General features: G+C 43.6%; 2 protein-coding genes across 10 annotated transcripts in view; one reads left to right on the top strand and one right to left on the bottom strand.

Moving 5' to 3' along the window:
- The window catches only part of LOC139411285 (BR serine/threonine kinase 2b), a 179,510-nt gene extending 157,187 nt beyond the window's left edge, over positions 1-22,323 (bottom strand). For all 8 annotated transcript variants that reach the window (XM_071157365.1, XM_071157366.1, XM_071157370.1 and 5 more), the window contains exon 1: positions 21,887-22,323. In XM_071157365.1, the coding sequence (XP_071013466.1) occupies positions 21,887-21,977 (91 nt within the window). In that variant the 5' untranslated portion in view covers positions 21,978-22,323. The remainder of the gene's footprint in view (positions 1-21,886) is intronic.
- Positions 22,324-37,584: 15,261 nt separating this feature from the next.
- On the top strand, positions 37,585-67,405 carry LOC139412127 (ras association domain-containing protein 7-like). 2 transcript variants are annotated; one of them, XM_071158939.1, is made up of 6 exons: positions 37,585-37,694; positions 61,371-61,522; positions 61,641-62,297; positions 62,508-62,776; positions 66,003-66,221; positions 66,312-67,403. In XM_071158939.1, exons 2-5 carry the CDS (start codon positions 61,420-61,422, stop codon positions 66,216-66,218), a joined length of 1,245 nt encoding a protein of 414 aa, XP_071015040.1. In that variant the 5' UTR covers positions 37,585-37,694; positions 61,371-61,419; the 3' UTR covers positions 66,219-66,221; positions 66,312-67,403. The 2 variants fall into 2 exon arrangements, with proteins under 2 accessions (XP_071015040.1, XP_071015039.1); XM_071158938.1 differs by lacking the exon at positions 37,585-37,694 and adding an exon at positions 54,729-54,859 and having other exon boundaries at positions 66,312-67,405.
- The last annotated feature ends 4,684 nt before the right edge of the window (positions 67,406-72,089 follow it).

Here is a 72,089-nt window from a genome sequence, read left to right as displayed (position 1 = left end):
GGAGGCCCGAGCACGCCTCCATTCTCATCGACGGGGCTGTAGTGGAGCAGGTTGAGAGCTTCAAGTTCCTTGGCATCCACATCACCAACAAACTAACATGGTCCAACATGGGCCTCCGACTGCAAGGCACAGCAGAGGGTAGTGCGTACAGCCCAGTACATCACCGGGGCCAAGATTCCTGTCATCCAGGACCTCTATACCAGGCGGTGTCAGAGGAAGGCCCTGAAAATTGTCAAAGACTCCAGCCACCCTAGTCATAGACTGTTCTCTCTGCTACCGCACGGCAAGCGGTACCGGAGCGCCAAGTCTAGGTCCAAGAGGCTCCTAAACAGCTTCTACCCCCAAGCCATAAGACTCCTGAACATCTAATCAAATGGCTACCCAGACTATTTGCATTGACCCCCTCCCATTTTACGCTGCTGATATTCTGTTATTATCTATGCATAGTCACTTCAATAACTCATGCACATTGACTCTGTGCAGCTACCCCTGTATATAGCCTCGCTTTTTATTTTACTGCTGCTCTTTAATTATGTAACCTTTATTTCTTAATTTTTTCCCTTGTATCTTTCTTAAAACTGCATTGTTGGTCAAGGGCATTTCACTGTAAGGTCAACACACCTGTTGTATTCGGCGCATGTGACAAATAACATTTGATTTTATTTGATAAGGTTTGCCACAGGAAACGAAGTTCCCAGAATTACCTCTGCAGAGGATTTCAGAAATTGCAGCCCAAATAAATGCTTCACAGAGTTGAAGTAACAGACACATCTCAACGTCAACTGTTCAGAGGAGACTGCGTTAATCAGAACTTCACGGTCGAAGAAACCAATATTAAAGGACACCAATAAGAAGATTTGGGCCAAGAATCAGACATTTTTTATTTAACCAGGCAAGTCAGTTAAGAACAAATACTAATTTTCAATGACAGGCTAGGAACAGTGGGTTCACTGCCTTGTTCAGGGGCAGAATGACAGAGTTTTACCTTGTCAGCTCTGGGATTCAATCTTGCAACCTTCCAGTTACTAGTCCAATGCTCTAACCACTAGGCTACCTGCCACCACATTAAACCAGTGGAAATCGGTCCTTTGGTCTGATGAGTCAAAATTTGAGATTTTTGGTTCCAACCACTGTGTCTTTGTGAGATGCAGAGTAGGTGAACGGATGATCTCCGCATGGAGGAGGTATGATGGTGTGGGGGTGCTTAGCTAGTGACACTGTCTATGATTTATTTAGAATTCAAGGCACACTTAACCAGCACGGCTACCACAGCATTCTGCAGCGATATGCCACCCTATCTGGTTTGCACTTAGTGGGACTATCATTTGTTTTTCAACAGGACAATGACCCAAAACACACCTCCAGGCTGTGTAAGGGCTATTTGATCAAGAAGGAGAGTGATGGAGTGCTGCATCAGATGACCTGGCCTCCACAATCACCCAACCTCAACCCAATTGAGATGGTTTGGGATGAGTTGGACCGCCAAGTGAAGGAAAAGCAGCCAACAAGTGCTCAGCATATGTGGGAACTCCTTCAAGACTGTTGGAAAAGCATTCCAGGTGAAGCTGGTTGAGAGAATGCCAAGAGTGTGCAAAGCTGTTATCAAGGCAAAGGGTGGCTACCTTGAAGAACCTAATTTAACACTTTTGTGGTTACTACATGATTCCATATGTGTTATTTCATAGCGTTGATGTCTTCACTATTATTCTACAATGTAGAAAAGAGGAGTAAAAAATAAAGACAAACCCTTGAATGAGTAGGTGTGCCCAAACTTTTAACTAGTACTGTATGTAGTAGTATGCAGAATGCATCCACAGTATACTGTAGACAAAGTGCTGGTGTTTTGTGCTGGTGGTTCACTTAGCCTATAATATGCAGAGGGAATCCCAATGTGGATATATTCCTATGTAGTTTGTAAAGAGGAGTCTTCTTTAATGTCCTCTGTCACTGGTCAGTGTTGATAAGCTGCCATTGTCTCTGCATTTTTCACACACACACACACACACACACACACACACACACACACACACACACACACACACACACACACACACACACACACACGCGAAACAAACACACGTATGCACACAAACACACAGACACACTTGCATTTAGTGTAGTAATCAGGGTTACTGGGGGCAACGCGGAAAGAATAGGCCCACAAATGATGCATTGCAATCAAGTCCCGTTTTCCTAATGCCCTAGCTGTGTTACTGCGCCAGCCAGGAATGCGACATATATTACCATGCATCCAGATCACAGGAAATCTGCGCGAGGATACAGTGAGGACAAATGTATCATACACACACATAGTTGGACTGCTATGAAGAGATGCTGTTGCTATGCAGTGGGTGGTTTGGCTGGTGTGTGTGTGTGTGTGTGTGTGTGTGTGTGTGTGTGTGTGTGTGTGTGTGTGTGTGTGTGTGCCCGCAGTGACTCTGCAGACACCGCTGTAATGCAGCATGCAGCATTGCAGCCCATTGCTCCACTCACACCATAGACTGCAGGTTACTGCTCCCCTACTGCTGCACTCCCTGTGAACACTGCATTACAGGACACACTCTCTGTGTGTGGTCATGGATCGTGCGGTTATGGAGATACACACACACACACACACATATGGCCAGAGAATGTGCCTCGTAGCAGTGGTACCTGTCATCATTACCAGTAAAGTGGGCATAATGGTGATTCTCACGCCTCGCCACCCGCCCCCTAATCTGATTATGCCACATGATTGGATGTTTGTGCTGGGGCCACGGGTCTCCGGGTTCCGCACATGCTGCCACTCACGGGCCATCTGGGAGGATGCCTCTGGCGGGGCAGGCAGGGGTCCTGACAGAACACAGGCCATCTGTGTGGACGACTCAGCTTTAGTGTGTGAGTCCTGGAAAAGAAAAGTGTGCTCACAGTTCTGACTGTCTCTGGGTAGTACTTGCCCTCAGGCACAGATCAGCTTACCCACCCAGAAATGCCAAGTGTAACCATTGGGGGTTAATGCTAAACTGACCTCAGATCAGTGTCTATGGGCAACCTCATCTTACTGCTTCGGGCTTAGCAAGGCTTAGGCCCACTGTGGTGGCTAGCTTGGCTATCCATTCAATAGTTAATGTTAAAAAGTGACGTTTTTTCTATACATTTCAATGGCATAGATAACTTTCCATTCAATGATGTACACACAAATCATTGTTTCCATCTCTATTGAGGTCTATGGAAATGCTCTGCTTTTGTGTCAGCTAAATGTGACATGATGCCCAAGCTGCTCTAGAGTACAAATGATCGTGCCCTTTTCAAAAGAGGAGGCAAGAATCTGGTTGTGTAGCTAGAAGCCTTCATATGAGATGGCGACGAAAAAAGAAAAAAAAATTCCAAAGCGCTAAGAAATGAACTTTCTGTGTGGTGTGGATCAGAGAGAGAGAGGTAAAGCATCTCTTCAAATGATAATTCCTCCGCCCGCTTGACTCTGCTCATGGACAGCACAAGTGCTGACTCAGGGGAAAAGTACAGATTGCTTTTGGAATGGGATGAGTACCCAAACGAAGAGATAAAGGCAGGAGGGAGTGGAGAGAGAGCTGACAGAGAGAGAGGATGGAGTGAAGGAGGAGAGAGAGGGAGCAGAGAGAGAGAGAGAGAGAGAGAGAGAGCAGAGGGAGAGAGCAGAGGGAGGGCCTAGGAGGATTTGTGCTCAATTTCATTACGTTTTTGGCTGAGGGAAGAGGTCTGCAGAGCCATAAGGGGTTTTATCTGAAGCCATAACCCATTTTATTAACAGCTATTGATTGAGCCTTTCAATTGGTCGAAGTTAAACGTGGCTGTATTAGCCATAGATGGGGTTTCTGTATTAGCGGTGGAGGTACTGTTAGCTATCTGTGTTAGCCGTGGATGGGCTATTGGTTGTTAGCTATCTGTGTTAGCAGTGGATGGGCTATTGGCTGTTAGCTATCTGTGTTAGCAGTGGATGGCCTGAACTATCAGGCCTGCCAGGGTGGGATGGATTAGAGTGAATAACTGCTGAGTCAGGGAGGCGTTTGCCAAATCGGGAGACTACAAAGCTAGCATCAGCTAGGGTTGCTACGGGTGACGCATGAACGTTTAGTGTACCGCTAACAGGGTATGAGTAGCATAGTAGCTAGCTAAAAACTAGCTAAAAACAAAACTTCCTTTTCAGTACAGTAGATTCACACCAACAACCACCAAGTGACCTTAATTGCTAACAGGGTAAATGCCTCTCCATTTGACTAATTGGCAGAGAAGAGTATTTTTCACGTACAGCAGCAGTGTCAGTGATTCACATGGACAGAGCCTTGTGCTGCAGTTACCCACATCTGATCCTCTTAAGTTCCTCTGTCTCCTACGGAAACCTGTGGAGGTGACTGACAACACAGCCCACTGTGAATACTAAGTAATTCATGAAAGCGGGTAGGCGAATGCACACGGACCTATGCAGGCGCACACACAAAGAAACAAACACACACACACGCACGCACACACACACAATAGAATGCACGTACACACGTAGGGCTGCACACTCATATTTCACACGCTGACAAATGCACACAGACACAGAAACTCGAGCGCAAACGTAGGCACACGTACGTGTCATGAATAGAACGTGCACGCGGCTCTGCGGTGTTGCGGAGTCGATTAAACCTCTGACTAGCAGATAATAAAGACAATTGACCCAGGATAAATACAGCACACGTGCCCGTACATAAATGACAGGAGAGGTAATGAACTTCACAGGAGAGAGGAGGAGAAGAGAGGAGTGGAATCTCCAGGTAGCTGACAGAAATCCCCCCCCCCCCCCCCCTCTGTCTGTCAGGTTCTATAGGGAGAAGCACACACACACACACACACACATCTCAAATGATAGCTTATTTCCTATATAGTGCAGGTATATAAGGGTCAAAGCTAAGTACCTGGTAAAGATAGAGTAGTTTGATGGGCAGTTTCTGGGAATGTTCTGCTCACCCCTATTGTCCCAGCACTAACACACGCACTTAACACTTCTAATAAACACATCATCAAGCCCATGATTAGATAAAGCAGGTGAGTTGGTGCTGGATTATGAAAGCCTGCACACAATGCAGCCATCAAGGACCAGGAGGGAAGAACACTACCATAGAGGGTTAAGAGGCAACCCACACACACACCTCTTCACACACCCCGAAGCTGCAGTGTGAATATTTCAGGGAGTGTGTGCTAAGTAGCACCTAGGGCAACTTGTTAATGAGGGAATGCCATGGGCAAGAGACTGAAAACCCAGACCTGACTGCAATGATTGTGCTATAGCTGAGGGCAGCCATGGAACCGTGTGTGTGTGTGTGTGTGTGTGTGTGTGTGCGTGCGTGCGTGCGTGTGTGTGTGTGTGTGTGTGTGCGTGCGTGTGTGTGTGTGCGTGCGTGTGTGTGTGCGTGTGAGGGGGAGAAATAATTGAATCAAACTAATAACATCTCTCCGTCTTGCTGGAGATGATAAACACCCTTTGTTCTTTTCCGTTCCCAAGATATCAAAGATTTCTCATGTGTTGAGAGAAGTTTTTTTCTTGCCTCATACATTTTTGCACTTCTAACAACAACCTCTATAATAATCCTCTTTCATCCTGCTGACAAGGACTGATAATGACACACACACACACACATAAATGCACACACACGCACACATTATTGCACACAGACACGCGTGCCCGCGCGCACACAAACACACCACAAATAGTGAATGTGTACTTATTTTAAAATATTTTTCATAAACCTAGACATATCTGGTTCATTACCATTACATAACCATACACTTACCAGAGCATTGCAGCTTTTACAAGCCATTCAAAACCATTCATTGTACAGTACATTGCAAGGTAAATATTTTTCCCTGTAATTCTCATGAAGGCTCTTAAACCACATAAAGCCTCACCACAGAGGCCTCACCGCTACCGGAGACTGACATGTCCTGATGAGACTGACATGTCCTGATGAGACTGACATGTCCTGAAGAGAATGACAGGTCCTGATGAGACTGACATGTCCTGATGAGACTGACATGTCCTGATGAGAATGACACAAGTCCTGCTGAGACTAAAGGATGTCCTAATATGAACACTGTATTTCACAACATATAGAGGAAATGCATGAGATTAAAAGAGAGAGTTTGATGTTGTCCTGTTCCACGTTCCAACTCCTGGTCACACTAACAGAGGTTGCTGTGTGAACTCCAGTCTACACACACTCATGTTCTCTCTCCACCCTCGTGCCCTCAAGAGTCAATGCTCATGATCAGTCCGTTCAGGGTAGGGAAGAGCACATGATTTTCCAGGATTTTCACAAGATCATCGCTCTCTCTCTCTCTCTCCTTCACTCCCTCTTATCTTTCCCCTCTCTCTCAGCCTCCCTCCTCTTGACGCCAAAGGTTAAAGATAGGAGAGGATGGTGGGGTCTTATGTCTGAATCTGTTTTATAGAGAAGGACAGTAAGGAAGAAGATAATATGGCTGAGAAAGGGGAATTATCTCCTTGGGTTATTGAGATCTAATTATCAGCCAGCACCAAATTGAATGATCCATTGAAAAAGACTGGAATTCGGGAAATAGGACTTACCTTGCCTGCCAATCTGAGAGGTGTGTGTGTGTGGGGGGGGGGGGGGGGGGGGGGGGAATCTGTTGAACCTTTTACTGCAGTGGGCCAAATTAGGGTCACATAGCTCAGGCAAGCCCCTCAGGCAGAGTCGAGAAAAAGGCAGGGGCCGCGGGGAGAGAGAGAGAGAGAGGGAGAGAGAGAGAGAGAGAGAGAGAGAGAGAGAACGAAAGAGAGAGAGAGAACGAAAGAGAGAGTGAGTGAGAAACCTATGGCACATATACAGCATATTCAACCATCCAGCCAACCAACAAGGAGAGGGAGAGCATTCCTCAGGTTACCGTGGAAACCAGCCCACTTGACTGAAAGAGGAGTACAAAACCAATCATTTATATTATTAACCCTGTCTTTGCCAAAAGGCAGTCCCTCCAGGATTCTGCGATTGCAGATTTTTTTTGCCAAATCAACAATTCCCTGCATATAATGCGAGGGGTTTGCATGTTTGACCAATCACTGCACCATTTCCACATAAAACAGTCAAATCCTCGCAATATTATCGCATAAAACTGACCCATCCCCACAGTACAAAAAGAGGGCTCACAATTTCAACCAATTAAATTGTGTCAAAGTTTTTGGTATAATTTTTTCCGCACAGTACACTGGTAGAAATAAATACGATTCAGAGATGCAGTCCCTTTCGTAATGCGCACACACACACACACACACACACACACACACACACACACACACACACACACACACACACACCGAGAGCAGGGGACGGCACACACCTCTGCAGCCAGCTGATAATGAAGCTGTATCTCAGGCAACCTAAACACCTCCATCTGGGCAGAGGATCCCCTCTCTCCCCCTCCCTCTCCTCCTCTGGGACCCTTCAATATTTAGGCGCATCCATGGGCAAATTATGAGCACAGAGTGATCCACAGAAAGGGATAAATATATGCTCAGTCGCAAACCAACACTTCATGATGCCCTTATATACAGGAGAAGCCACTTTCCACAACACAACTGGAGATGGTCAATACATCCACCAGAGATCACGTAGCTTCTGAGGGAAACACTGTAGAGGCTACAGAGGAAAGAGGGAGGGGAGTATGGAAGTAGACCATGGCGAGAAGAGAGAGAGGAGGTAGTGTTAGAGTGTGGAAGAGACGAGGAAGGAAAGAGAGGCTACAGGAGAGTGAGAGAAGAGATGAAGAGAGAGACGGGGGAGTGATAGAGTGTGGGAGAGGGGAGCAATGGCAAGCAAAGGAAAGAGAGAGGGGGTAAGGGCGGGTGGGAGAGAAGGAGAGGGGAGGAGAGAAGGATATAAAAAGCTTGGCGGCTGCAGTCTTGCTGTGATCTCCAGGATGGAAAGCATGGCCATTGTCAGAGGAGAGATGAAACCATGACAACCATCCCCACTGCTGCTGCCCGACACACACACACACACACACACACACACACACACACACACACACACACACACACACACACTGCTGGACACTTAGCAGATGAGGACCAAATATGAGGCTGGAAAGCCTGCGTTAAAACTCTTACAGATGAAAACACACAGACTAATTGTTCTGAGCCTGCCCAGCAAGACAGCTCTTCTTGGCAAAACGCCTCCAGTTTGGCCCCAGTAGAAAAATCACCCAGCAATCCCATTCCAAAACCTGCCATTCATTTAAACCATTCAATGTTGCCGAACACTAATTTAGGAGCACCACAGTAAACAAAGAATGTATCGTTTGCCATTGATTTATATTTGAAACCATCACAACCGTGGCTTGAGTCCTTACTTTAAAGAAACCATTGTGTGCATGTTGAACAATGATATAGGCCCCTAGATGATCTCAATATCAATCATTGTAATCTTATAGGAGGGTAGGAGAGGTGCTGGGTTTCTCATTTGAGGTAGAAAATTGAATTAGGCTCGAAGGCTTCCTGTTTAAATCCTGTCCCCTTGGGGTTCCACATAATAAACTCTGTGTGTGATACGCACGCACGCACACAAACACACACACAACCGCGCACAAACACACGTCTCTCCCCCTGCCTGAACTCCTGGTGTGGGAGTGGGACGATATATGGGCTTCTCTGTTCTCTCTCTGCAGACGCAGCACAGGGGAAGTCTATTCATAATAACAGCCAGCAACAACCTCGGTCAGCCTCACAGTCGCGCTAGAGCCAGCACAACACACACACACGCACACAAAATAAGAAATAAGAAACAGGACTCTGAGTACAAAAGATGCATACGAAGGACAGCCAGAAAGAATAACACACATTGACAATGGTCTAAATATACACACGCCGGCTCTCTCTTTCTGTCACGTCTCGTGTGAAGACGTGCGCACAGTCACGCACGCACACACACACACACACACACACACACACACACACACACACACACACACAGAGAGAGTCATTCAGCAGCGTTCCTGCTTGAGGCCCAGCTCCACTTTAGATTCACTACAGGACGCGGAGTCATAGTTGGAGTGGACACGGGAGCCCTGGAGGGGACAGGGTCGAACAGACGACACAAGCTCCACACACGTGGCATGCCTTTTACCCAAAGAACAAGGTGGTGGGAAGAACAGAATGGCTGAGAGGGGTAGGGTTGCTAGCGGGAGATTGTAGATGTTGGACTGCTAAGGGAAGCTGGGACGTCGCTTACCCAGGATAGAGAGCATTGTGGTGGGGAGAGGGGACTAGATGAGAGGGGGTGGAGGTGGTTGCAGCGGATAACAAAAAAGCTATACGTTTTATTGTCACATACACTGGATAGGTGAAGTCTGCGTTATTGGACTGGGTCGGCCATAGCAGTACGGTGCCCCTGGAGCAAATTAGAGTTAAGTGCCTTTGCTCAAGGGAAATTCAACAGATTTTTCACCTCGCTCAGGTATTCAAACCAGCAACCTTTTGGTTACTGGCCCAACGCTCTAAACGCTAGGCTACCTGGCACCCTGAGCACCTTTGAGAACCTATGGTATACAAGGACACAGGTACAGAAGGTGACCCGAATGGATGCGTTCATATGGGAGTGGAATGATGTAATGTCATTAGCAGCTCTCCATGACCAATCAAATGCAATGCAGTGCAAGAGCCAATGCTACTACAAGCCAATGATTCCAGGGAATATGAACTAAGTTCCCGGAGTTGTTTTGTCCCCTCCAGTAATGTGGAAAATGACTAGTAGGGTTACACAGTAAGTCATTAGCATAGTTCTCTACTTACTATGTAACCCATTGCATATAAACGTAAAGCCTTCACATAGGTATGGTAATGAGACCAGAGTACGGGTTCCAACTGCTGTGTGACCTCGCTAACTTGCATGGTCATATAGGACTGTGCCCCTCTCTCGCGTCCATAGTGCTGTAAAGGGACTTTGGAGTGAGTATTACAGTGTGTGTGTGTGTGTGTGTGTGTGTGTGTGTGTGTGTGTGTGTGTGTGTGTGTGTGTGTGTGTGTGTGTGTGTGTGTGTGTGTGTGTGTGTGTGTGTGTGTGTGTGTGTGTGTGTTTGTGTGTGTGTGTTACAGTAGGCTACTGTATGAATGTACACCCTAATGTGTGAGTTCTATATTGATGAACGCAGTTCAACACAGACAGGCCATGTCACTGAAAGTGGTTGATGTAGATTTGAACTAGTTACTGAATTAACAGAATGTGACAGGATGCATATGACGGACAACCAGAAGTCCGTGTAAAAACCTTTTGCCTTTATTAAGCAGCCAAGACAAAATTGGGAATAATTACCGGAGGGAACGTTATTAACAAGGATTAAATGGAGAAAATCGGACTTCTCAGCAAAATACACAGAACCGTTCAAAAGTCAAATCAAATAAAACAATTTGGTCACATGCACCGAATACAACAGGGGGTAGACCTTACAGTAAAATGCTTACTTACAAGCCCCTAACCGACAGTACAATTCCAAAAAAAGGATAAGAATGAGAGATAAAAGTAACAAGTAATTAAAGAGGAGCTGTAAAAAATAACAATATATACAGGGGGGTACCGGTACAGAGTCAATGTGTGGGGGCACCGGTCAGTTGAGGGAGTATGTACATGTAGGTAGAGTTAATTAAAGTGACTGCACAGATGACAACAGAGAGTGGCAGTGGTGTGGGGAGGGGGGGAGGCAATGTGAATAGTCTGGGTAGCCATTTGACTAGATGTTCAGGAGTCTTATGGCTTGAAGCTGTTTAGAAGCCTCTTGGACCTAGACTTGGTGCTCTGGTACCACTTGCCGTGTGGTAGCAGAGAGAACAGTCTATGACTAGGGTGGCTGGAGTCTTTGACAATTTTCAAGGCCTTCCTCTGACACCGCCTGGTATAGAGGTCCCTGATGGCAGGAAGCTTGGCCCCAGTGATGTACTGGGCTGTTCGCACTACCCTCTGTAGTGCCTTGCGTTCGGAGAATGAGCAGTTGCCATACCAGGCAGTGATGCAACCATGCCCTCGATGGTGCAGCTGTAGAACCTTTTGAGGATCTGAGGACCCATGCCAAATCTTTTCAGACTCCTGAGGGGGAATAGGTTTTGTCGTTCCCGCTTCACGACTGTCATGGGGTGCTTGGACCATGTTAGTTTGTTGGTGATGTGGACACCAAGGAACTTGAAGCTCTCAAACTGCTCCACGCTTAGCCTCATCAATAAGAATTGGTGCATGCTCGGTCCTCCTTTCCTGTAGCTCACAATCATCTCCTTTGTCTTGATCATGTTGAGGTAGAGGTTGTTGTCCTGGCCAGGTCTCTGACCTCCTCCCTATAGGCTGTCTCGTCGTTGTCGGTGATCACTATTGTGTCATCAGAAGATTTAATGATGGTGTTGGAGTCGTGCCTGGCTGTGCAGTCATGAGTGAACAGGGAGTACAGGAGGGGGCTGAGCACGCACCCCTGAGGGGGCCCTGTGTTGAGGATCAGCGTGGTGGATGTGTTGTTACCTACCCTTACGGCCTGTCAGGAAGTCCAGGGTCCAGTTGCAGAAGGAGGTGTTTAGTCCCAGGGTCCTTAGCTTATTTGAGGGCACTATGGTGTTGAGGTTTGAGGGCACTATGGTGTTGAAAGCTGAGCTATAGTCAATGAATAGCATTCTCACATAGGTGTTCATTCTGTCCAGGTGGGACAGGGCAGTGTGGAGTGCAATAGACGGCATCATCTGTGGATCTGTTGGGGTGCAAATTGGAGTGGGTCTAGGCTTCCTGGGATAATGGTGTTGACGTGAGCCTTGGCTAGCCCTTCAAAGCACTTCATGGCTACAGGCGTGAGTGCTATGGGTCAGTAGTCATTTAGGCAGATTACCTTAGTGTTCTTGGGCACAGACACTATGGTGGTCTGCTCGAGGCGAGCATATAAGTAGTATAGCTCGTTCGGTAGGCTCATGTTACTGGGCAGCTCTCGGCTGTGCTTCCCTTTGTAGTCTGTAATGGTCCTGCCACATCCGACGAGCGTCAGAGCCGGTGTAGTATGACTCGATCTTACTCCTGTATTGATGCTTTCCCTGTTTGATGGTTTGTCGGAGGGTATAGCAGGATTTCTTATAAGCTTCCGGGTTAGAGTCCAGCTCCTTGAAAGCGTCAGCTCTAGCCTTTATCTCAGTGCGGATGCTGTAATCCATGGTTTATGTTTGGGGTATGTAAGTACGGTCACTGTGGGGAAGACGTCATCGATGCACTTATTGATGAAGCCAATGACAGATGTGGTGTACTCCTCAATTCCATTGGAGGAATCCCGGAACATATTAGCATCTGCTTCATCTGACTACTTTTTTATTGACCTAGTCACTGGTGCTTCCTGCTTTAATTTGCTTGCTTGTAAGCAAGCATCAGAGGACAGAATTATGGTCAGATTCGCCAAATGGAGGGCGAGTGAGAGCTTGTATGCATCTCTGTGTGTGGACTATAGGTGGTGCAGAGTTCTTTTCCTTCTGGTTGCACATTTAACATGTTGATAGAAACGAGGTAAAACTCATTCAGTTTCCCTGCATTAAAGCAATACGTCCATTTTATTGTACAAAGATTGTATGTTTGCGAGTAGAATTGAGGGGAATGAGGGTTTATTCGATTGTCGCCTACACCTCAGAAGGCAGCCCGTCCTCCGGCCTCTCTTTCTCCGCCGCCTCCTCACGCAGATCACTGGGGTCTGGGACTGTTCCCGAGGGAGCTGTATATCCTCCGCCTCGGGCTCGTCAGAGTCGTGAAAGAAGAAAAAGGATTCAGCTAGTCCGTGGTGAGTAATCGCAGTCCTGATGTCTAGAAATTATTTTCGGTCATAAGAGACGTTATTGGCAACATTATGTACAAAAATAGTAAAATAATAAGTTACAAACAACGCAGATAAACAAACAAAATAGACAATCGGTGGGGGCATGTAAAACGTCTGCCTTCTGCTTTGGCGTCATTTTGGTGTCATTTTCAATTCTTTGGGGTCACTTAGAAATGTCCTTGTATACCATGAATACATACATGAAATGAGTTGCAAAATAAATAGGAAATATAGTCAAGGTGTTGACAAGGTTAAAAATAATGATTTTTAATTGAAATAATAATTGTGTCCTTTAAACTTTGCTTTCGTCAAAGAATCCTCCATTTACAGCAATTACAGCCTTGCAGACCTTTGGCATTCTAGTTGACAATTTGTTGAGGTAATTTGATGAAGAGATTTCACCACATGCTTCCTGAAACACCTCCCACTAGTTGGATTGGCTTGATGGGCACTTTTTACGTACCATATGGTCAAGCTGGTCCCACAACAACTCAATAGGGTTGAGATCCGGTGATTACAGACAGAATACCAGCTGACTGCTTCTTCACTAAATAGTTCTTGCATAGTTTGGAGCTGTGCTTTGGGTCATTGACCTGTTGTCGGAGGAAATTGGCTCCAATTAAGTGCAAAATTGAGTGATAGCCTTCCTTCTTCAATATCCCTTTTACCCTGTACAAATCTCCCACTTTACCACCACCAAAGCACCCCCAGACCTTCACATTACCTCCACCATGCTTGACAGATGGTGTCAAGCACTCCTCCAGCATCTTTTCATTTTTTTCTGCATCTCACGAATGTGATCCAAACACAAGCTTAGATTAATCTGTCTACAACACTTTTTTCCAATCTTCCTCTGTCTATTGTCTGAGTTCTTTTGCCCATCTTAATATTTTATTTTTATTGGCCAGTCTGGGATATGGCTTTTTCTTTGCAACTTTGCCTAGAAGGTCAGCATCCCAGAGTCGCCTCTTCACTGTTGACGTTGAGACTGGTGTTTTGCGGGTACTATTTAATGAAGCAGCCAGTTGAGGACTTGTGAGGTTTCTGTCTCTCAAACTAGAGACTCTAATGTACTTGTTCTCTTGCTCAGTTGTGCACTGGGGCCTCCCACTCCTCTTTCTATTCTGGTTAGAGCCAGTTCTGGGAAGGGAGTAGTACACAGCTTTGTATGAGATCTTCAGTTTCTTGGAAATTTCTCGCATGGAATAGCCTTCATTTCTCAGAACAAGAATAGACTGATGAATTTCAGAAGAAAGTTTGTTTGTTTCTGGCCACTTTGAGCCTGTAATCGAACACACAAATGCTGATACTCCAGATACTCAACTAGTATAAAGAAGGCCAGTTTTATTGCTTCTTTAACCTGTCTAGGACTGGGGCCGCTAGCGGACTGGGGCCGCTAGCTGGGGCTAACAGATTTCTGTTGATTTGTATTTGGCGCCCTTCATTGCAGGGCACCAAATACAAATCAACAGAAATCTCATAAATCACATTTCTCAAACATACAATTATTAGGCACCATTTTGAAGATAAAATTCCCGTTAATCCAGCCACATTGTCTGATTTCAAAAATGCTTTACAGCGAAAGCTCCACAAACGATTATGTTAGGTCACCACCAACTCACAGAAAAACCCAGCCATTTTTCCAGCCAAAGAGAGGAGTCACAAAAAGCACAAATAGAGATAAAATTAATCACTAACCTTTGATGATCTTCATCAGATGACACTCATAGGACTTCATGTTACCCAATACATGTATGTTTTGTTTGATAAAAACCTCATTTTCCATTGCCGCGTTACGTTCAGTAGTTCTAAAACATGCGGTGATTGTGCAGAGAGCCACATGAATTCACAGAAATACTCATTATAAATGTTTATGAAAATTCAAGTGTTATGCATGGAACTTTAGATACACTTCTCCTTAATGCAACCGCTGTGTCAGATTTCAAAAAAACGTTACAGAAAAAGCATAATCTGAGAACAGCGCTCAGAGCCCAATCCAGCCAGAGAAATAACCGCCATGTTGGGTAGTCAACATTAGTCTTAAATAGCATTATAAATATTCACTTACCTTTGATGATCTTCATCCGAATTCACTCCCAGGAATCGCAGTTCCACAATAAATGCTTGTTTTGTTCGATAATGTCCATGATTTATGTCCATTTATGTCCAAATAACTTCTTTTGTTAGGGTGTTCGTAAACAAATCCAAAAGCACGTTATGGTCCAGTCGGATGAAAAGTACAAAAAGTTATATTAAAGGTCGAAGAAACTTGTCAAACTAAGTATAGACTCAATCTTTAGGATGTTTTTATCATAAATGTTCAATAACGTCCCAACCGGAGAATTCAATTGTCTGTAGAAAAGCAATGGAACGAGAGATACCTCTCATGAGAAAGCTCGTGACTGAGAACGAGGCTGCCAGCAGACCCCTTAGTCAAACAGCTCTCATCCAGCCCCGCTTCACAGGAGCAGCCTGAAACAAAGTTTCTTAAAGATGGTTGACATCTAGTGGAAGCCTTAGGAAGTACAAAATAACCCATATCCCACTGTGTATTCGATAGGGGTGAGTTCAAAAACTACAAACCTCAGATTTCCCACTTCCTGTTTGGATTTTTTCTCAGGTTTTTGCCTGCCATTGAGTTCTGTTATATTCACAGACATCATTCAAAAAGTCTTAGAAACTTCAGAGTGTTTTCTATCCAATACTAATAATAATATGCATATATTAGCATCTGGGACTGAGTAGGAGGCAGTTCACTCTGAGCATGTTATTCATCCAAAAGTGAAAATGCTGCCCCCTATCCCAAATAAATTAATCAGAAGAACACTTTTCAGCTGTGCTATCATAATTGCGAAATGGTTTTCTAATGATAAATTGTCCTTTTAAAATGATAAACTTGGTTTAGCTAACACAACGTGCCTTTGGAACAAAGGAGTGATAGTTGCTGAAAATGGGCCTCTGTACGCCTATGTAGATATTCCATAAATATCTGCTGTTTCCAGCTACAATGGTCATTTACAACATTAACAATGTGTACATTGTGTTTCTGATCAATGTTATGTTATTTTAATAGGACAAAAAATGTTGTTATTCTTTCCAAAACAAGGACATTTCTAAGTGACCCCAAACTTTTGAACGATAGTGTATATTTTACCTAAACCCTCTCTGAATGCGTGACCATCCTCTATATCCAAAATAATAATTAAAAGTGGATGGCAGAAAACATCCTCACCGTTTACCCTCACTACTTGAACAGACCAGAGCCTTAGATATGCCATTTTAGAAACTGTTCTTCGTCCTATAAGCAATACATGGCAACGCAGGGATTTTGATTGTGCACTGGGTTGCAGGCTAGAAGGTTTGGGTTCACAGACCACGGTGGACAAGAGTACGGATGGAAAGATCTCCTTTACTGTAAAATCATTGCATGAATCTATCATCATTTTTGCAGGTCAGAATGTTTGGGGGGTCTTTTATAATAACTTCATGCGATTCTACATAATTTTACATATTAGCAGAATCTTTTTTAATACCACACAAATGACCGAAATTGCAGGCTAAGAATGGACAGAGAGATAGGCTATGTGTTCATCTTATCATATTTCTCCAATGCCAAATCAGTATGTCTTGTTTGCAATGAATCTGAGATATCATTAGGAATCGGAGCATGGCACTTTCAAAAGGTAGACCTACTTTTCCACCCCAGACAGTAGGTCCCAGACAGTAGTCCCCAGACAGTAGGCCTATTGATGCAGAAAAATGTAAGCTTTAAATACTGGCTACCCTTCTTCCATGGTTTAACCCAACGAGAGGAGGTCACAAGTCTTTCCTTAAAAGCTGTCTGGGTTTAAACATCTTCTATTGTACAGGAAGTGAAAGATGGTGACAGAATTACACAATGTTTTGTCTCCTCGGCTGTAGAAAGTTGTAGCTCAGCCTCTGAATGTCAAAGAAATGAAACATGGTTTTCCCCATATGCATCAGGGTCATGTCTGTCCAGGGTATTTTACAGCTTGTTTCTAGCATAAAGCATTGTGGAACAAAGCACTGTTATAGATCACCTAATATAACCAAATGTGTTTTATTTTCTTCAAAATCTTAAGCTAACAATGGGTAGGCCTGTGCTTTTCATCATTTACTTTAATAAAATGTATGCCTAGAGATGAAACGGTACAAAAATGTCATATCACGATTATTTATAGTGACCAAAATTATCATGGTTATCAGTATTGTCGCGGTGTTGTTAAAATGTGCTGGAAATGTTTTAAAAAAGTACTGATACACACACTGAAATAATTTCACCACATTTTATATTGAAATCCAACAGACAACAAATAAAATTAGCAGCACTATGCACTTTTTGTGTGCATAAACATTAAAATAATAACATTAACATTAAAGATGGCACCATGTGACCATAAGAGGTAAACATTTCCCTTGTGCAGGTTTTAATGAACACAACCTTAAATAAGCAAATCAAATAAACAAACAACAAATACCATTAGCAGCACTCACTTTGTAGTGAGGCACGGCAACCCTCATCAGCCTCAGAAAGCCAGGCCTCTCAACAATTTGAAATGGCATCATGTCCTTTGCAATGTAATATGAAAGGGCTGCAGTGAGGTCTTGAGCATTTCTTTTTTGATGTGGGTGCATAAGCAGCCTGCCTTTTTAAATGCTTGATTGAGTGTCCGTGTCACAACTGAAGTTGAGGAGCGACCGGTAGCATCACTGGGTTTGCCTGCTGCACGCCCACTCTGTAAACAAGGGAATAGCATTACTAATGTATTATTATTATTATTATTATTGGTGTTGTTAAATTATTATTATTATTATTATTCACTTACACACACACACACACACAAGCACGCACACACAAGCACGCACACACACACACACACACACACACACACACACACACACACACACACACACACACACACACACACACACACACACACACACACACACAGTCTTCTGTGTTGCATTTGAGTATATGCAATGACCCCATTGCACAATTGACATAAATACAAATGAGTCTTAAGAAGACAGTGATAGTAATTGCAATGAGCCCAACAATTGACATAAATACGGGAGTGTTGTATATAGGAGTCTATAGTGTTTCTCCTGTTGGAACACTTTTACAACAAAGTCGACGTCTGCCGGATTTTAAATGAACAAAATGTGTTGGTTGGGTGACTAAACTACAGAACGTGTTATCGTGTGCAATGGGCGAATAGAGTCTGCAGACACACGAAGCCAACAGCGGCGCAACCACGTGTAGTGTTTTTACAAGAGTAGGTAACACTGAAAGCTTCAGTTTACATTATTGACGAGCTATTAGCAAGTTAGACAGACAAACCATGACATTTTCCCCCAGTCCGAAGTTTCCACATCAATCGTTGGGCTAAAAGTTAACTTACCTTGCATTCGCTGTGAAGTGGTGGTCACGAAGATAACTCAAGAAATTTGAAGTGGTGCCCCCTTTCGCAGCAATTGTTTTGCATGTTCTGCAGACAGGGTGACCATCTTCGATTAAGTTTCCCTCAGCACTCTTGTAAAACCCAAAATGCGACCACACTTCAGATTTGGTCCTCTTAGAAGGCTGAAAAATCTCCCGAGCGCTGTCACTGCCTTCCACCATGTTTTCACACAAAACAAAACCCTTGTTGCATGATGCGCCTGCGTCAGACTTTTGCTAACTGTGGTTGATGCTGGACAGCATTTACAGGGAGTTTTTCAAACTGTGGTAATCAAACACGGTTTTAATGATGATTCAAATTTGAAACAGTAATACTAATTGCTGGTAATTTTACTGTGGTTTATCATGAAACCGGTAACAGTTTCATTCCTAGGTAGGCCTATGGCGTACCCTCTCATACCCCCTCAATTCAAGTCCTGGTTTTAACTTAACAGCCCTTCACTGACACTGAGGTAGGCTATTTAAAGAGTGCATTGTGGGTGGATGGATTTACCGACAAATCTATTTACAATACCATTCAAAATTTGGACACACCTACTCATTCAAGGGTTTTTATTTATTTTGTACTATTTTCTACATTGTAGAATTATACTGACATCAAAACTATGAAATAAAACATGTGGAATCATGCAGTAACCAAAAAAGTGTAGATTTTAGATTCTTCAAAGTAGCCACCCTTTGCCTTGATGACAGCTTTGGACACTCCTGGCATTCTCTCAACCAGCTTCACCTGGAATGCTTTTCCAACAGTCTTGAAGGAGTTCCCACATATACTGAGCACTGCTTTTCCTTCACTCTGCAGTCCAACTCATCCCAAACCATCTCATTTGGGTTGAGGTCGGGTGATTGTGGAGGCCAGGTCATCTGATGCAACACAGCATGGAGGGGTTTTTGGTCATTGTCCTGTTGAAAAACAAATGATAGTCCCACTAAGTGCAAACCAGATGGGATGGCGTATCACTGCAGAACACTGTGGTAGCCATGCTAGTTAAGTGTGCCTTGAATTCTAAATAAATCATAGACCATGTCACCAGCAAAGCACCCCCACACCATCACACCTCCTCCATGCTTCACGATGGGAACCAAACTTGCGGAGATCTTCCGTTCACCTACTCCGCGTCTCACAAAGACACAGCGGTTGGAACCTAAAATCTCACATTTGGACTCATCAGACCAAAGGAGAGATTTCCACCGGTCTAATGTCCATTACTTGTGTTTCTTGGCCCAAGCAAGTCTCTTCTTCTTATTGGTGTCCATTAGTAGTGATTTATTTGCAGCAATTTGAACATGAAGGCCTGATTCCCGCAGTCTCCTCTGAACAGTTGATGTTGAGATGTGTCTGTTACTTGACCGCTTGCTGGTAACTCTAATGAACTTAACCTCTGCAGCAGAGGAGTGGTGGTGATCCTCATGAGAGCCAGTTTCATCATAGCGCTTGATGGTTTTTGCGACTGCACTTGAAGAAACATTCAAAGTTATTGAAATTTTCCAGATTGACTGACCTTCATGTCTTAAAGTAATGATGGACTGTCGTTTCTCTTTGCTTATTTGAGCTGTTCTTGCCATAATATGGACTTGGTCTTTTACCAAATAGGGCTATCTTCTGTATATCATCCATACCTTGTCACAGCACAACTGATTTGCTCAAATGCATTAAGAAGGAAAGAAATTCCACAAATTAACTTTTAACAAGGCACACGTGTTAATTAAAATGCATTCCAGTTGACTAATGCATGAAGCTGGTTGAGAGAATGCCAAGAGTGTGCAAAGCTGTAATTAATTCAGTAATCTGGCATACTTTGAAGAATCTTAAATATAAAATATATTTGGATTTGTTTAACACTTTTTTGGTTACTACATGATTCCATATGTGTTATTTCCTAGTTTTCTGTATTCACTATTATTTTACAATGTAGAAAATAGTCAAAATAAAGAAAAACCCTTGAATGAGTAGGTGTGTCCAAACTTTTGACTGGTACTGTATATAGCAGCCTACAGTGTGATTTCTTGAATAGGAAGAAAGAGCCTCAAACACAAAACTCTCTTGTTGTTAGTAGTCTAATTAAAATTAAGATGGTTTAAATGTCTTATGCCTACTCGAATTTGCCTACTTTCAGCACCCTGAGCTGTCCATTTCCAATAGATTTTGCCTTGACTGCTGCTTCAGGTGTCAGCACCACAATGTAAGTGACTCGAATCTGGCTTATTGTGAGTTCAATAACTCTGATAAATGCGACATGGTCAAACATATTGTTTTTATTCAAATCACTTATAGTAGTAGCAAGCTATCATAGTTCACCTCCTGTCCTCTTGCTCATCTTCCACCTCTGCTTCTCAAATTAAACAGTACATAGGCTATAAAGTAGTCCGCACGCAAGATAATGCATTTTTTGGGCTAGACCTAATCCCAAATTATTTTCGAAAATAATTATTTGACCCTCCTCCTGAACTGCCACTGTAGGCTTAAACAGCGCAGCCTTGGTTAGACAGCACAAACCAATTGTTTTGATCGGCAAGAGCTCAAGGTTGGAATATCCATTGCAGTGTGTAATGCAGCCTTGTTTTATTTACACCATCCCAGCAGCCATTTTAGAATTATAACTTTGCTTTGTGCTTCTCTGAGCATGCACTTTGTAGCCTATAGCCTATAGGCTATGGATCTTTTGATCAGTCAAAAAAGTAGCCTATAGCCTATGACAGTGGTACCCGCATGACAGAGGTACCCACATCGTTGCCTAGTCGTTTTGGGGATGCTGTGCCTCCCACATAGTCTATTTATTGTATTCAAAACTGCTTTAGCCGGATACAAATAGGGGATCAGGAAATTACTAGACTATGTCAATCTCTCGTTAATAAAAAAACAAAATTCACCACATGCGTGTAGTTTGGGATTAAAAATCGAAATTGCAGCAGCAATTGCACGGATAGGTGTTAGTGCTTGTCATTGCGGGGACTGACAGAGAAGCAGGCTTGTGTAGTGCAGTAGCTTGCCCTGTCTTATTTGGCAAAGATCAGCGCAGACTTCCCCAAAGAAGCATTGTAACCTGACAAATGTGTGCATGTTGGAAGACAGCGACACGCTACAAGGTAACAGACCCACAACATGCAACATTGGGATGCCATCTACCCGTTGTCTGGCAATGAGGATTAAAGGGACATTATTATAATATTTCAATCATCACACGTAAGCCGTGTGAACTACATGTAGCCCTACCGTAGCCAGCTGACTAGGCTATAGGGCGGACCAGTGTATTCCCTTTTATTAGAAAGTAGAATTTTAGGATAATCCACAACAGACATTCAAATGCACAGTCCCACTGACTGAAAGCTCTCAACACCGATTGATGTAATGAGTCAAAAGCAATCAGTGGGAACTAGAAGCAACCAGCCCGCACGTCTGTGATGCAACCTAAAACAAATCCATCCAACCCACAATGACCTACAGAGTAGCCTATATGTTATAGCCCATGTCAGCATAACACATAAAAGACAACCAGCGCTTTCACTGACAGCCAGCAACCGGGAACGATAGGCTACACATCATCCCCGGCTAGACAAGAGACAAGGACTAACCTGTCTGTCCTTTGCCGAGGGTCTTTTCCAAACGATAAGGTCCCACATAGTTCATATAGTGTGCGCTGTTGTCTTTGCCAGAAGATGACATTTTGTGGGAATTTAGTAAAACGTCTCGCAGAATAATAAATACAATTCAAAATTCTCCTTTCAAATCAACGGGAACCGTAGGTTATTCCAAAGCGCAGTCTGCTGCTGCTCTCCCTTCGGCCTCCTCCTCCTCTCTCTCGCCTCACGCAGATGGTCGGTGGGATTCTCTCTTCTCCGAGTCCCTTTCTAGACTATGTTGTTAGTTCACTCTCCTCCGTCTCTCCCTCCTCTTTTCACTGCTGAAATGTAGCGTCTTTAAATCTGGATAACATGGTGTTCTTTTCGTCCGTGTTCGTTCTGTGGAGAGGAAGCAAGGCGCAGTGAGCACAGTTTTGGCACAACCCGTTGACGGGGAAATCTAACCGGATAGCATTTTAGTGCTGACTGACGCCAACGTCGGAGCTGTAGGACGACGCATGCGCACAGCGCGCACAACGCAGGGGCTGGTGGTTATTGAGGGAGTTTTATATTACTCTGGCCCGGGTTTATCCGGGCGAAAGCGGGGAGCGAGGAGCGCTCTCCTCAACTCAAACAATAATCTGAGTTTGCGCTGCTCGCTGCATGTTATCGACAAGGGAGCATTGTGCATCGTCCAGACACATACAACATCTATTTTCCAAAAAATAAATGTTGGAAATTTCAATCTATTTTTCACTGGGACGGCAGATAAACCGTTTTTGGGAAAACACAGAATCCTCATCACAACACTTTTGTTTTGAGACGATTTCGCGGTCTGCCAGAGCGTGGCACCTGGCTCACGCCGGGAGGCAGCCCGCTTATAAAACGAATGCAATCACATTCAACCGGTTTAAACTCCTTCAACCGGTGTAACCCAGGCCAGATAAAGGAATCCCTTAATTTAATTCAGGTCGAAGTGACAGGATAGCATTATGGTGAATCGGCGCAGGTGCCTCCTAGTATTTTCCAAGCATGTTTGTAGATATTCACAAAATTGATTAACATTGACAAGCCAACTATATAATATAATAGTGACCAGCAAAGACAATTGGTGACGAACCTTATCCTAATCTTGTTTTGCCTTTACCCCAATAAAACAAAACTTTCTGATTCGGTGTATTAACTACACTCTGTAGCTACTGTAGCCTACCTCTGGCTCTCTGTCAGTTGCTCCTCCTCAGAGACTACTTCAGAGCTGCTTCAGTACTTTGATGTCAGTCTGAACATCTGTACAGGTTGTGTCCCTATGTCCCACCCTCTCCCCCTCCTCCTCCCCACCAACAGTAACATCTTGCCTAGGTCAACCTTCTCATACCTTCACTGGCACTTCCTCTCTTCCCTCTCTCATCTCTCTCTACCTCTGCATCAGGACCTTCTCCATTCTTTATTATGTCGCTGGTGAGTTGAAATGTTTGGTGAAAAACTTTTTTGAGAGATCCTCTGGAAATAATGTTGCCACCAATAAAATATAAAAATAAATAAATTAATAAAATAAAATACAAATAAAAAGATATATGTAATACATATTTTCACTACCTGTTTGTGTGTGTGTGTGTGTGTGTGTGTGTGTGTGTGTGTGTGTGTGTGTGTGTGTGTGTGTGTGTGTGTGTGTGAGTGGGCTCTCGCGTGTATATGCATGCACATGTTTGTGGAGGAGGCCATGATGCATTTGTGTGTATCACACTGTGTCACTTGGCTTGATTAAACCAGTGGTTGGTCCCTAATTCATGATGTTGACTACCATCTATCTCCTCACGCATGCATACACACACACACACACACACACACACACACACACACACACACACACACACACACACACACACACACACACACACACACACACACACACACACACACACACACACACACACACACACATCTATCTCATCAGTCCTGAACAACAAAAGTACTGACCCAACCAGCTATGTGACAGATGGGGCTTCCCCCTCTCTTCTCCTCTCTTCCGCCTCCACCCCCCCTTCTCCCAGTCCTCCCCCACCTCGGCTGCTAACAAAGGAAGGGCTCTCAGATGCACCCTGGGACAGTGTTGGTCCCTCACAAGAGAGCTTTCACTCAAAACCACTTCCTGTTAATTATTTGTGACCCCTCCCCCGACCCGTACCTATGAGAGGGATCCATCATGTGCTTTCTCTTAAATTGATGTTGTTAAATGTGTCTTCACTGAGGACATTATCCCCCCCGTGTTATGATCCCTTATGGATGGATACACGATTTGACAAAACACCAGTCCATGCCAACAGGATGGATAGAGGATATTCAGCCACACTTGGAGGACAATGGAAATTGAAGGCAAAAACCCGCCCTTTTCCGACATTACATACAGTGCCCATATTAGAACATACAGCCATCATCAGGGAGCATCAATCATAATGCACCTTGAATGGACTGCAAGCTTGAGGTAGCTGGCGACATCATACTTCCACTGTGTTAGACAAAACCGAGCAACACTATAGCCATGGGGGTTATTTTTAGTATGAATCCCTTAATCCTAACTGGAAGGGTGATTCCACGCCAAAGGGAGCAGAAAATATTTTCAGTATTGTTCTGGCAATTCTCCCATATTGGGAGGAAGAATGTTTAACATACTATTTAAATTTTTTGAAACTCTTTATGAAATTGGCAATTTTGCCTTTTTTAGACCTGTACATGCCTCTTGTGACCTGTACATGCCCCTATGATCTGTGAACCACGCATGACACGGACAACATTTTGGTGTCATTACTCTCCTTTAGTTTTTTTTCTTAAATATGGAGTATGTCTAGATTCTGAAAAATACATTTTCACATTCATTAGTTCAACAGTAAACATATTAATATTAATATCTCAAACAACCTTCATTTATTTTGCTTATTTGTAGAAATATTGTTTGGAACAATATAATCTTCAAACATGTACATTTTCAGAGTGGGCTCTGGTACTTTTAATGATATGACCCATTTTATACATAGAAATGTACATTATATGACATTAACCGATCACAACCCTCCTTTAGGATTGCACATTCGGCAAGTCACGAGCAAAGGGAGATTCCGATTCACAATGTTGGTGGTGCTTATAAAATGTATCATACCTTCAGAACTAGCGGAGAGCCCACTCTGTAAATGTTATGTATTTATAGAGTATATTGTTACAAACAATATGTCTTAAAATGAACCAAATCAAAAAGAGTCGTTTTGAGCTTTTCATCTTTTTTTAAAAATGTTGAAATAATGAATTTGAAGATGTTTATTTCAGTGTCAATACATACTCGATATTTTATTTGGAGCACACTATGTGGAGTATAATGCAACCAAGATGTTGTTTGTATCATGAACGGTTCACAGATCATAGGGTTTTTACAGGAGGCATGTGTCTAAAAAGGGCTTAAAAATGTCCACTTTCATCATCATATTCTTAAAAATGGTTTGTGAAATAGATGTAAAAAGCATGTAAAACATCACTCATGGTGATTTAAGTTCCTATGTGAGAATTGCAAGAACAATCTGAGATACCAAAAGTATGTTCTGCTCCTGCAGGTGTGGAATCACCCAGAAGGCTCTGCCACTAGACATCTCCAAGGGGATGTTTGTATCCATACTCAATGTGGGGTCCAGGTGTCTAATCTGTTAAGACACTGGAGTTGTCACACCCTGATCTGTTTCACCTGTCATTGTGCTTGTCTCCACCCTACTCCAGGTGTCGCCAATCTTCCCCAATATCCCCAGTGTATTTATATATGTGTTCTCTGTTTTTTCATCAAGCCTACCAGCATTTTTCCCATGCTCCTGTCTTTCTTTAGTTCCTATCTAGTTTTCCCGAGTTTGCCATTCTGCCTGCCATGACCCTGAGGCTGCCTGCCGTTCCATGCATTGTCACACCACCCTGGATTACTGACCCCTGCCTGCCCTGAGCCTGCCGTTCTGTGCCTTTCGGGCTCTACGCTGGATTACTGACCTGTGCCTGCCATTGACCTGTCGTTTGCCTGCCCCCCTGTTTTTGTAATTCACTTTTGTTACTTCAAAACTGTCTGCATCTGGGTCTTCTTCTGAGCCCTGACAGTACGAACTGGCCATGACAGACCCAGCAGACTTGGACCAGCTCTGCAACCCCATCTCCTCCCAAGGAGCCACCCTTGGAAGGCACGAGGAGTTCCTTCATGGTTTTACGGAGGGGTTCCAGACCTTGGCCGAACGCCATGACCACACGTTGAACACATTGCTGGAGCAATTCATTGGTTTGTCTGTCAGGCAGCCTACCACAACGGTAACCTTTCAGCCTTTTAGTAACCCGGCTGTTAGCAGCACAGCCATCCCAGTTTCCAGAGAACCCCGCTTACCTCTCCCGGAATGCTTCCCTGGAGAGTCGGGAACCTGTTAGGTGTTTCTCACGCAGTGTTCTCTATTCAACGAGCTGCAGCCCTCCTCCTTCCCCTTGGACCGCTCAAAGACAGCTTACCTCATCACATTGATTTCCAGGAGGGAACAACGGCCGTAGCCCAGGCTTCAGTCTGGAGGAGTTTGTGGCGTAGGAGAAGGTTTTTGAGTCTACGTTGTCCGGGAGAGAGGCTGCCCGGAAGTTACTCCAGCTTCGACAAGACTATACAGTGGTTTTAGGCACGTAGGTAGGGAGAGTGCCTGGAACCCGGAATCACTGTTCGACACGTTCCTGCACGGAATATAGAGCGCCGGAAGTGAAGGACGAGTTAGCAGCGCGGGAACTACCAAAAAATCTTGAAGCGCTCATTGCCTTCACCATTTGGATCGATGGGCGGCTACAGGAATGTAGGAAGGAGAGAAGGTCCAATTCCACTTTGCCTCTGAGGCATACCGGAAGTCCCCGATTTATCCGTGGCCAAGAGGACCCGAGGCTACCCGAGCTCCTCCGAAGTCTGCCGAGCCGATGCAACTAGGCAGAGCTATGGTGTCCCCAGCCGAACGTCTACACAGGCTTCACACAAAGAGATGCTGTATTGCGGGACTTCACTAACATCAGAGTGAAGAACTGCTACCCACTACCACTCATCGCCTCGGCCTTCGACTTCTCCAGGGGGCCACCGTTTTCTCCAAGTTGGACCTGCATGGTCTACCACCTGGTGCGGATATGGAAAGGAGAGAGTGGAAGATTGCCTTCAACAAGGCCAGCGGTCACTAGGAATATCTGATCATGCCATTTGACATTACCAACGCCCCAGCTGTGCTCCAGGCCCTGGTTAATGACGTTCTCCGTGACATGTTGAACTGGTTCATCTTTGTCTACCTCAACGACATCCTTGTTTTCTCCAACTCAGTCCCCCAGCGCCTCCTGGAGAACCAGCCTTTTGTGAAAGCAGAAAAATGCTAATTCCATCACTCCACCATCCCCTTCCTTGGTTACGTCATCACTGCGGGGACTGTACAGAGATGGATCCCGGGAAGGTGAGAGCGATGGTGGATTGGCCCCAGCCTACGTTCAGAGTGCAGCTGCAACATTTCCTGGGATTTGACAACTTTTATTGTCGCTTTATCTGGGGTTACAGCACCCTGGCTTCCCCTGTCTGCACTAACTTCTCCCAAGGTTCCGTTCACGTGGTCCCCAGCTGCTGACTTGGCATTCTGGGACCTCAAGCACTGCTTCACCAGAGCTCCCAAATTGGTTCATCCTGACCTGTCCCGTCAGTTCGTGGTGTAGGCTAACGCTTCTGATGTCGGAGTGGGGGCTGTCCTGTCCCAGCGTTCAGCCCTGGACCTCAAGATACATCCCTGTGCCTTCTTCTCCCATTACCTCGATGCCACAGAGAGGAATCACAATGTGGGGATTCGTGAGCTTCTCGCGGTGAAGATGGCATTGTAGGAGTGAAGACACTGGTTGGAGTGAGCGGAACAGCAATTTATTGTGTGGATAGATCACAAGAACCTGGAATATCTCTGCACCGCCAAGCAAATCAATTCCAGGCAAGCTAGCTGGGCCCTGCTGACGGGATGTTTGTTCCTGATGTTGTCCACCCCTCGGTCCTGGAGTGGGGCCCACTTCTTCAGGCTTACCTGCCACCCGGGCTCCTGTCGTACCCTGGCCTTTGTGCGGTAACGCTTTTGGTGGCCTACCATGGTTCCTGACGTCTCTGCGTTTGTCGCCGCTTGCACGATCTGTGTGCCAGTTCGGTTTGTTTCGTCAAGCCTACCACCGTCCTCCTGTCTTTCTCTAGTTCCTATTTTCTAGTTTTGACCATTCTGCCTGCTCTGACCCTGAGCTTGCCTGCCGTTCTGTACCTTTCGGACTCTGCTCTGGATTACTGACCTGTGCCTGCCCTTGACCTGTTGTTTGCCTGCCCCCCTGTTTTTGTAATAAACTTTTGTTACTTCGAAACTGTCTGCCTTTGGGTGTTCTCCCGAGCCTTGACAGGAGTTACATTTGGAGACAACCCCTCTGAAATACACTGCACCAATAACACATGCACATGCATTGCAAGTACACTCTTAACAAAAAAAAGTTATTTGTTTTTTCCCTATAGGAGAACCCTTTTTGGTTCCATGTAGAACCCTTGGGTGGTGAAAACGGTTCTCAGAGCATTTCGTATTATTCTGTACAGAAATTTGAGACACTCCTTTTCATATGATATGTTACAACTCGTATGGTATGTATTTGTGAATGTCCATCACCCATTTCATATGATATGTTATGAATTACAATTCCTACTATATGTGACGAATTTGCAAAACGTACAATATGTTACTAATTAGCAAATCATATGTTACGTAGTTGCAAAACATATGATATGTTATGAATTCTAGCTAGGTGGCTAACATTAGCTTGGCTAGGGGTTAGGATTAAGTTTAGGAGTTAGGTTATGGTTAGGGTTGTGGGAAGGGTTAGCTAAAATGGTTAAGGTTAGTGTTAGGGGAAGGGTTAACTAACATACTAAGTAGTTGTAAAGTAGCTAAAAAGTAGTAAGTACTTTAGTTGAAAAGTTGGTAATTAGCCAAAGTTGTCCTTGACGAGATTCAAACTCGTAACCTTTGGGTTGCTAGACTTCCGGCGTTATACGCCTATCCATCCAACCAGACCAACCACCCTACTTTTGTTTTTGCCTTAAGTAACCGTATGTCTTATGTAACCATTCCAAATGTAACATATCATTCTAATTTGAGTGTCCCGGACTTACTTTGCCGTGTTACTAGTCTATGGCTGTACTGATAGAACATTTTAGTGGTGAAAGGGTTCCATGTGGTACCAAAACATTTTATTTTCAGAAGATTCCTTTAGGGGACAATTGAAGAACCCTTTATGGTTCTAGGTAGCACCTTCTTTTCTAAGAGTGTACATGTAGTATCTAATTTCTAGCTAATTTATTGTGGCTACTGAGTTACACAGTCCTGTTGGCTGTATGTAAATGTAGTCTACACAGAACCCAGACTTGCTCTTTTGAAGGCTTGGGCCCTGAGGTTTTTGTCAAACAGATTGTGACATATTATTTTGTACAAAGTGCTATGAAGTCCAAATAAAGGTAATGTATTGATTTGAGTAAAAACATTGTTTTATCAGAGCATGGTCGAACCAGTGAGAGATCACAGGCGGTGAGGAACGTTGTTAGCTGAGACTATTTGCTGCAGACAGCAAAGGGCATGCTTGTTTTTTTCTGTAGCTCTCTCCCTCTCCCTCTCCCTCTACCTCTCTCCCTCTCCCCCTCTACCCCTCTACCCCTCTACCCTCTCTCTCTCTCTCTCTCTCTCTCTCTCTCTCTCTCTCTCTCTCTCTACCTCTCTCTCTACCTCTCCCCTCCCTCCAACATCTCTCCACCCATTCATTTCTCCTTCCCTCTCCCACCACCCGTTCTCTCGTCTCCCTCGCTTTCTCCCTACATCTTTCTTCCTCTGCTCCCCTCCACCCCTCCATCTCTCTACATCCCTCCATCTCTTGACCTCCCCCATTCAGCCCTTCGTCTCTCTTCCCCCATCCCTTCGTCTTTCCACATCCCTCCGTCCCATTACCTCTCCCCTCCATCTCTGCCTCTCCATCCCTTCATCTCTGACCCTCAACCCCTTCCTCCCACTCTCTCCCTCCCTCCTTCACTCTCTCTCCCTTAATATCTCTCCCTCAATCAAGTTCTCGTACCCCTCCCCTCCATCTCTTCCTCCGCTCCATCTCTTTCCTTCCACCCCACGTCACCCACACTTAATGATTAGTGTATGAACAAGCCATTAGCACCAGAGACAATTAAGTGGCTGTTCCAGCCATCACGTCAGAGACAAACACACACAGGCCACAGCACCCGCAGACATCTTTTAGGACGGGACTTGCCCACCCCTGTTCTGTGGGGACAGCCGAGGAACCCAGTTGGGTTCTAGATAGCACCTTTTTTTCCTAAGAGTGTATACAAGCAACAACCTTAGACATTTTTTACTGAGCAAGAGCTAATGAATTATCAACTACCGTCAAAAATAGAATCATGTTTTAGAAACCACTGTGACTGCCTATGACAGAATGAGGTCTGATAAATTGCAGATTGTACACAACACTTTCAGTTTGGGTGATAGTTCTATGTTTACTCTAGAAAGTTCTGTGGCCATTCCCTCTGTAAATAAAAATGTGTGCAAAAATCTTGTGACTGATACAGAACAGAGACATAAACACATGCATGACAGTTTAGAGAAGCAGTATGCACATACAGTAATAGATACAGCAAAAACATAAGTTCCAGTCTCTGACATTTAGAGGCATCTAGTGCTAGTGGAGGCTTAGCCTGCAGTCTATTTCTGCATTAGTCAGCTCTATTGTGGCTGTCTGGCCAACATAAGCTCCAGTGACATATTTCAAGACTAATGGAGAAAATATCTCCCCACAATGTTACACAACAAATAATAAAACACAGTACAACCCAGTACACTACAACAACACAGCACATCACAAAGCAACACAACACAACAAAGCACAACACAGCACTGCCCTACACTGCTCCACACAAGAAAGCACATCAAAGCATAGAAAAAGCACAGCACAACACAGCACAGCAAAACGTAACACAACTCGACACGACACAGATAAAGACAGGGGTTAAGTGAAACCAGGCTCCCCAATGAGAGCATTTCCCCACTAAAACACCTGCTAACATTGCAGTTATTAGGACAAGGACAGAGCATGGTATCAGCAATAACCTCTCTGATAGGAATACCACACTACCACCTGTTTGGCTGACCTATTTATTCTTATCAGAACCCATATTCATAAAGCATCTCCGTGCTGATCCAGGATCAGATCCCTCCTGTTTATGTAATCTCATTCATTATGATCTAAAAAGCAAAACTGTTCCTACATCAGCACTCCTACTCGGTGATGCTTTATGATTATGAATATGGGCCAGGGTCAGTTTGCACTGTTCGGTAAAACACGGACATACCGCGTCTTTACTCACTTTAACCAACATAGTCCACTCACAGTCGTCACCGTTTTCCTGGAAGTTCTGGGAAACATCAAAACATTTCAAACGAATACACACAAATAATCCAACCACACAATACAATATTATTGTCACAATGTTGTTATGCATCCCATGTGTCCATCCCTAAGAGGGACCTGTTAGGTACTCAAAACTCTAAACACAAAACACAAACCATCAAATTAATCTAATTTAGCAACAACCGAGATCAATCTAATGTGACATATTCAAACCACTACTATCAGAACCTATTTCAGTGTAAAGACTAAGATGTTGTTATGATGTATATTGTTTGTGTGTACTCAAACAAGAAAGGAACACAAATGCAAAACAATTTTGTTTCACATTTCAACATGACTCAATAAATGTCAAACAGCATACTGTAAGCACACATTCAGTAAAAATGCATAAATACAGTAAATAGATTTGTCTTTGTCTTGTCTTTGTCTTGTCTTGTAAATATATTTTATATATTTTTCTTCGCATTTTTCATATTTTTCCTAAATCTCATCTTCAAAATACTCTCCTGCAACCCGCCTCACCCAATGTGGTGTGGGTCGGTTTTTTTCTAAAGTATTTCTATTTACCTCTGAACTGGAATACCTCAACTGAAGCTAGCTAGCTAACTAGCTACCAGCTATCAGTCAGCTAACCTTTAGCTTGGAAAGCTCTCGCCAGCTCGTACAACGCGTTTCAAACCAGAGCAAACCGGACCTATTTTTCTCTCCATATCCCCGGATTCCTACCGCAAACTCTGAACCCTTTCATCTGGATCATGGCAGCTAGCTAACCGCAACCTGGGTTGACTACTCCTGTGGTTTTTGTCCCGAAGCAACTGTAGAGCCTATAGCCCTGCTCAATATGCCTTAACCAACCATGTTGTTCCACCTGCCGCATAGGCGATGACATCACCTGGTTTAAACGTGTCTAGAGACTATATCTCTCTCTTCATTACTCAATGCCTAGGTTTACCTCCAATGTACTCTCTTCCTACCATACCTTTGTCTGTACATTATGCCTTGAATCTATGCTATCGTGCCCAGAAACCTGCTCCCTTTACTCTGTGTTCCGAACGTGCTAGACGGCCAGTTCTTATAGCCTTTAGGCGTACCCTTTTCCTACTTCTCCTCTGTTCCTCTGGTGATGTAGAGGTTAATCCAGGACCTGCAGTGCCTAGCTCGCCTCCTACTCACCAGGTGCTCTCATTTGTTGACTTCTGTAACCGTAAAAGCCTTGGTTTCATGCATGTTAACATTAGAAGCCTACCCCCTAAGTTTGCTTTATTCACCACTTTAGCACATTCTGCAAACCCGGTTGCGACAGAGCCTGAGGCTGGGGGAGACACTCTAGACCCAAACTGGTACAGACCTATATCTATCCTATCCTGCCTTTCTAAGGTCTTCGAAAGCCAAGTTAACAAACACATTACCGACCATTTCGAATCTCACTGTACCTTCTCTGCTATGCAATCTGGTTTCAGAGTTGGTCATGTGTGCACCTAAGCCACGCTCAAGGTCCTAAAAGATATCATAACCGCCATTGATAAGAGACATTACTGTACAGCCGTATTCATCGACCTGGCTAAGGCTTTCGACTCTGTCAATCACAACATTCCTATTGGCTGACTCAACAGCCTTGGTTTCTCAAATGATTGCCTCGCATGGTTCACCAACTACTTCTCCGATAGAATTCAGTATGTCAAATCGGAGGGCCTGTTATCCGGACCTCTGGCAGTCTCTATGGGGGTGCCACAGGGTTCAATTCTCGGGCCGACGCTCTTCTATGTATACATCAATGATGTTGCTCTCGCTGCTGGTGATTCTTTGATCCACCTCTACGCCGACGACACCATTCTGCATTCCTCTGGGCCTTCATCGGACACTATGTTAACTAACCTCCAGATGAGCTTCAATGCCATACAACTCTCCTTCCGTGGCCTCCAACTGCTCTTAAATGAAAGTAAAACTATATGCATGCTCTTCAACCGATCGCTGCCCGCACCTGCCCGCCCATCCAGCATCACTACTCTGGATGGTTCTGACTTATAATATGTGGAAAACTACAAATACCTAGGTGTCTGGTTAGACTGTCAACTCTCCTTCCAGACTCACATTAAACATCTCCAATCCAAAATTAAATCTAGAATCGGCTTCCTATTTCGCAACAAAGCATCCTTCACTCATGCTGCCAAACATACCCTCGTAAAACTGACCATCCTACCGATCCTCGATTTCGGCGATGTCATTTACAAAATAGCCTCCAAAACTCTACTCAACAAATTGGATGCAGTCTATCACAGTGCCATCCGTTTTGTTACCAAAGCCATATACTACCCACCACTGTGACCTGTATGATCTTGTTGGCTGGCCCTCGCTTCATACTCGTTGCCTAACCCACTGGCTCCAGGTCATCTACAAGTCTCTGCTAGGTAAAGCCCTACATTATCTCAGCTCACTGGTCACCATATCAGCACTAACCCGTAGCAAGCGCTCCAGCAAGTATATCTCACTGGTCACCCCCAAAGCCAATACTTCCTTTGGCCGCCTCTCCTTCCAGTTCTCTGCTGCCAATGACTGGAACGAACTGCAAAAATCTCTGATGCTGGAGACTCTTACCTCCCTCACTAGCTTTAAGCACCAGCTGTCAGAGCAGCTCACAGATCACTGCACCTGTACATAGCTCATCTGTAAATAGCCCATCCAATCTACGTCATCCCCATACTGTATTTATTTATTTATCTTGCTCCTTTGCACCCCAGTATCTCAACTTGGACATTCATCTGTAACGGCCGTTGATGGAAGAAATAGGAGGCAGGATGCAGCTTTTTTCTTACATTTTGCATGTGTTTTTGTCTTTTTGTGTTTTAAAAGAATGAGCCACTTAAATTGTTTATTTTTGTACAGAAAACCTTTTATCTTACTGAATGTTTTTCCTGGTTTTCTCCTGTTGGGTATGGAACGTGTTACATACAAAGCACAAGTGTTCAAAAATACTGCATTTTGAAAATTCCACATATTTTTGTTACTGTATTGGATTTGTGTGTGTCACGGATCCCACTGGAACTTTCATCACGCACACCTGTCCGATATACCCACTGATTAGTATTTGTATATACAGTACGTATGTGCTCTTTGGTTTCCATGGTCTGGTTGATTATTGTTACTATGTCCGTTGGTTCGTGTGAGTACCTGTGCCGTGTGTTTTGGGCTTTCGTGCCCTTGTGGATTGCACAGATAACGGGTCTTTCCGTGTGTTAATCATTGTGCGCATGTGTATTTATTTGAGGTACTCCTCGCTCTTTTGTTTGGGTTTCAACCCTGTGTTTGGTCTCTGTCCCCATGCCTTTACACGACAAGCTGTAATTTGGGCTGTATAAAAAAAACTATCATGCATTCTTGCGCCTGTCTCCCGAATCTCTTCATGCCAATGTGACAGTGTGTGTTAATTTGAGTAGGTGTACATTACTGTAACAATCTTTTACAACCGGCTACAGTGTAACACTGAACATACAAAAGGCATAAACCTAATTGGATATTCATAGTAGTGTTTTGCGTTGAGCACATCAGTGTGTTGGTTGGTAGACAAATCTATTCATATGACGTGTGTGTCATTTTGAAATAACAGTTTTGAATGCAGTGTTTGCTTTTGAGATTTGTAGAGTTTTACATTTTGTATTTGTGGTTTTGTGTTTAGAGTTTTGGGGAAAATGGCCCAAAGATTCAGCAAATGTGTGTAAACAATTGTGGAAAACTGTAGAAGCGTTCTACCACCATGTGGTGGTCGTCACTCAGTTCTACAAAAACCAAATAGCATACAGTACTTTAAACACTACAGTAATACAGTATACAAGATAAACATGTTACAAAATAGTATAGTTCCCAATTTCAGATACAGTAAAACATTAACTTTATTTCCCCTTACAGTATGTATTGGAATCTACAGTATTTACTGTGCTTTATGTTGTACTACTTTCAGGTAGTAGATAGGTCCCATGTCTGCAGTACATACCTATTCTCATTTTGGAACGTCCGAATAATGGACGCTAAGATGAAGCGGCTCAGATTGGGCTGCACTTTCTGCCCAGCCTCTCTAAAAGGTCAAACCGTGGTTGACCACATGGTCCACCACAGTCACCCAAATTTCATCAGCGATTACTCTCCTTGTTCTTGGTCTTCATCCATCTCTACCTCTACCTCTTTCTGCTAAGTTTGCTTTCATTGTTCACCAAACACAGGAGTACTCACCTGTGGTCTTTTTATCCATACCAAAAGTCTGATTTCAAGGTGAACATTTACGCAATTAGTGTTTGCACATGTGAAGAGTGAAAGTGATCAATTGGTAATTGAGCTTAGCTTCTTGAACAGTGTTGCTATTCATTTGCACACAAGAGATTTTAGTTGTGAAGGTTGTGCCAAAGGTAGAGAATTGTCTGTGTTTTGCCAAATGTTTATTATAGAACTGCAATCTGAGTGTAAAGCAAAACATGTGTCAGTAGTATTGCAGATTTGTTGTATGGTTCTGCTAAATGATTTACAGGTTTGTGTCATTGTGCCTCATGGGCCAGTTTTAGTGTGTAAACAATTGGGAAAGCTGTAAGGTAAGACAACAAAATGGAAAACCGTCTCTGCTCTTAAAGTTTCCCCCTGCGTCTTCTGTTAAACTGTACACAAGACTGCTGAGCTGTGTCCCTCTCCCTCTATCTCTCTCTCTCTATCTCTCTCGTCTGACTCTCTAACTGCCTCCCTCACCTCTCTCTCTTTCTATCTCTCTCGTCTGACTCTCTAACTGCCTCCCTCACCCCTCTCTCGTTGACGGACTGTCTTTCTCTCTTACTCTCTTCCGTTCACTCCATTTCTGTCTGCCTCCCTCCTTTCATCCCTTTCAACCTATTTCCCTGAGGCAGGTGGTTACATATCATCACTTACAAAACAAAAAAATGGACAAAGTGACATTCAGAGTTCGGTAAACTCAAAGCACTCATAGGCCCCTATTCAATCAAACACAATAACCGGACATTTTCAAGACAAGGTAGACCAATAATCTCCCTGCACTGCAAGGAACCGTGTTTGAATTGATATCCAGCCAGGTTTCTCTTTGTTCTCTGACAGAGTAAGTATTGCTTTATTGTTCTGTCTTAACCTAAAAAGGGCCAGCTCAATATAATCTGCTTTTATTGACAGTGAACGGGGGAGACACATCTGTTACATGGTGATGAGAGAACAGACTCACCAAACCATTCATTTGAATCACAGACAGACCCTCAAAGGGCGTCATGATAACAGCACGTGCTAAGCAGTGCAAATCAGGTATTTATTAATTCAGTGGTACTGCTGGTCCAGTAGTTGTTTATATAGGCTTACTTATATGTACAGTCTACAGGGTTCAGTGGGTGTCTTTGTTTAGCTGGTGGTCTCAGGGGAATAGATTAGTATCCTAACAAGAGTGTGTGTGAATGTGTGTTTGTGTGTGTGTGTGTGTATGTGTGTCTGCGTGTGCATACAAGAGGAGGATAGGGGAGATATAAGAGCTACTTAAGCACAACAACAGAGGAGAAGTCATACACTCTTAGAAAACAGGGTTCCAAAAGTTGGTACATTGGTACATGGAACCAAAAAGGGTTTTCCTATGGGGACAGCAGAAGAACCCTTTTAGGTTCTAGAGAGCACATTTTTTGTTAAGAGTGTAGGTAATCCTGTGTGTTTCACCAATATCACTCATCACTACAAAGCCCTGCTCCAACACGATAACAGCAGCCATGTTACACATCACACCTCCCCATGGACACATCACAGATCACATCTGTGTGTGTGTGTGTCTATGTGTGTGTGTGTGTGCGTGAGCATGCACGTGCACGTGAGTGTCTGTGTTTTCACACATACTGTATGTGGGTGTGGGTACATGTGTCTGTGCTCTCACATGTACATGTCTGCTAGGGTGTACCGTATGTGTGTGTGCACATATTTGTGTGTGTCTTCAGTACAGTAACATATGGCTGTGCTGCTGCCTAAGGGATACACTCAGTAGTATGCCTCTGCTGAGTCTTGTCTAGTTAACAGTCTAACACATATGTAGAGGTTCTGTCTGTTTGGGGAAAACTAACAATGCCCAGTCTGGTGTCTTAGGTCCGCCTGATTCTGCTTTTCTGCTCTCCACAGCACTTCATTGATGAGTTGGAAGTTATCGATCCACCAGACGATGCACTACTCACCTGGCTAACCGAGTCTAATCATTTCCTGCTGAGAAGGTAGACTGTTCGAGAGAACTGTCAGAGACTACAATGCCATCTACAAGGAGTGGACTGGAGTTTCCCACTTCTGCTTAGATCAAGTATACTTATACAGCACCCAGGTCAGTCTTACAAAAGAGAGATTATCTCAATGAGACTAACTAACCTGAATAAAGGAGTGCTGATCTAGGATCAGTTTTGCCATTTAGATTATAATGAATGAAATGGGGGGGACCTGATTGTAAATCAGCAGTCCTACTCACAGATCAGCAGTCCTACTCACAGACAAACAGCAATCAAGCAGAGAAAACAAACAAACACAAACAGCAATCAAGCAGAGAATATAGTCATACGTCTTTCTGCAGTGCATTGGTAATTACACAATGCTAATGGAGAATGCTGCATTGCAAATCTATTCAGACCAGAGGAGTGAAATTACATGTACAACACACAATAATTACTAATCATGTATAACAACATTGGACTGAATTCTCCTCGCCTCTCTATTATTTTCCCCTTCTTTGTCTGTGTCTGTCCCTGGGTTGTTTGCAACCTCCTCCCTTCCCCCTTCTGTCTACGTGCATTAGAGTTCAGATAATTCACATGATTGTTTTGAAAAGAGACTGATGGTTGGTTACCTGTGCCCTATGGGGTATGTTGGAGTCATTACTGTGTGTGTGTTCCACCGGGATTTTTGCCCATTCTTCAAGGCAAAACTGCTCCAGCTCCTTCAAGCTGGATGGGTTATGCTGGTGTACAGCAATCGTTTTGTAATACCACAGATTCTCAATTGGATTGGGCTGGGCTCTGGGCTTTGAATAGGCCATTCCAAGACATTTAAATGTTTCCTCTTAAACCACCCGAGTGTTGCTTTAGCAGTATGCAGAGAGCCATTGTCCTGCTGGTAGATGAACCTCCGTCCCAGTCTCAAATCTCTTGAAGACTGAAACAGGTTTCACTCAAGTATTTCCCTGTATTTAGCGCCAACCATCATTCCTTCAATTCTGACCAGATTCCCAGTCCCTGCCGATGAAAAACATCCCCACAGCATGATGCTGCCACCACTATGCTTCACTGTGGGGATGGTGTTCTCTGGGTGTTGAGAGGTGTTGGGTTTGCGTCAGACATAGTGTTTTCCTTAATGGCCAAAAAGCTCAATTTTAGTCTCATCTGACCAGAGTACCTTCTTCCATTTGTTTGGAGAGTCTCCCACCTGCCTTTCGGCAAACACCAAATGTGTTTGCTTATTTTTTTCTTCAAGCAATGGCTTTTTTTCTGGCCACTCTTCCATAAAGTCCAGTTCTGTGGAGTGTACGACTTAAAGTTGTCCTATGGACAGATACTCCAATCTCCGCTGTAGAGCTTTGCAGCTCCTTCAGGGTTATCTTTGATCACTTTGTTGCGTCTCTGATTAATGCCCTCCTTGCCTGGTCTGTGAGTTTTGGTGGGCGGCCCTCTCCTGGCAGGTTTCTTGTGGTGCCATATTCTTTCCATTTTTTTTATAATGGATTTAATGTTGCTCCGTGGGATGGTCAAAGATTTGGATGTTTGTTTCTGATTATGTGACCTCTGAAGGTAATTGGTTGCACCAGATCTTATTTAGGGGCTTCATATCAAAGGGGGTGAAAACATGTGCACTCACCACTTTTCTTTATTTTTTTATAAACACATTATTGAAACAAGTACTTTTTAAAATACATTTCCCTTCACCAATTTAGACTATTTGTATATGTCCATTACATGAAATCCAAATAAAAATCAATTTAAATTACAGGTTGTAATGCAACAACATAGGAAAAACACCAAGGGGGATGAATACTTTTGCAAGGCATTGTATGTACTGTAAATGTTTTTGGTTTGTCATTTTGGGGTATTGCGTGTAGATTTACAATTGAATCACTTTTAGAATAAGGCTGTAGTAACAAAATCTGGAAAAAGTCAAGGTGTCTGAATACTTTCCAAAGGCATTGTATATGGATGTCGTTTTTCTGTGGTTACTTGTATCTGTACAGGGTGAACTCTGAATTACTCAATGCAAAGGGTTTTTATTGCCTTCTCATGAATGTGTGTGGGAGATTATTTCACTTATAATTCACTGTATCAAAATTCCAGTGGTTCAGAAGTTCACAAACACTAAGTTGACTATGCCTTTAAACAGCTTGGACAATTCCAGAAAATTATGCCATGGCTTTAGAAGCTTCTGATAGGCTAATTGACATAATTTGAGTCAATTGGAGTTGTACCTGTGGATGTATTTCAAGGCCTACCTTCAAACTCAGTGCCTCTTTGCTTGACATCACGGGGAGAAAAAAAATAAATCTCATGAATTCTGTCTTATTGGTCTCACCCCCCACACAAGATGCTGTGACACCCTGTTATACTTTTATTTAAACAGGGAGACATATTGACGCCTAGGTCTCATTCACAATCATGCCCTGGGAACAACAGTCACATCAGCACAAACACATTTATATACAAAATATACTCAATATACATACAACATACACATTAGCCATTATAATCAAATAACACAAACACATTCACATTCATCTATAAAAATCAGAAATCAATTTCCTAAATTGACCCAGGGACAACTGGAGACTATTCCACACATAAGGTGCCTCATATGAAAAAGCAGATATCCTGAACTCTGTGGTTACCAAGGGAGACATCATCGTTAATCAACCCTGTGACCTTGTATTATAACCTGAAATTCTACAGTTCAACAAAGATGTTAAGTGTGTTGGAAGCTTGTGGATAAGGGCTTTATGAACAAAAAGAGAGCAATGAAGTGATCTACGTGTCTTTAAAGAGGTCCAGGAAACTTTTGGTAAAAGATCCAGTGATAAGTATTAAAACTGTCAGATGTATTTAACCAAGGGCGTTATGATAAACAGAATCAAGGGATTTTAGAGTAGAGTACAGTTGCACTTTGGTAGATGCTATCACCATAGTCAAGAACAGGTCGAAATGTTATTCTACAATTTGCTTCCTGCGAGCCAAAGAAAAACAAGCTTTATTTCTATATAAGAAACCCACTTTACATTTAAGCTTCTTAACAAGCTCATTTGTATGTTTCTTAAATGATAGATCATTGTCCATCCAAATACCAAGGTATTTTCACATCTGTTACAAAGGGACTTGTTCAATTACTGAACCGTTCAAGGAGTGAAGATGTTACCCAACTAAGACACTTCTATGAGACTTTGAAAACATCATATATTTAGTTTCGCCTGTATTAAATACAACCTTCAAATCAAGTAAGGGCTTACTGAACAGCTGCAAAATCAGACTGTAGCCCTGACAAAGCTAGATCAACAGCCGGAGAAATTGCACACATAATAGTGTTATCCGCACATAAATGAAGATCAATATGTTTGTCACGACTTCCACCGAAGTTGGTCCCTCTCCTTGTTGGGACAGCATTTGGTGGTCGACGTCACCGGTCTTGTAGCCGTCCCCGAACCATTTGTCATTTTCCATTTGTTTTGTCTTTGTTTTCTACACACCTGGTTTCTATTCCCCAATTACACGTTCATTATTTAACCCTCTGTTTCCCACATGCTAGTGTGCGTGTTTATTGATTGTTCATGTCGGTTCTTGACAGCTGGTTATTGTTTGCCGGGTTATGCATTTACACCCGTTATTTCCGAATGACCGGTATTTCTCCGCACCTTGAGTATTGTCTGTATACTGGTGCTGTTGTGGAATTAAATACCTTGTACACTCATCTCTGCTCTCCTGCGCCTGATTCACTGCACCAGTTACCCACCGTCTGACAATTTTGGTGGTAGGGTTACACTGTAAACTTGGTATCATTTGTTTGATCAAAGGTGATTGGTTTTGGGTTGAGAAGGTAACACCTTCAGATGTTATGAATGGAACTTAAGGCCTTTGTTCTCTCTCTTGTCCTGTATCCAGTCCATGGAGGAAAGTTGTATGATCAATTCTCATTTCCTAGGCTTCTAGGCCTCTGGCCTAGTAAGCATTGCTTTGTTCATGCTTTGTGTTCTAAGTTAACCTAATGATCTATATGCTAGGAATAATGCCTTGTAATGCTTCTTAATGCATTGCCACTTAAGCTTTATGCCTTGTATGTGAATCCATTCATTTTACAAGTAATGAAATAGACTTGTATTTAGAATTCCATTCTCAGGCATTTCTTTATTGCCTATTACTGTAACTCAACTATAGTGTCCTTGCATATATTGCTATTTACTATCGTATGGACTCAGATGATTCAGTTAATGGGCTAATTGCATAGTCTTATTACGAGCCGTTTGTGAGGTATATATAATATACTTCATAGACACATATCAAATATTACTGCCCACTACAATAACTTCCTCACTCCCAAAGGCAAAAGGAAAAACCGTCCAGCAAAGCTACTAGAAAGCCCTTTGTTAGAGCTTAATCCTGGAATACAAACCTGACCCTTCAAAACAGCTTACGCCAGCCTTACAGCATCCCATAAAATCCTTTCACTTGAACCATGGCTCTTTGTTAAAAACCACTGGGGGCCTGACAAGCGGTCCTTCCAGATTGACCACTAGAAATAGACTGCAATATTGGACATTTGAAAAGGTCCCCAGAACGTCGATATAAAGTACCAGTCAAAAGTTTGGACACACCTACTCATTCAAGGGTTTTCTTTATTTGTACTATTTCCCACATTGTAGAAAAATTGTGAAGACATCAAAACTATGAAATAACACATATGGAGTCGTGTAGTAACCAAAAAAGTGTTAAACAAATCAACATTTATTTTATATTTGAGATTCTTCAAAGTACACACACACCTTTTGCCTTGATGACAGCTTTGCCCACTCTTGGCATTCTCTCAACCAGCTTCATGAGATGTCACCTGGAATGCAATTTAATTAACAGGTGTGCCTTGTTAAAAGTTCATTTGTAGAATTTCTTTCCTTCTTAATGCATTTAGGCCGATCGGTATTGTTGTTTTTCAACAGGACAATGACCCAACACACCAACAGGCTGTGTAAGGGCTATTTGGTCAAGAAGGAGAGGGATGGAGTGCTGCATCAGATGACCTGGTCTCCACAATCACCCGGCCTCAACCCAATTGAGATGGTTTGGGATGAGTTGAAAAGCAGAGTGAAGGAAAAGCAGCCAACAAGTGCTAAGCATATGTGGGAAATTGCCAAGAGTGTACTGAGCTGTCATCAAGGCAAAGCGTGGCTACTTTCTCAAATATAAAATCTATTTTGATTTGTTTAATGCTTTTTTGGTTACTACATAATTCCATATGTTTTATTTCATAATTTTGATGTCTCCACTATTATTCTCCAATGTAGAAAATAGTAAAAATAAAGAAAAACCATTGAACGAGTAGGTATCTCCAAACTTTTGACTCTTACTGTATGCCGTCCTCGGCACTCAGAAAAATCAACTAAAAATAACTGCCCAGCACTGGGATTGAAGTTGTTATACTCAGTGTCAAAGAGCACTGCTTAAACCACTGCCCGTCCACAGTTCACAATGCTTGAGCAAGCCGCAAGAATACTTGACGGTAATAGCACGTCGTTTTATAAATATTTTCTTTTAGGAATGACCAAAACATAGCCCTAACCTCAACCACTCGGGATTAATACCTGACTGAGCTGAAAGCTTGGATGGAATAGAACCAATGGACAACTGATTACCTGAGGCACTTCCTTCTTTTTGACAAATTATGATGATGATTTAGACATTTCGTCCAATGGCGTGCAGGTGAAAGGCAGCGGGGAATCCCCATTGGCCACTGAGCTCATATTCTCTGTTGTGATTGATGTTGCCTGGGGTGCCATCTCGGTGAGGGGTTGCCAGGCTGTCTGGTAGTGAAGCTGTTAGGTTGTAATTGCTCCTTTCTCTCTCTCTCTCTCTCTCTCTCTCTCTCTCTCTCTCTCTCTCTCTCTCTCTGCAATATGTTAATAGCTCCATCTACCTTGTCCTCTAATAAGCTAGGTGTAATTTTCACCATGCTAAAACCAGTTAGTGTAGCCACCCATTTCAGATCTACACAGGCAGTGGTGGAAAAAGTACCCAACCCAGCACCCAGTAAAATTCTACTTGAGTAAACGTCTAAAAGTATTTGGTTTAAAATATACTTATGTATCAAAAGTAAAAGTATAAATAATTTCAAATTCCTTATATTAAGCAAATGTATTTACGGAAAGCCAGGGGCACACTACAACTCCCAGACATCATTTACAAACAAAGCATGTGTGTTTAGTTAGTCCGCCAGATCAGAGGCTGTAGGGATGACCAGGGATATTCGGTTGATAAGTGTGTGAATTGGACTATTTGCCTGTCCTGCTAAGCATTCAAATGTAACAGGTACTTTTGGGTGTCAAGGAAAATGTATGGAGTAAAAAGTACAATATTTTCTTAAGGATTGTAGTGAAGTAAAAGTACAAGTAGTCAAAATGTAAATAGTAAAGTAAAGTACAGATACCCCAAAAAACAACATAAGTAGTACTTTATAGTATTTTACTTAAGTACTTTACACCACTGTACACAGGTACCTAGGGGATACAGTGTATGAGATCAGGGTGAGTGGTCGATTCGGAATTGGGTTATTAGGTGGCAGGCAATTTCTTACAAACAGGACAACGGAGTCTATGCAGCGACCCAAAAAAACGACTCCGAAAGAGAGGGAAACGAGGCGGTCTACTGTCACCTATGTGCTGTCGCTCTTCGATTATAATCACAGCCGTATATATTCCGGAGGCTGCCATAGCTGCCACTCTAGGTGAGGGGCAGGCATAATTCGGAAAAGCTGACCACGACTCCTGATCCCTGCCTACCAGAAACACTGAGGTCTGTCCAACGCTGGTCCGACCAAGCTGACTCCACACTCCAAGAACTGGGAGATGTTTCGTATTGCGTCAGATAACAACATTGATCATAGCAACGATTAAAACATTCCCTAACCAGAAACCAGAAACTGGCAATTCCCTCCGCAAGGCTATCAAACAAGCTAAGCGCCAGTACAGAGACAAAGTAGAATCTCAATTCAACGGCTCAGACACAAGAGGCATGTGGCAGGGTCTACAGTCAATCACGGACTACAGGAAGAAACCCAGCCCAGTCACGGACCAGGATGTCTTGCTCCCAGGCAGACTAAATAACTTTTTTGCCCGCTTTGAGGACAATACAGTACCACGGCCTGCAACGAAAACATGCGGTCTCTCCTTCACTGCAGCCGAGGTGAGTAAGACATTTAAACGTGTTAACCCTCGCAAGGCTGCAGGCCCAGATGGCATCCCCAGCCGCGCCCTCAGAGCATGCGCAGACCAGCTGGCCGGTGTGTTTACGGACATATTCAATCAATCCCTATACCAGTCTGCTGTTCCCACATGCTTCAAGAGGGCCACCATTGTTCCTGTTCCCAAGAAAGCTAAGGTAACTGAGCTAAATGACTACCGCCCCGTAGCACTCACATCCGTCATCATGAAGTGCTCCACAGACGATGCAATCTCAACCACACTGCACACTGTGGACAAGAGGAATACCTATGTGAGAATGCTGTTCATCGACTACAGCTCTGCCCTCTCCTGTACTCCCTGTTCACCCACGACTGCGTGGCCACGCACGCCTCCAACTCAATCATCAAGTTTGCGGACGACACAACAGTGGTAGGCTTGATTACCAACAACGATGAGACGGCCTACAGGGAGGAGGTGAGGGCCCTCGGAGTGTGGTGTCAGGAAAACAACCTCACACTCAACGTCAACAAAACTAAGGAGATGATTGTGGACTTCAGGAAACAGCAGAGGGAACACCCCCCTATCCACATCGATGGAACAGTAGTGGAGAGGGTAGCAAGTTTTAAGTTCCTCGGCATACACATCACAGACAAACTGAATTGGTCCACTCACACAGACAGCATCGTGAAGAAGGCGCAGCAGCGCCTCTTCAACCTCAGGAGGCTGAAGAAATTCGGCTTGTCACCAAAAGCACTCACAAACTTCTACAGATGCACAATCGAGAGCATCCTGGCGGGCTGTATCACCGCCTGGTATGGCAACTGCACCGCCCTCAACCGTAAGGCTCTCCAGAGGGTAGTGAGGTCTGCACAACGCATCACCGGGGGCAAACTACCTGCCCTCCAGGACACCTACACCACCCGATGTCACAGGAAGGCCATAAAGATCATCAAGGACATCAACCACCCGAGCCACTGCCTGTTCACCCCGCTATCATCCAGAAGGCGAGGTCAGTACAGGTGCATCAAAGCTGGGACCGAGAGACTGAAAAACAGCTTCTACCTCAAGGCCATCAGACTGTTAAACAGCCACCACTAACACTGAGTGGCTGCTGCCAACACACTGACACTGACTCAACTCCAGCCACTTTAATAATGGGAATTGATGGGAAATGATGTAAATATATCACTAGCCACTTTAAACAATGCTACCTTATATAAATGTTACTTACCCTACATTATTCATCTCATACGCATACGTATATACTGTACTCTATATCATCGACGGTATCCTTATGTAATACATGTATCACTAGCCACTTTATACTATACTATGCCACTTTGTTTACATACTCATCTCATTTGTACATACTGTACCCGATACCATCTACTGTATCTTGCCTATGCTGCTCTGTACCATCACTCATTCATATATCCTTATGTACATATTCTTTATCCCCTTACACTGTGTACAAGACAGTAGTTTTGGAATTGTTAGTTAGATTACTTGTTATTACTGCATTGTCGGAACTAGAAGCACAAGCATTTCGCTACACTCGCATTAACATCTGCTAACCATGTGTATGTGACAAATAAAATTTGATTTGATTTGATTTGAAGATAATCAGTTTTTCCATCCATGAGGCTATAGCATTTAGATAATTAGAGTATGCAGTATGTATGTACCAGGTGATATAAAGAGTTATGGAGGTTGAAACAGGAGCAAGTAGTGTCAACTAGGGGGTGGATATCTATTGGCTTGGGATCTACACTTGTAATTCTAAACATGAATGCAGCCTAAATCATGCATTTGAATCAATGGGATATTTCTGTGAGCCATTCATGTCTATCCTAAGTTAGGATAAGGCCCGGGTTTTAACTACCAGAGCAAGCAAGCTGTTGATTTAGACACCATCCCCGTCTTTACACCAACACACACACACACACACACACACACACGGGCGGCAGGGTAGCCTAGTGGTTAGAGCGTTGGACTAGTAACACACACAAGGTACAAACTGAACAGGCAGTTAACCCACTGTTCCCACATTGAAAATAAGAACACTGACTTGCCACACACACACACACACACACACACACACATACATACATACATACATACATACATACATACATACATACATACAGTACATACACATGCCAGCTGGACAGAGCCTGGAGATACACTCACAGGATATTTCGCTACATGTTAGAGCTAAGTGAGCTGTAGGCTACAGGTTATACAATAACAGTAAGTGCATGTTTAGAAAGATTATTTAAAAAGGTTGATAAATTATGACTTTGAAATCAAATCCAAGTGATTTCAAGTCTATTTATAGGGCAACAGCCTTTAATGTACTAGTGATGGCTATTTAACAGTCTGATGGCCTTGAGATAGAAGCTGTTCTTCAGTCTCTCTGTCCCAGCTTTGATGCACCTGTACTGGCCGCGCCTTCTGGATGATAGCAGGTTTTTTTTTATGTCTTTGTGTTAGGTTGGTCAGGGTGTGAAGTCTATGTCCTTTTTCTATGTTGTTATATTTCTATGTGTTTGGCCTAGTATGGTTCTCAATCATTCGTTGTCTCTGATTGAGAATCCTACTTAGGTAGCCTGTTTTCCCCATTTTGGTTGTGGCCGTTTATTTTCTGTTTAGTGTGTTTTGCACCTGACGGAGCTGTTTCGGGTTGTTCTTTTGTTGCTTGTTTGATAGTGTTCAGTTTTACCATTAAAATGATGAACACTTACCACGCTGCACCTTGGTCCTCAGCGTCTCCTTCCAACAGCCATTACAGATCTACCCACCACCAAAGGACCAAGCAGCATGGTGACGAGCAGCAGAGCTATCTGGAGAAATTAACATGGGAGGAGATACTGGAAGGCAAGGGACCCTGGGCACAGGCTGGGGAGTATCGCCATCCACAGGAGGAACTGGAGGCAGCTAAGGCTGAGCGGAAACACTACAAGGAGTTGGCACTGCTGGCAAGGAAGCCCCAAAAATTTATTGGGGGGGAGCACACGGGGAGTGTGGCAGAGTCAGGAGTCAGACCTAAGCCAACTCCCCGTGCTTATCGTAAGGAGCCAAGGATGGAACCAGAGCCGGTCAGGGCGAAATTGGAGGTGAGCGACGGAAGCGAAGCACAGAGAGTGAGGGAGTTAATGGGGAGATTGGAGGAGAGAGTAATGAGGGAGTTGCTGTGTTGGTGCATGAGGCACAACTTCCGCCCGATGGAGCATGTCTGGAATTTGATGTCACCTGAGTCAGCTCTCCATACTCGTCCTGAGGTGCATGCTAGCCGTCTGGTGAAGACTCTGCCAACCCCGTGCACCAGGCCTCCTGTGCGCCTCCCTAGCCCTGCGCGTCTTGTGCCAGCTCGGCGCTACAGCTCTCCAAGATGTGCTTACCATGGCGGGCATCGTACTGGTCAGGCACCGTGTTATGCGGTGGAGCGCACGGTGTCTCCAGTACGTGTTCTTAGCCCGGGGCGCTACATCCCAGCTCCCCGCATCTGCCGGGCTAGGGTGAGGATCCAGACAGGACGGATGGTGCCAGCCCTGCTCTCCAGACCTCCAGTGCGTCTCCTCGGGTCAGGATATCCTGCGTCAGCGCTGCGCACTGTGTCTCACGTGTGTCTGCACAGCCCAGTGCGTCCTGTACCTGCGCCCTGCACGTGCCAGGCTAAAATCACCATCCAGCCAGGACGGGTTGTGCAGGCCCTTAGTTCGAGACCTCCAGTGCGCCTCCATGGCCCGGTCTATCCTGTGCCTCCTCCAAGGACCAGGCTGTCTCTCCGTCTCCTTCCTCCAGAGTCTCCCTCCAGCCCGGAGCTGCCAGAGTCTCCCTCCAGCCCGGAGTCAGGAGCCGCCCTACACTCCGGCACTGCTGGAGTCTCCCGCCTGTCCGGTGCTGCCGGAATCTCCTGTCCATTCGGGCCCGCTGCAGGGGTCCCCAGTCCGAGGTCGGCGGCGAGGGTCGCCTCGCCAAGGGCGCCACTTAAGTGGGCCAAGACTATGGTGGAGTGGGGACACATCCCGCACCAGATCCGCCACCACGGACAGACGCCCAGCCAGACCCTCCCCTATAGGTTCAGGTTTTGTGGCCGGAGTCCGCACCTTTGGTGGGGGGGGGGGGGGTACTGTCACATTCTGACCTTAGTTTATTTTTATGTCTCTGTGTTAGGTTGGTCAGGGCGTGAGTTGGGGTGGGTAGTCTATGTTCTTTTTTCTATGTTATATGTCTATGTCTTGGCCTGGTATGGTTCTCATCAGGGACAGGTGTCTATTGTTGTCTCCGATTGAGAATCATACTTAGGTATGGATTTCCCCCACCTGTTTTGTGGGAAGTTAACTTTGTTTTTGTTTAGGGCACATAGCCCAAAGCTTCACGGTTTGGTTTTTGTTCTTCCTTTTGTCGGCGTAATTTTTGAATAAAGAGAAAATGTACGCTTACCATGCTGCACCTTGGTCCAGTCCTTCAGCCAGCCGTGACAGTGGCTTGGGTGGTTGTTGTCCTTGATGATATTTTTGGCCTTCCTGTGACATTGGGTGCTGTAGGTGTCCTGGAGGGCACTACACTCTGGAGAGCTCTGCGGTTGAGGGCAGTGCAGTTGCCATACCAGGCGGTGATACAGCCCGACTGGGTGCTCTCAATTGTGCATCTGTAAAAGATTGTGAGGGTTTTAGGTACCATACCACATTTCTTCAGTCTCCTGAGGTTGAAGAGGCGCTGTTGTGCCTTCTTCACCACACTGTCTGTGTGGGTGGACCATTTCAGTTTGTCAGTGATGTGCACGCCGAGGAACTTGAAGCTTTCCACCTTCTCCACTGCAGTCCTGTCGATGTGGATAGGGGGGTGCTCCCTCTGCTGTTTCCTAAAGCACAATCAGCTCCTTTGTTTTGTTGACATTGGGTGAGAGGTTATATTCCTGTCACCACACTACCAGGGCCCTCAACTCCTCCCTGTCGTCATTGTTGGTAATCAGGCCTACTACTGTTGTGTCGTCTGCAAACTTGATGATTGAGTTGAGCACGCATCCATGTTTGGCCCCTGTGTTGAGCAAGGTGGTGTTGTTTTCCTACCGGCCCGTCAGGAAGTCCAGGACACAGTTGCACAGGGTGGGGCTCAAACCCAGGGCCTTGAGCTTAATGATAAGCTTGGAGGATACTATGGTGTTGAATGCTGAGCTATAGTCAATGAACAGCATTCTTACATAGGTATTCCTCTTGTCCAGATGGGATAGGGCAGTGTGCGTCGGTGTCACTGTGTTATCCTCAAAGAGGGCGAAGAAAGTGTTTATCTTGTTCTGGAGCAAGACGTCGATGTCTGCGACCGTGATTGTCTGTAGACCCTGCCACAAAGGTCTCGTGTGTCTGAGGCGTTTTGCCTGTTTGATTGCCTTAAGGAGGGAATAACTACACAGTTTGTATTCAACCATATTCCCAGTCACCTTTCCATGGTTAAACGCACGTTCAGTTCTGTGCAAATGCTGCCATCTATCTACGGTTTATGGTTAGGGTAGGTTTTAATAGTCACAGTGGGTACAACATCTCCTATACACTTCCCTATAAACTCAGTCACCATACCAGTATATTTGTCTATGTTGTTCTCGGTGGCAACACGAAACATATCCCAGTCCGCATGATCAAAACAATGGATTCTGATTGGTCAGACCAGTGTTGAATAGTCCTTAGCACGGGTACTTCCTGTTTTGAGTTCTGCCTATAGGAAGGGAGCAGCAAAATGGAGTCATGATCAGATTTGCCAAAGGGAGGGATGAGGGGAGGGGGGGGGGGGTCCTTGTAGGTATCCCAGAAGTTGGAGTAGCAGTGGTCAAGTGTTTTAGCAGCGCGAGTACTACAGTAAATGTGTTGATAAAACTTTGTTAACGTTTTCTCAAATTTGCTTTGTTAAAATCTCCATTTACAATAAATGCGGCCTCAGGATACGTGGTTCCACTTAAAGTCCAGTGAAATTCTTTGAGGGCTGTCGTGGCACCGGCTTGAGCGGGAATATACACGGCTGTGACTATAACCGAAGAGAATAATTTATTACATTTCCATAATATGGCAACTGTAGCAGGGCTGTTATGCTAAAATGGTTGATATAAACTTGCATTCTTCCTACAATAACTTTCACATAGAGATCCTATTAAACAAGTATTCTAATTCCTAATTCTATGGACTCATTTGCGTCCTGATTTGTCATCAATGTTCCTCAGTCTATAAGAGGCTGCCCTCTAGTGGTCAAATAAATGCACTAACACCCAATATCTGGTTAGGATCTGCAGTTGTTTTTATTTTTTAATGCTACCCTGTCACCTTTTAAAGACATCTCTTCGTTTTTTTGTTTTACGGTATCTTCCAGTGAAAAGAGGACCCCTTGGGACCCAACCCTGAAAGGGGTCCCACTAATGGGAAACACCAATAGGTTGGAGCAAAGTCCATCTGAATTCTAAAACAAAGTCAAAACAAGACATAGAAGAGATTAAGGTTCATGTTAAGGTCAAAGGTGAGGGGCTATAGAGTCCTACGGCAACTGTCACTGTGTGTTCTACCATATGTACCATCTTGTCTCTCTTTCCTTCTCTTCCATCTCTATGATTCTCTGCCTCAGACAGTCAATGACATCCATGGCACTCCATTCCTGCAGCATTCTCTCCTGCCACCCTCCTCATCTTCTCCATCTCCATCTCCATATTTTAATTTAAATCTTCATTGTATCATCTCTCTCCCTCCTAACTTCGCCCTTCTCTCTCTCAATGTTCTTGCTGTTCTTGCTGCCCTTCCTCTGTAATCTCCTCCTCTCTTGCCAACCACCTCCTCCCTCTTTTCCATCTCCCCTTCCCTCTTCTCCACCTCCCCCTTCCTCTTCTCCACCTCCCCCTTCCTCTTCTCCACCTCCCTTTTCCTCTTCTCCATCTCATCCTCTCTGCTCCTAACCACCTCCCTCTTCTCCTCTCCCAACTTCCACTCCCCTCTTCTCCCATCTCGACCTCCCTCTTCTACATCTCCCCTGCCATCTTCTCCAACATGACCTTCCCCTGTTTAGCCGTCTTCTCCCTCTTCTGCACTGTCTTTCTCCAAAGTGCCAGTGTTTTCTAAATTATGTCTTACAGTTTTTTACAATCGCTAGGACCCACTTCTCAATACTTAGGTCACTTTTTCAAAACGCTTCACACAGTTCTCCTAACTAACTTTCAGCTTGGCACAGCAGTTAATTTCACGTTCAAAATGCCCTAAAACTATCAAAACACTTCATACATGTCTCAAATCAACTCATTCTTCCATAACACTAGCAAAGGTTGTCACCCAACAAGCACACGTTTTCACTCATAAAACAATGACCTAAACAACACTAACAACAGGTAGGATCACACAATGTTTTCTTTACAAAACAAGAATGACACCTCTCTGCTGTTTAGAATTCACTGCAGTTTATGTTACAGGAATTTATCAGACATGATACAATCTGCTTCAATATGTTTTTGGGCATTTTATGGCATTGAGTGATTCCAAAATACAATAATTTGTATATACACCATCTACCGATACATATACAGTAGCAATACTAGTCAACCCTGTCTTGTGTATTTGGCCACAGGTTCTGTTCCACGTCACTTCTTAAGTCATTTTGGGCAATATTTTGGCATACCTGGTCCATCCCTGGCAATCTTCTGCAGATATGTCCAGGCATCCTGTATTCATTGCATCCAGGAAGGACATTTGATCATGTGGATGGATGGTGGTCATAAACCTTCCACCTCCATGAGGAAAATAATTCCTCTATGGGGTTGAGGAATAGAGAGTAAGGAAGGAGGAAAAGTGACATCATCCTGGGATGGGCTGCAAACCACTTCACGGGAGTGGTGAAATGCCACATTGTCCCATACAATTACAAACGATGGCCGAGTTCGCCTCTCTGCAACCCTTTCTTCACCTGGCACAACCCTCCCATAGAGGTCACCCAGGAATGAAATGAGATGCTCGGTGTTGTATGGCCCAATTAGTGGTTTGTGTAACAGCAATCCATCAGAGGATATTGCTGCACACATTGTGATGTTGGCACCCCTCTGGCCCAGGACATCCACTGTGGCTCTTTTTCCAATCACATTCCTTCCACGCCGCCGTGTTTTGGCCAAGTTGAAACCAGCCTCATCCACAAAGATGAATACGTGATGTGTTTGCCTTGCTTCAATCTCCATGATCTCCTCTAAAATAAATCCACAAGGCTACATAAGAGTTACGCTTACATTGTCTGCCAACACTCGTCCCGAATCTCTGTGAGTTTTATGCCATTGTTCCTGATGACTATATCGACGATTGTAGTTTTCTGCACAGCAGTGAAAATGCACAGCAGTACAAAAACAATTACAATTACAAATAAGTAGGTTTGTAGGCTTTGTTCAATTTACTTCCTTAATGTGCAGTTCAGTCAGATGCCCTTGCAGAATGAACATATTACCTGTTCTTTTGTCGGAAATTTCTCAGAATAGATGCCACTGTTGAGAGTTGCAGATTTGGCTGCACTCTCAGACCAGCCTCTCTCATTGATGGATCATGATTTATTACATTATCAATTATAGTTGCCCTGATCTCATCTGAGACTACAGCTCGTGATCTTCCTCTCAGTCTTCTACCACCGCGCATACGTACTCCTCTCCCTCTCCCAGCCAGTCCTCTTCCTCTGTCAGCCACTTCTCTATCTCTGGCTGGGTACCATGTTTACATTACAGTACAGCATTATTCCTAAGATGTCCCCTTTTGTATAGATGGTAATGTAATTGAAAGACTAACACCTGGGTAGGTGTTCAGCCGTGGTTGGTCTAATTGTTTTGATAGTATTTCATTTTTTAGATTTGGAATATATTTCAATACGGTATTACTGTAGAAAATGTAGCAAATGTATGTCTTATTCAATTTTGTGTTAATTTAGGTTTTGAACTTAAGTTTAACAGTTTTGAGAAGAGTATGTCAACATGTGCAAATCGGCCTGTAGGCACATAGAGTTTTGGTGGTGGTTGTGTCTGAGTGAGAAAAGAGTTCATGAAAATTGAAAGATGTAGTCATTGAATGCATTTTGTGCCAAAGCAATGAAAAATGATCCATAGTTTAGCCCACATAGACTGCTGTTATGCTCACTGTGTGAAGAGTTTTGAAAAAGTGACCTAAGTATTGAGAAATGGGTCCTAGCAATTGTAAAAAAAAACTGTAATGCAAGTTGATTGGTATTGATTGATTCTGGTTCAGAGCCATTTCAATGACTGCCCAATAGAAGGAGTGACACGGTTGTCCTTGCTTGAGTTTCAAATGTGCTCATTCCAGAACGTAAAACATTGAAGTCCTACTGCATTTAATATTGATCATTCCATATTAATATTAAACTTGCGATGACAGTCCATTCTATTTTGAGTGTGTGATCACTTTTGTTTTTTGTGTGTGTGAGAGAGAGAGAGAGAGAGAGACTCAGTGTGTGTGTGTGTGTGTGTGTGTGTGTGTGTGTGTGTGTGTGTGTGTGTGTGTGTGTGTGTGTGTGTGTGTGTGTGTGTGTGTGTGTGTGTGTCCGTCTGTCTGTGTGTGTCTGTGTGTTTCGTGTGTGTGTGTGTGTGTGTCTCTCTATTTGTCTGTTGTGAGTGCTGGAGTTGTTCAGGATCAGTTGACTGGGGACACCTGGAGAGTTGCTAATCACCATCAGGGTTTCTGGAGAATGGTATTGTACACAACAACAAAGCCTGGAATGTGTGTGTGTTAGTCAGAATGAAAACATTCCCCTTTGTTACTACCTTCAATGAAGGAGGAGCAAGGCTAGATCACAGAGTGAGTTCATTGTGTGTGTGTGTGAGTGAGAGAGAGAGAGAGAGAGAGAGAGAGAGAGAGAGAGAGAGAGAGAGAGAGAGAGAGAGAGAGAGAGAGAGAGAGAGAGAGAGAGAGAGAGAGAGAGAGAGAGAGAGTTTCAGTGTGACAGTGTGCCTGGGAGGGCTGCATTCCAGAGCACCATTTAACTGCGCTCTCCCCGATTTCCTTTCCACTTGGACTTCTCGAAGTGAAGAGTCGGGCAACCAACTAAAAGGAAGCCTAAACCAAGAGGTAAAGAGAGTAAACCTCAAACTCTGTTGTAATAACAGGTTTGTCTTCCTTCTGTCTGATGTAAATCAGAATGTAATGGCTTTTACTGCTGGCTAATACTGCATGGAGACAGGTAAGACATTCACAAGAGCAATTTTGACTTCTTGACAAGGGTTGGAGTCAACTCTATTAAACCCAGACCTTGGAATACATGTGAATACTTTCTTGAAAATAATGTAAATAATGAGAACATTTCATAAATGACAGTTGTGCTAGTTTCCTTATTTGACTGAGTTGAAATTGACCACAAATCCTGCTTTCAATTGGTGACTGCCGTGCCAAACACGGGCAATCTCAAGAGTTGGGCCTATATTGGAAAAGGTTTTTAATTCACAGAAAGTGGCTTTTAGAAACACCTAACCTACACACGTTAGCTGCTGTATCACATGGGTGCAATGAAATGAATAAGCTACTGTAACAGTTTTCTTATTTTCTGACGGCAAATCACTGTTCTTGTGTTTGTGTTAAAGGGGTTGTGTGATTCTGCCTCACGTTGTTGTCAGTCTATGGTTAAAACTCAGTGCCTACTTACACAGTACTCGTCTTTGTCTGGGAAGATAAGCTATGATGCATGTAAATAATATTGTCCTATATTGGTCTATGCTAAAACTTCATAATATTCATCTGTTTGCAGACAACACTGTTATGTATGCCATTGCCCCACCTGTAGACCAGGTGTTGTCAGAGCTGCAATCTGACTTTGTTGTCTTAAAAAAATGCCCTGGTTGGTTTTAAACTTGTACTTATTGTGGGCAAGACTAAACATATGTTGTTTTTCTAATTCTCACAGAAATGTTTCAGATGGACTACATATGTATTCATTGACTGGTTCTCCTATCGATCGGGTTTCCGCCTATAAATATCTGGGCTTTTGGATTGACAAGGATATAATGTTTAAAAAACATACTGATTTAAAGTGGGCTTATGATTTTTAATAGATCTTGCCTCTACCTTAACAGCAGGAAGCAGATTGTATAAGTCAACTTTCCTGACAGTTCTTGACTATGGTGACATAATTTACCAGAATGCAGCAGCGATTACTCTTAAACCTTTGGATGCCATCTACCATACCACCCTTTGCTTTATCACAGGTGACAGTTGTAATAATCATCACTGCATCCTGTATCGAAAGGTTGGCTGGTCCTCATTAAAGAACTGTAGATCACTTCACTATTCACGTTTTGTTTACAAAGCTCTACTACATAAGTTTCCAACTTTGTTGTTGAAGTATAAAAGCACGAGTTACCAAATTTTGTTGACGGAGTTGGTTAACTCTTGAGATTACTGTGCAGGTATACAACTTTGATTGTATTTACATTTTTTGGCATCTGACGACATTCGCACTCTCAAATTTAAACTTGACATCTTTACATAACGTATAGTCAAACAAACATTACTATGTCTTGTAACAATCACCCTGAACTTTATCTTGGGTAATAGTCAAACCAAACCACCTCTGTTTAAACTAGAGTGAACTGCATATACTCTCCTCTCTCAGATGTGTTTGTAAACAGACCGTGTGGTGTAGAGGTATGTGTAGGAGGGGAGGTGCCCTAAGGAATGTCAGTCTATCATTACTACATTCCATTCCTCCACTTAGCTAACCTACCAGCAGGTCTGCAGTTCGGCCTCGGAAATGGACAACTCAATATAAAGGGTTATTTCTACCAAAGCTGGTTGTGGTAGTTTGGGCTGGAATAACCTGAAATTCTGCATACCTGCATCTCTCAGTGCTCTCTCTCGCTCTCTCTCTCTCTCTCTCGCTCGCTCTCTCTCTCTCTCTCTCTCTCTTTCTCTCTCTCTCACATGTGCTCTCTCTCAGGTTCTTTCTCTCTCGTTCTCTCTCTCCCTTTCATGTTCTCTCTCTCTCTCTCTCTCCCTTTCATGTTATCTCTCTCTCTCTCTCTCTCTCTCTCTCTCTCTCTCTCTCTCGCTCTCGCTCTCTCTCTCCCTCTCTCTCAAATGCTCTCTCTCACATGTGCTCTCTCTCAGGTTCTTTCTCACTCACTCTCTCTCTCTCTCTTCTCTCGCTCTCTTCTTCATGTTCTCTCTCTCTCTCCTTCATGTCTCTCTCTCTCTCTCTCTCAAGTGCTCTCTCTCTCACACGTGCTCTCTCTCTCTCCCTTTCATGTTCTCTCTCTCATGTTCTCTCTCTCTCTCTCTCTCCCTCTCATGTTCTCTCTCTCTCACGTTCTCTCTCTCTCTCTCTCCCTCTCATGTTCTCTCTCTCTCTCACGTTCTCTCTATCTCTTTCTCTCTCAAGAGGGACTCTGAGGAGAGAGCTATCCTCCCTGGTCAAACATTGTGAGTGTAGAATATAGAAAAAACAAAACAATGTATGTGTGCATGTGTGTGTGTTTCTGCAGCAGTATAAACTTGCGCCTGTGAGAGAGAGTCAAATCCTACCTACATCCTGCATTTACCCTGTACTCTGTCACTATCACTGTCTGTTAGAGATCTGGGCTAACAACTACTGGCTCTCCTCTGCTGACTGTATTTTGTCGTAATGTTAAATTTGAAACAACCTCATAGAATATGTTTAAATGTCCCAGACATATTTTGGTTACAAGCACATTTAAAGACGTACCAGATAGGGTTTCCTTGGCTTGTCGCCATAGAGGAACCCTTTTTGGTGCTATATAGAACCCTTTTTGAAGGGCATCTGTATTATGCTATAAAAAAAAACATTTCCCAAGGTGCTACAAAAAAACATTTTCTAAGGTGCTATAAAGAACCATTCAAAAAGGTTCTATATAGCACCAATATATAGCATATATAGCATCTATATAGTTCCGCTATGGTTACAACCCTTTCTGGAGCTACAGTTGAAGTCTGAAGTTTACATACACTTAGGTTGGAGTCATTAAAACTCACCTTTCAACCTCTCCACAAAATGTATCTTTTAACAAACTATAGTTTTGGGAAGTCGGTTAGGACATTACTTTGTGCATGACACAAGTACATTTTCCAACAATTGTTTACAGACAGATTATTTCACTTATAATTCACTGTATCACAATTCCAGAAGTTTACATACACTAAGTTGACTGTTTCTTTAAACAGCTTGGAAAATTCCAGAAAATGAAAACATGGCTTTAGAAGCTCCTGATACGCTAATTGACATAATTTGAGTCAATTGGAGGTGTACCTGTGGATGTACCTGTGGATGTATTTCAAGGCCTACCTTCAAACTCAGTGCGTCTTTGCATGACATCATGGGAAAATCAAAAGAAATCAGCCAAGACCTCTGAAAAAAAATTGTAGACCTTCACAAGTCTGGTTCATCCTTGGGAGCAATTTCCAAACGCCTGAAGGTACCACGTTCATCTGTAGAAAAAATAATACGCAATTATAAACACCATGGGACCACACAGCCGTCATACCGCTCAGGAAGGAGACGCGTTCTGTCTCCTAGAAATGAACGTACGTTGGTGCGAAAAGTGAAACTCAATCCCAGAACAACAGCAAAGGACCTTGTGAAGATGCTGGAGGAAACAGGTACAAAAGTATCTATATCCACAGTAAAAATGAGTCCTATATCGACATAACCTGAAAGGCCGCTCAGCAAAGAAGAAGCCACTGCTACAAAACAGCCATAAAAAAGGCAGACTATGGTTTGCAACTGCACATGGGGATAAAGATCATACTTTTTGGAGAAATGTCTTCTGGTCTGATGAAACAAAAGTAGAACTGTTTGGCCATAATGACCATCGTTATGTTTGGAGGAACAAGGGGGGGCTTGCAAGCTGAAGAACACCATCCCAACCGTGAATCACGGAGGTGGCAGCATCATGTTGTGGGGGTGAGGGACTGGTGCACTTCACAAAATAGAATGCATTATGAGGCAGGAAAATGATGGGGAAAAATTGAAGCTACATGCTACCAAATACTAATTGAGTGTATGTAAACTTCTGACCCACTAGGAATGTGATGAAAGAAATAAAAGCTGAAATAAATCACTCTCTACTATTATTCTGACTTTTCACATTCTTAAAATAAAATTGTGATCCTAACTTACCTAAGACAGGGAATTGTTAAGGAATTGTGAAAACTGAGTTTAAATGTGCTTGGCTAAGGTGTATGTAAACTTCTGACTTCAACTGTATATTGATCCCTTGTTCATGATTCTTTATAGAAGCTTTATGGAGAATGGTTCTATAAAGAACCTTCCTCAATCTTAAATGTTCTTTCTTGATCCATTTAAAAACCCATTTTTTTTATTCTTGTGCCTGATTTATTCAACTGTTCTCAAGGCCATACGTGAATCTTTCACAAGACACCACCACTGGCCATATTCCCGGATTTCCCATACTCGGTCCTGGGGTTTTGGTTTTGGCCCTAGCACTACACAGCTGATTAAAATAATGAATTCTCATCAACCTTTGAATCAGCTGTGTAGTGCTAGGGCAAAAACCAAAATGGACATTCCTTGGGGTCCCCAGGACAGAGTTTGGGAAACTCTGCCATAGTCATATATAATCTGAAAAGGCATTACACAACACATTAGATCAACTGGAATGACATTCTCACTCACAGATGCACAAAAAGAACTGAGCGCAAACCACGCCCCACAATATTCGAATGAGCAGCTCCCCTACATTTGAATTTGCACTAAAAGAGCAAAGAACCCTTTTGTGAACTGTTAAGAACCATCGGAGAGCTCAAAGGGTCCTTTGGGTCATTATGGTTCCACATAGAACCATCACTCTTCCCCCCCAAAAAACCTTGTAAATCTTCAACAAATGTCTCCCCCTCAGTGCTTCGGAAAGAGATAGAATGTCGAGCAAAAGAGTTCAAGAGAATGAAAAGCAGGGCATGTTTTGGAGGGAAGGGGAGTATGAGGGCTGTATTTCATTCAAGACAGTTGTTCCCTCCCTCAAGGGTTCTAGTTCACTCCCTTTCACATATCTTAAATGACGGCGCAGGTGAAGGCTAAGCAATAGCATCATATTGTTTCCACTACTATTGAAAGCATCTTTGGGTCCTAGAACAGTACAATATAAATCCAATGTATTTATAGAATTTGTAGTACTAATGCAGTCATGGTTAGATTTGTGAAAGAAATGTGAACAGGGTCAAAGAGGTTTCGGAAATGAAAGTTTCTGAAATGAAAAACACCCAGAGTGTTGTTTACATTGAATTTTTTGTCATTTAGCAGACACTCTTATCCAGAGCGACTTAGAGTTAGTGCCTTCATCTTAATTATTAAGATAGCTAGGCGGGACAACCACATATCTCAGTCATTGTAAGTACAGTGGTGGGGGGAGGGGTTAGGAAGGGGTGCTGTGGGATTATTTAAGATACTCTTTGAAGAAGTAGGGTTTCAGGTGTTTCAGAAGATGGGCAGGGACTCTTGGGGAAAGCTGGTTCCAACAATTGGGTGCCAGGACAGAGAAGAGCTTTGACTGGACTGAGCAGGAGCTGCCCTTCCGTAGGGGTGGGAGGGCCAAGAGACCAGAGGTGGCAGAACGGAGTACTCGGGTTAGGATGTAGGGTTTGAGCATCGCCTGAAGGTAGGGAGGGGCAGTTCCTCTTGCTGTTCCGTAGGCAAGTGCCATGATCTTGGAGTGGATGCAAGCTTCGAAAGGAAGCCAGTGGAGTGTGCGGAGGAGCGGGGCAACATGAGAGAACTTGGGAAGGTTGAACACCTATCAGGCTGCAGCATTCTGGATAAATTGCAGGGGTTTGATGACACAAGCGGGGAGCCCAGCCAACAGCAAGTTGCAGAAGTCCAGATGGGAGATGACAAGTGCCTGGATTAGGACCTGTGCCGCTTTCTGTGTGAGGTAGGGTCGTACTCTACGGTAGTTGTAGAGCATGAACCTGCAGGACGAATCCCTGCTTTAATGTTTGCAGAGAAAAACAGGGTGTTGTCCAGGGTCACGCCAAGGCTCTTTGCACTCTGGGAAGGGGGACACCTTGGAGTTGTCAACTGTGATGGAGAGGTCTTGGCCTTTTGAAGAGCAACATTCTTAGGCTGCCTTGGTGTCCGTGTCCTCCTCTCTCTCTTCTTCCTATCTCATCCTCCTCTTCCAAAGAGGTATTACGTTCTGTCTCTAGGTTTACAGCATAGGAAGCCATATTTTCCTATCAAATTCTTAGGTGCAGAGTTGAATTGGTTTTTGCTCATACCAGGATATTAACACCATGAGAATGTAACACAATACACCTCCTCCTCACCTCCCCTTACTCTCTGGTTGGTTCTGCCTTCTCTGGTCAGGCGTCAATACAGATGATAGGTACAGGACTGTAGGTGTCGGATTTCAGTTGGGCGGTCACATTTTTCCCACAAGAGAAGCGTGTGAGTTTTTCTGTTGAAGTCTTCAGCTCCAGTTATGGGAATACGCACCAAACTAATTTCCTCCATTGAAATACCTGATATTTGCACCTAGGGGTTATTGGTTGATTTTGTACTGTGAAATAGTTTATTATTTGAACTCAGTATATTGACATTTCCCCTCCTCTCTCACAGGTGGATGCTGTGGTGGCCATGTTCCTCTGAGTTTGATTGACAGGCCAAGATGGAGCTGAAGGTATGGGTGGATGGCGTGGTCAGGGTGGTGTGCGGCCTATCATTGGAGACTTCCTGTCAGGATGTGGTCATCGCCCTCGCACAGGCTATTGGTCAGTCTTTGTCTGATGTAATTGCCTTTGCTGTTCATTCGTTTCAAAGCTTTTTGAGCACAGTTTATCAGCTTATTCCCTCCAATCTCACTCCTGTCTTGGTGTGTCTTTTCCACAGGTCAGACAGGTCGCTATGTTCTCATCCAGAAGCTACGAGGCACAGAGATGCAGCTTGTGGCAGATGACTGTCCCTTAGAGTCTCTGTCTTATCTGGGTCAGCTGGCCATCGAGGTCCAGTTCATCTTGCGTCGCACAGGCCCCTCCAGCACTGACGGACCTAACAGACCCACCCTGGATAGGGTCCACCCTTTGCTCAGGCACCCTACACCCATTCCCTCCAGATGCCGAGAGCCGAAGAAGGCCCTCACTTTCAACCTTGGTCCTTCTACAATCCCCAGAAGGACTAAAGCTAACAAGGCCTGGTCACCTAGTCCAAGAGCCTCACCAGAGCCCAGGGCCTCGCCTGTTCCATCCCTGGTCTCCCCCACCGCCTCCCCTCCCCCACTCTCCCCTTCTGACCCATCCAAGGAGGAGGTCTTCAGGCAGGTGCTGCAGCAGCAGGAGATGCTACAGGACCTGGAGTCCCATCTGGTGGCTTTGGAAAGGGAGGCAGAGGTGTGGGAGATGGGGAGGCCTGTAGCTCCTGTCCCAGGCCTGAATCCAGGCCTAGTAGAGGAGATGGATGTGCTGGAGACAAGGCTGAGACAGAATGAGGCAGAGCTGCATGGGGATTACTGGGAGAAGCAGATGCAGCAAGAGAAGGACAAGGAGCAGGGTATGTATTCTATTAAATTCCAGTCACTTCAATACACCTATTAATCCCCTCAGGGGCAATTTTGAAAACACATTTTAGGATATGTTACACATCTCCTACGCACACGTAATTTATGCAGCAATAATGTATGTAACCTAGGAATATGTAGGCCTACACTCATATACAGTAGGACCATCCAGGCACCAATACAGATTTGTATTGGCCGTACAGATATCCAGGGACATCTGCACCAACTCTACGCCTCTATGGATGAATACAACTTCCGGCTCAAGGACCTCCAGAGCCATTCATCCAGGCTGGGGCAGGACTTTCGTGTTGAGGCCCGCAGACGGAGCTCTCGTCCGGGCACCCCGCAACCAGAGGAGGCCCTGGGACCGCTGAGGGAGGAACTACACAATCGGCTTCAGAAGGGGGCAGAGGTGGACATGTCATTGACAGAGACGAAAAAAGCATTACAGACTGCAGAATTACGGTTACAGGTACAGTTTAATACATAACCACTGACTGAGTTTTTCCTGAGATCTGACGACATTATAGTTCCTATTATGGTTGCCGTATGTTACGGCATCCATTTTGCTTCATGAAGATCCCAATGGGAGTTGAAGCATTTCCCTTGTCTCGCCAATAAATCCCTCTTATGTGGAAACTCTAACCTGTCCAATTGTGTTAGATTACTAGCCTACACTCTTAGAAAAATGGTTCCAAACCCTCTGGAGAAAGAGTTCTATATGGAAACCAATAGGGTTCTACCTGGAACCAAAAAGGGTTCTTCAAAGGTTTCCCCTATTGCCGAAGAACCCTTTTAGGTTCTAGATAGCACTTTTTTTGTGTATGTAGTGCATGTAGCAATCAGACTATAATCCCTTCATTGTGTTCAATGATACAAAATGACTGACAAAGCCACTCACCGCTAAACGTTTCACAAGAGCTAAACCCAGTGAAAGCAACCTAGGATGTTCAGTATAAAAGAGCTTTGTTCAAAGATGGTTGCGTCACATTCTATATAACTTGTTTGGGGATTATTCTTTGTATCTGACACTGTAAGCCCAGAGGCAGTACATTGTGTAACTCGGCAGTCTGGGGGTTAACTGTATCCTGTAATAGCAGGAGAGCAATAAAGAGGAGTTATTGAACTTGAGGGGACACCTGTGGAATACACCTGTGTTGTCTACCCAGAGATGGAAACTTACCTTTGGCTTCCTGTGTTAATAATAGAACAACTGCCTTTCCCTACGCTTCCTTATGGGACGGTTTCCCCGACGGATTAAGCCGAGCCCTGGACTAAAACTTTATTTGAATGGACATTTTCCATTGAGCATGCTTTTTAGTGCAGGACTAGGCTTAATTTGTGTCTGGGAATCCAGCCCTATGAGTTTTTTTGGATACTCATCCTCCCCTGAATAATTTATTCCACCCCCATTTGGCTACAAACCTCATTACTAGAGTAGTATCAGATGATATCCTACTACATTATCAGAATTTTCAGAAGTGTTATTTTGACCTCATAGCGTGGAAATATCATAAAACCACAGGAAAATAATGTTTTTAACTGTACTGCCACATTAATAACCTCTCTAAGCTAGGGGGCGGTATTTTCACGTCCGGATGAAAAGCATTCCCAAAGTAAACTGCCTGCTACTCAGGCCCAGAAGCTAGGATATGCATATTATTAGTAGATTTTGATAGAACACACCCTGACGTTTCGAAAACTGTTTGAAAAATGTCTGTGAGTATAACAGAACTGATTTGGCAGGCGAAACCCCGAGCACAATCCATCCAGGGATTTTCTTTTTAGGTCAATCTGTTTTCCATTAGGTTTCTACGGCAAGCCCGTTTTAATAGTTCCTATTGCTTCCACTAGATGTCAACAGTCTTTATAAATTGGTTGATGTTTTTCCTTTGAGTACTGAAGAAGTAGCCCTTTCCTTTCTGGGAGCATAGCCAAGTATACTCTTTTGTTTGGGGCGCGCGACCTGGCGCTCGCTCAACTTTCATTGTATCCTCTATTGAACACAGTTTGTCCCGTCTTAAATTTTATCAATTATTTACATTTTAAAATACCTAAAGTTGGATTAGGAAAGTTGTTTGAAATGTTTGGACCAAGATTACAGGTAATTTATTAGATCATTTGTTTTCATGTTGGGCAATTTGGAACTGGTGTTTTTCTGAATCAAACGCGCCAAATAAATTGACATTTTGGGGATGTAACGACGGAATGAATCTAACAAAATGACTATTTGTGATGTTTATGGGACATAATGGAGTGCCAACAGAAGAAGATCTTCAAACGTAAGGCATGAATTATATTATTATTTCTGAGTTTTGTGTCGGGCCTGGCGGGTTGAAATATAATTGTCATGTGTTTGTTTGATGGGGTGCTGTCCTCAGATAATAGCATGGTTTGCTTTTGCCGTAAAAGCCTTTTTGAAATCTGACATGGTGGCTGGATTAACCTCTCCAGTGTCCCATCTGGCCAACATCCAGTGAGATTGCAGAGTGCCAAATTCAAATACAGAAATACTCATTATAAAAATTCAGAAAACAAAACATATTTTACATAGGTTTAAAGATTAACTTCTTGTGAATCCAACCACGGTGTCAGATTTGAAAAATGCTTTACGGCGAAAGCATACCTTACGATTATTTGAGAACATAGCCCAGTTGACAAATTATTACAAACAGTAACCAGCCAGGCAGAAGCGTTACAAAACTCAGAAATAGAGATACAATTAGTCCCTTACCTTTGATGATCTTCATATGGTTGCACTCAGAAGACATTAATTTACTCAATAAATGTTCCTTTTGTTGGATAAAGTCTCTTTATATCCAAAAACCTCAGTTTTGTTTGCGCGTTTTCTTCAGTAATCCACAGGCTCAAATGCAGTCAAAACAGGCAGACAAAAAAAATCAAAATTGTATCCGTAAAGTTCATAGAAACATGTCAAACGATGTTTATATTCAATCCTCAGGTTGTTTTTAGCCTAAATGATCTATAATATTTCAACCGGACAATAACGTTGTCAATATAAAAGGTAAACAAGAAATGCACTCTCTCGGGATTGCGCATGAAAAAACTCTGTGACACTCAGGGTCCACTAATTCAGACTGGTCTTACTCCCTCATTTATAAGAATACAAGCCTGAAACAATTTCTAAAGACTGTTGACATCAAGTGGAAGGCATAGGAACGGCAAATTGAGTCCTAAGTCAATGGATACTGTAATGGCATTGAATAGAAAACTTCAAAACCAAAATAAAAAATACTTCCTGAATGGATTTTTCTCAGCTTTTCGCCTGCCAAATCAGTTCTGGTATAGTCGCAGACACTATTTTAACAGTTTTGGAAACTTTAGATTGTTGTCTATCCAAATCTACCAGTTATAGGCATATCATATCTTCTGGGCCCGAGTGGCAGGCCGTTTAATTTGGGCATGTTTTTCATCCAAAATTCCGAATGCTGCCCCCTACCCTAGAGACGTTAACAAGAAGTTAAGCTTCATTTTGGTGTATTGCACTTGTGATTGTATGAAAGTTAAATATTACGAATAATTTCATTTGAATTTGGCGATCTGCCATTTCACCGGATGTTGTCAAATCGATCCCGCTAACGGGATTTGATCCATAAGAGGTTTTAACAATCCAGTTTACATGAAATTGTTTGATGCTTGACATTGAAATAACATGACATCTTGTCTCTGCCCTCCAGGAGAGGTGTGAGGCGCTGGAGGAGCTGAACAAGGAACTGAGGCAGTGTAACCTGCAGCAATTCATCCTGCAGACGGGTGTTCCCCCTAGCCCCTCTTACTCAGACCATCCCCTCCCCGACCAGACACACCCCCACCTCCAGCCCATCGCCACGCCTTACCTCTGCATAGCAGGACTACTGGAGGATGACCAGACTGACACTCTGACTATATGCTAGAAGGTATGCTAATATGCTAATATGTTTAATTGGTGTCATGCCAAACTGTTTGACACATTTATTCCTATCTAACCTATTCCCAAATGGCTTTAGCCAGAAGACGCCCCCTGGACTCTGAGGGAGGAGCTACACAGCTGGCTGCAGCACAAAGCGGAGCCGGACATGTCACTTGCTGACTCAGTAAAAAACTCATGGGAGCATCTGGATGACTCTCCAATTGCACTGTGTGTGTGTGTGTGGTGTGTGGTGTGTGGTGTGTGTGTGTGTGTGTGTGTGTGTGTGTGTGTGTGTGTGTGTGTGTGTGTGTGTGTGTGTGTGTGTGTGTGTGTGTGTGTGTGTGTGTGCGTGTGTGTGTTTAACTATTCTAGTAAACAAACAAGATGTTGACCAACTGGGGATATTTTGTTAGTCCCCACGAGGTCAAATGCTATTTCTAGGGTGTATAGGGTTAGAATTATTTTGAGGGTAAGGTTTAGATTCCAGGGTTAGTTTTAGGGTTAGGAGCTAGGGTTAGGTTTAAGGTTAGGGTTAAGGTTAGGTTTTTGGGTTAAGATTGGAGTTAGGGTTAAGGGTAAGGGTAAAAGTATGGGTTAGGTTAGTGTCAGGTTTAGGGTTAGGAGTTATGGAAAATAGGATTTTGAATGGTACTGAATTGTGTCTCCACAATGTTAGCTGTACCAGACGGTGTGTGCGTGTGCGTGCGGACATGTTTTTCTATACTTGTGAGTACCAAAGTCCTCGCGACAAACTAAAATTCAGAGAAGTGAGGACATTTTGCCAAGAAGGCTAATTTAGGGTTAGTGGATAGGTTTAGGTTTATTGGTAGGGGTTCAGGTTAGGGTTAAGGTCAGTGTTAAGGTAAGGGTTAGGTTTAAGGAAAATATGATTTTCAATGGGAAGAAAATGTTAGTTCGCAAAAAGTCCTCACAGGTATAGTAAGACATAGCTCTGTCTGTGTGTGTGTGTGTGTGTGTGTGTGTGTGTGTGTGTGTGTGTGTGTGTGTGTGTGTGTGTGTGTGTGTGTGTGTGTGTGAGAGAGAGAGAGATCTATAGCCGGTGGATTGGTTGACTTTTAATACAGTATATGCAACATTCTAGTATTAATGTATCTATTAACTTTAAAATATGTTATTAAATATTAATTTTCTAAAGACGTACTCCCTATGCAATAAAGATTACTTAATGTATCTCAGTTTCATTTTTTAATTTTTTTATTTAACCAGACATTAATTGATTGACAGTGCAATATTTCATGAAGGCCTAAACTCTTAGAAAACAGTGTGCTCCAATGGGGACAGCAGTGGAACCCTTTAGTAACCCCTTTTTCTAAGAGTGTAAAACCATCCCCAACCAGCACAGGGCATTAGGGATGTGACTATCCTAAAAAGTCCACAGCTGTTTACTGATCATGTTTTACATTTATATAGTAAAGTCATGTGGGTAACTTGCCCCTTTCATCACCAAAGCGCTCTGGTGAAGTTAACTTTATATTCGATATTGACTTTAGCATATAATAATGTTCATAACTAACGGACACTCAGTGGTGAAAAAATAACAAAATTGTTATGCTTGAGTAAAAGTAAAGATACCTTAATAGAAAAAAAAGTTAAAGTCACCTAGTAAAATGTTACTTGAGTAAAGGTATAAATATACAGTATCTGGTTTTAAATGTACTTAAGTACTGTGGTGGAAAAAGTACAACATTATTATACTTCAGTAAAAGTAAAAAGTAAAAGTAAATGCTATACATGAAATTCCTTATATTAAACAAACCAGACGGTACAATTTTCTTGTTTTATTTTATTTACCGACAGACATTGACACACTCCAACCCTCAGAAATAATTTCCAAACGCAGTATTTGTTCATAGTGAGTCTGTGACGCACCCAAAATGTATCTTTTCTCCTGTTTAACACAAACTATGATCTGTTTTACGTGGTTCTATGCCTGGGACTTGTAACAGATTTTGGGGGGCTCGTCCAGGATCGGCGCCACCTGTTGGTTGTGTCATGACTGTCCTGATCAGGTCAGGTTACAGGAGACCACAACCCTACAGATTATCTCTCAAAATGATCTCTACACTACAGCCTGTTGAGACTCAGCACACAGCACCACATAGTTATCCACCACACAGTAGCAGTCATTCTGAATCTGTACCACACCAGACACATGAGAAAGTGGTCTCCCGAAGAGATCCCTTCCTAACACTGCAGAGAATAAATAATAAAGGGGGGTCAAATAAGCGACCATGTGTCAGACATAAGCTACAACAATGTTTGCAGATGGAAGAAGGTACCAAAGATAACTTCAGTGATCCAGAGATAGTCAGAAGTGTACTGAGGATAATAAAGCCAGCAAACTTCAAGGACATGCTCATAAAGAAGGATGACATCACAGTAGCTGACCTCAAGGGGTTTCTCCAGTCTCATCTGGGGGAAAAACATTGCACATACATGTAACTATTCCAAGAGCTAGTGTGCACCAAACAGAAGGAGCATGAGATGCCACAACAGTTCATTTACCAAGTTAAAGAGTTAAAACTGAGAATTCATTCATGTCTAAACAAGCCAATGCTGACAAAGTACAGCTCAGAGACAGTCCATGTAATGCCTGGGGTGTAGTGGAGGAAGAAGTCAGGCGCAGGAAACAGAGAGTTCAAGGTAGCGAGACTATCAATTCACCACACTGGTGGAAACGACGCCACCCAAACAAATGCCCCAAAACACGGGGAACTAAACATTCCAGAAAAACACACATAGACAGAACACCGTGACTTACAATCGTGCACAATAGTGCACAGAAAATAATCAAGCACACCCAGCAGTCAGGCCGGCTGGATAATTAAGCCCAACCAATTAACCTAACTAAACACAGGTGTAACTAATAAACAGACAAGGGGGGGAAAGGATCAGTGGCAGCTAGTATGCCGGGGACGACGACCGCCGAGCGCCAACCGAACAGGAAGGGGAGCCACCTTCGGTAGGAGTCGTGACAGTCCAAGGTGTATTCCAACACACAGTGTAGCAAGGACTAGGGCATAGGCATGGTGATGTCCACAGGGAGCTGAAACCTCTCCTTTCAGACAACCAAGTAAGTGATGAAGAAATACTGAGGCATGTAAAATGACTAATGATGAAAGCGAGAGAAAACGTGGGCGAGGATCAACACCCGTTAACCTACAAATGCATTCAGTATGCAGCTTGAGGAAGGGCCTGGTAAAGATCCTAATGCTAAGGAAAAGGTCCCATAAAAGCAAAAATACCACCACACAACAACTGCACAGGTTGAAGCACTAACACGCATAATAGATTCCTTGAAACAGCCAGTACAGCCAGAGCACCAAGGCCAGTGTTCCTCAAATAGGCCTCCTAGGCCTACAGTGGAATGCGAAAGTATCCACCCCCCTTGGCATTTTCCCTATCTTGTTGCCTTACAACCTGAAATTAAAATGTATTTTTGGGGTGTTTGTATTATTTGATTTACACAACATGCCTACCACTTTGAAGATGCAAAATATTTTTTCTTGTGAAACAAACAAGACATAAGGCCAAAAAAACAGAACCCCCCCCCCCACCACCACCACCACCAATCAATACTTTGTAGAGCCACTTTTCTCAGTTACAGCTGCAAGTCTCTTGGGGTATGCCTCAATAAGCTTGGCACATCTAGCCACTGGGATTTTTGCCCATTCTTCAAGGCAAAACTGCTCTAGCACCTTCAAGTTGGATGGGTTCCGCTGGTGTACAGCAATCTTCAAGTCATACCACAGATTCTCAGTTGGATTGAGGTCTGGGCTTTGACTAGGCCATTCCAATATATTTAAATGTTTCCCCTTAAACCACTCCAGTGTTGCTTTAGCAGCATGCTGAGGGTCAGTGCCCTGCTGTAAGGTGAACCTCTGTCCCAGTCTCAAATCTCTGGAAGACTGAAACAGGTGTCCCTCAAAGATATCCCTGTATTTAGCGGCGTCTGTCATTTCTTCAATTCTGACCAGTTTCCCAGTCCCTGCCGATGAAAAACATCCCCACAGCTTGATACTGCCGCCACCATGCTTCACTGTGGGGATGGTATTCTCAGGGTGATGTGAGGTGTTTTCCTTGATGGCCAAAAAGCTCAATTTTAGTCTCACCTGACCAGAGTACTTTCTTCCATATGTGTTGGGAGTCTCCCACGTGCCTTTTGGTGAACAACAAACGTGTTTGCTTTTTTTTCTTTAAGCAATGGCTTTTTTCTGGCCACTCTAAAGTAAATCCCAGCCCTGAGGAGTGTACAGTTTAAAGTGGTCCTATGGACAGATACTCCAATCTCTGCTGTGGAGCTTTGCAGCTCCTTCAGGGTTATTTTTGGTCTCTTTGTTGCCTCTCTGATCAAATGCTCTCCTTGCCTGGTCTGTGAGTTTTGGTGGGCGGCCCTCTCTTGGCAGGTTTGTTGTGGTGCCATATTCTTTCCATTTTGTAATAATGGATTTAATGGTGCTCCGTGGGATGTCCAAAGTTTCAGATGTTTTTTTACAACCCAACCCTGATCTGTACTTCTCCACAACTTTGACCCTGATCTGTTTCGAGAGCTCCTTGTTCTTCTTGGTGCCACATGCTTGGTGGTGCCCCTTGCTCAATGGTGTTGCAGACTCTGGGGCCTTTCAGAACAGGCATATATATATATATATATATACTGAGATCAAGTGACACTTAGATTGCACACATGTGGACTTTATTTAACTAATTATGTGACTTCTGAAGGTAATTGGTTGCACCAGTACTTTTTTTTCATTTCACTTCACCAATTTGGACTATTTTGTGTATTTCCATTACATGAAATCCAAATAAAAGTCTATTTAAATGTCAGGTTGTATTGCAACAAAATAGGAAAAACGCCAAGGGGGATGAATACTTTTGCAAGGCACTGTAACAAGTCCGCCAGATTAGATGTAGTAGGGATGACAACACATTATATTGATATCAGTGATGGTCATTGTCGTTTAAGATGAGGGAGGACAATTATTGTTTTATGAGCATGGCCTTATTTCTATTGCAGTATATTGGATGACTGTCATTCATTTTCCATTCACCTAACTCAATGTAACTTCGATAGGTTTATGCTACTACATGATAGTTGAATTTTCCTTGTGACCATCATGAGGTTGCTAGCCTATGAATGAAAGTTTACAACATAGGTGCACAGGTCGAGAGACAATTTTGTAATCAAGGTGACATATTTAATACCACCTTGCGCACTCTTGCCTTGCACACCCTTGTCTTGCATCTAGCCAGGGTGTAAAATCCTTAGTCCAACAGTTACAGAGTTTCTATAATTCAGGTATGTTAATCACCATTTTGTTCCGTTTGCTTCTGTTTTCCAACAGAATCGGCAGAACGAATACACCCCTGATTATACGCAAACATAGTTCACTTTCATAGCAGCCACATACAAACAGCATGATCCCTTTGATTGTTGTATAATTCCTTCTCGCTTTACTCCCAGGGTCCTTAGCTTAGTGATGAGCTTTGTAGTCACTATGGTGTTGAACGCTGAGCTGTTGTCAATGAACAGCATTCTCACATATGTGGTCGGAAAGGGCAGTGTGGAGTGCGATGGAGATTAACGTCATCTGTGGATCTGTTGGGGCGGGATGCGAATTGGAGTGAGTCTAGGGTTTCCAGGATGATGGTGTTGATAAGAGCCATGACCAGCCTTTCAAAGCACTTCATGGCTACCGATGTGAGTGCTACAGGACGGTAGTCATTTAGGCTGGTTACCTTCGCTTCTTGGGCACAGGGACTATGCTAGTCTGCTTGAAACATGTAGATATAACAGACTCGGTCAGAGAGAGGTTGAAAATGTCAGTGAAGACACATGCCAGTTGGGCTGCGC

The sequence above is a fragment of the Oncorhynchus clarkii genome, chromosome 6 (assembly GCF_045791955.1).
Source record: "Oncorhynchus clarkii lewisi isolate Uvic-CL-2024 chromosome 6, UVic_Ocla_1.0, whole genome shotgun sequence".
Lineage (NCBI taxonomy): Eukaryota > Metazoa > Chordata > Actinopteri > Salmoniformes > Salmonidae > Oncorhynchus > Oncorhynchus clarkii.
This window is presented reverse-complemented; position numbering and strand designations above follow the sequence as displayed.

What these genes read in the sequence shown, in the direction of transcription:
- LOC139412127 (XM_071158938.1), top strand. Translation starts at nt 61,420, where the DNA reads ATGGAGCTGAAGGTATGGGTGGATGGCGTGGTCAGGGTGGTGTGCGGC. An exon ending in CGCCCTCGCACAGGCTATTG is followed by an intron (nt 61,523 to 61,640) that starts GTCAGTCTTTGT and finishes TCTTTTCCACAG; the next exon opens with GTCAGACAGGTCGCTATGTT. An exon ending in AGAGAAGGACAAGGAGCAGG is followed by an intron (nt 62,298 to 62,507) that starts GTATGTATTCTA and finishes TTGGCCGTACAG; the next exon opens with ATATCCAGGGACATCTGCAC.